Source organism: Megascapheus bottae, chromosome 2, assembly GCF_031878675.1.
Source record: "Megascapheus bottae isolate mThoBot1 chromosome 2, mThoBot2.hap1, whole genome shotgun sequence".
NCBI lineage: Eukaryota > Metazoa > Chordata > Mammalia > Rodentia > Geomyidae > Megascapheus > Megascapheus bottae.
In genome coordinates this window covers 86,158,827-86,228,092 of record NC_143510.1, presented here as the reverse complement: position 1 = coordinate 86,228,092, position 69,266 = coordinate 86,158,827, and the positions used below count along the sequence as shown (strand labels likewise).

Genomic DNA, 69,266 nt, shown 5'->3' with positions numbered 1-69,266 from the left:
ATAATCATTACTTTCCTAATTATGTTACTGTTTCTTAGAAGAGACTGCTTAACATTTAAATTGATTTTTTTTTTTTTTTCAGTTTGGGCCGGAAGTTTGGCCTGCTGGTAGAGTTGTTGTAGAGCCTAGCATTCGTGAAGACCCAGGTTCAATTCCTCGATAGCATATACACAGAAAAAGCCAGAAATGAACCTAGTGTGGTGGCTTACACTTGTAACCCTAGCTACTCGAGGCTGAGATCTGAGAATTGCAGTTCAAAGCCAGCCCAAGCACTAAAGAACTGATACTCTTATCTCTAATTAATCACTAGAAAATGGGAAGTGGTGCTGTTGCTCAGGGGTAGGGTGGTAGCCTTGAGCTGAATAGCTCAAGGACAGTGCCCAGGCCCAGAGTTCAAGCCCCATGACCCACAAAAAAGAAAAAAAAAGCCAGAAATGGGGCCTAGCCTTGAGAAAGCCCCAGCATCCCAGCATTGGCAAAAAAAAAAAAAATTGATTTTCAGATTCTATTCCATGTGTCCTTTGAAAACTTTGTATAACATAATGAGGGGCCAGGAGTTTGGCCTAGTGGTAGAGTGCTTGCATGGCATGCATGAAGACCCAGATTCCTGGGTACTACATACATAGAAAAGCTGGAAGTGGTGTTGTGCCTCCAGTGTTAGAGCTCTGGCCTTGAGAAAAGTCTAAGGACAGTGCTCAAGCCTTGAATTCAAGTCCCAGGACTGGCAAAAAAAAATAATATAATGAAACTTTTTTTCTTTTCTTTTATCACCTCTGTTACTGAAACATTCACTTTTTTTTTTTGGTACCAATCCTGGCACTTGAACTCAAGGCTTGGGTGCTGTTCTGAGCTTTTTTTGCTCTAGGCTCTACCACTGAGCTCTGCTTCCATCTATTTTGTAATTAGAGGTACATAACTCAGACTTTCTTGCTGATGCTTACTTTGAACTACAGTTCTTACACCTCAGCTTCCTAAGTAGATAAGATTACAGGTGTAAGCCATAGAGATCCCAGCCAAACTTTCATACTGACATCCAACTGTACAATTTCCACAGCTCATTCTCTCTTTTCTTCTTTTTTTTTTTTTTCCCATTTGTTAGTCCTGGCCTGGGGCTTGAACTCAGGGCCTGGGCACTGTCCCTGAGCTATTTTTGCTCAAGGCTAACATTCTACCACTTGAACCACAGTGCCATGTCCAGCTTTTACTGTTTATGTGGTGCTAACGAATTGAATCCAGGGCTAAAAGCATGCGAGGCAAGCATGCTACCACTAAGGCACATCCCCAGCCTTCTTTCTCTAGAATATCTTACTTGGCTCCTATTTTTCTGTCTAGAGAGCAAGAGGGACCAGTCTGTGTATACTGGTTCAGGCTCATTTTCAGCTAGGACATCAAGTCTTTGAGAAATTCTAGCCAGGTGCTGGTGGCTTACACCTATAGTTCTAGCTATTAGGAGGCTGAGATTGGGGGATGGCAGTTCAAAGCCAGCCAGGGCACCTAAGTCCCTGAGACCCCTTATCTCCAATAAACCACCAGAAAACCAGAAGTGGTTCTGTGGCTCAAAGTGGTAGAGCAGTAGCCCTTAGTGAAGAGCTCAGGGACAGTGCCTAGGCAGGCCCTGAGTTCAAGTCCCACAACTGACACAAAGAAATTCTATTGAAAACTTGCTTTGACACTAGTATCTGGAACACTACTGATCCAAGAAGCTGATGTGATGGGGAGGGGCCATTGCACAGGAATGAGACGTGATTTCAGTTGAAAGTAAAGCCAGCCATATTACAGATGAGTAATGGTAAAGCTCACAGTTTTTATATGCGTTTTTGGTTAGTGAATGGAGGGAGGGTAGGAGAGAGGATTATGGGAGCCCTTCACTGTACTGAGATTGGGAAGGCAGGTGTGGATCCCTTATTATAGATTAAAACAAAGTCCTAGCCTGTGTCGCAGGCGGTGGCTCATACCTATAATCCTAGCTACTCAGTAGACTGAAATCTGAGGATTTCGGTTCAAAGCCAGCCCAGGCGCTAAAGAGTGTGAGACTCTTATTTCCAGTTAACCACTAAAAAACAGGAAGTGGAGCTGTGGCTCGGTAGCCTTGAGCTGAAGAGCTCAAGGACAGTGCCCAGAACCAGAGTTCAGGCCCTAGGGCCAACCAAAAAAAAAAAAAAAAAATCCCCAGAGAGGTCTAACACCTTGTCCATAGCACTCTGATGGCCGAGCATGGCATTCTCACTCCCACACTGTTTTCCTTATGTCCTATTTAACCATTTGTGCTGTTTTCCTTCAGTATAAGAACCAGCCAGTTCCAGTTTGTAGCTTAAATTTTTAATTATTGTGGAGAACTCATAAAAATATTCATTTACATGGGATTATTCCTCTTGGTTAGCCTTAATTGAGGCAGGTCAGACAATCTGTCCACCATGAAGCATTCTGTGATGAAGAGTGGGGATTTTATTCTGCTTGATGAATCTCTTTTATAGACCACACGCCTTTTTTTACAGTTCACCAAGTAAATTCCAGGTGGCTTCAAAACTGGACTTCCCAGAGACTCCCAGCACTGGAGCCATCTACCCTACTCAGTGCTAGATTAAGATCTTTTTGGAGTTTGCCTTACAATCTGTTGCTTCAAGTTTCTTTACCAGAGTAGAGGGAAAGAATAGTGAGACACGAGAACATTTGCCCAACTTACAGAAGGAAGCAGACTGCTGCATCACTGTCTTAGCAATAGACAAATATTCTTTCTGTGGATCCTCTTGTCTTCTGACAGAGTGCATACTCTCCCAGGGATAGAGGTTCATGACTGTTGCACTGACTTTGAGAACATTTAACAGTTGAGGTGGGAATATGAACAAATGGAATCTGTGGAAGAAGCCAGCAGTTGAAGTGGTGATTGACAGGCACGAGTTCTAGAGGGGAAGAGACTGGATTATGGCTCATCTGAACACAGCCAAGCTACGTGAGAGAGGTTTCTGCTGAGTTGACTTGAGCTCCCACTCATTCCATCCTTGGGCCTGCTATCAGGATGCCCCTGGATGTCTCTGTTGGGGAAAGGAGGCAGTTCATGGTGCTTCAGCCAGTTTGGTGTTTTCTTGTAACCTAGCTGACACATGACATGATTTTTAAAAAAAATTGGGGGGGGGCTGAGGATGTGGCCTAGCATGCATGAAGCCTGGATTCGATTCCTCCATACCACATACACAGAAAAAGCTGGAAGTGGTGCTGTGCCTCAAGCGGTAGAGTGCTAATTTAGAGAAAGCTCAAGGACAGTGCCCAGGCCCTGAGTTCAAGGATGGAAAGGAGTTAATAGTAAGCATTTTTGTATCTGGGCTGCTGAAAGGATAATTCCCCTCAAACAGGAGGAGGATTTGAGGGAACTGATGATCCTCAGTAGATATGGATGGTTTAATAGTTGAACATATTCGGCTCAGAGTGCTTCAGGACATCTTGACTACAGAGATGCATCATGGGAGTTCAGAAGCGGGGCTCTACATGGAGCTCTCCGTGTTGGAGGACAGGTGTAAAGAGCAAAGGCTGAGAGTGAGTGAGCCTTATGGGATTGCTGCCCATGGAATGAGGACACCATAGAAAATAGCCATTTGTCCATCAGTGGCTCTCAGTGATGGAGGAAGCCTGAGCTAGGTTCTGTACTGAATGCTGGGTTACTGATGGCACCAGCCCTCAAAGTTCAGTCTGGTGGGACTCAGGCAACAGATAATTAAACTATTATAAAATGTTGTGGACCCAGAAGTGGGAACAAGTTATCGCAGAAGCTCTCAGCACTGTGGAGAAACAAAGATCTGAGGAACAAGTGCTGGATTTATGATCATTTTCAGCAGTGAATTGGGGTTAGTGAAGATTTTAATTAAAAACACTAGAATTACATAGTGTTTATGTCTCAGGCAGTGATCTAAGCCTTTTGCACAGTCACTTTATGCTCAGAACAAGTCTATGATGTAGGTTCCCATATGTGCACTATTTTCAGTTTATATGGCCTGCCCTAAGTATCTTGCCAAACTTTGGGGAAAGATCCTCAGTGCAGTCATATGGTTCAAAGATTTTTATGTCAAACTAATGGGGGAAAAAACAATCACACTTTACAACATAGGATCAACCAAAGAATATTCTTAAAATGTTTGTACTTCTTTGCTAAATCCTTTAATGAAAAGATTTAGCAAAAATCAAACAAAAAAAAATCTCTGACAATTAAACATGAAAAATTCCATAAGTTGGTTGGTGGCCTCCTTGGCATTGGAAAGGGGAACAGGCCATTGGTTGTAGAGCAGACTCAGAAGTCTGCTCTAAACAGTTTTGCTGAGTCTCTCTGTATGGCCCTAAGTGAGACAACCACTCCTTGGGGCTCAAAACCCATCATCTATCCTCAGTGACCCTGACACACAGGAAGCAAAGAGGGATCACTGTGAATTCTGCTCATTAGGTGCCTCAAGAAGCAGGTCGTGGTGTTTTTTGGTTGGACTCACCTCAGCCTTCTTTTCTTTAGCACCTATTAAAAGAGGCACTTTGCAAACATTATCTCTAACATGAAGTACTCCTGTATGTGAAGAAACTGGCTCAGATAAACTAATTTGTGCATGGCCATGCAGATTCAGGATTTGAATGGAAGAATATTCAGAAGACCATACTGTATTCTGTACACTCTCCTATCTCTTCTACATACCAGCATTCAATAGCCTATCTACTTGATTCCATTCTACTTAACCAACAGCATAGTCCACCTTAATAGAAAGAGCAAAGACAGAAAAAAAGAAAAGAAAAGAAAAAGCACAGGAAGAGTACACCATTTTTCCAAAATTATTTAGACCAGCCACAAAGCTTATGATAAATGAAGGAAAGCTGGATGTTCATAACATTTGATATAAAATATTTCAAAGTCTTCAACTAAGCACAGTAACTCCTTTGTGTTTTCTCTGGAAGGAACAATATTGGAAAGACAGCCACATAGAGAAAGAGAGCTGGGTGCCGGTGGCTCACACCTATAATCCTAGAAACTCGGAGGCTAAGATCTCAGAATCATGGTCTGAAGCCAGCCTGTGCAAGAAAGATGAGATTCTTATCTTCAATAAACTATCAAAAAGCTGGAAGTGGGGCTGTGGTTCAATTGTGAGAACACTAACACTAAGGACAAAAAAGAAGTTTAGGCCTCAAATGCCCAGACTGACACCAAAACAAATCCTTGCCTTATGTTTCTTCTACACCATCATTACCGCCCAACAGTGATGTGTTTGTGGGGGCTTGCTGACTCTCTTACTAACCTGAAGCCTCATTATGTAAATATTCCCTGATGGAGGATGCAAGCCCCGCCTGTCGTCAGATGAAGACCAAGTGACAATGCACATGTTTCCTCCCCACTTCTTCCTATGGTGTCTCTTAACCTCTCTTAGCCTGTTTCCTAGTCTTTAGAATAGAAATGATACACCATGTACACACAGCTGTGGGATCCTTGCGAAGACAAAAATAATACACATAAGCCGGCACTACAGTCTAACCTCAGGAAATGTTACCTAGTGGGAGAAGCCATCTTTAGAAGGCTTTTTAAGACAGACCAGGCATACTGTATACTTTAATTCTCTTGTTTCAAAAACAATTGGAAGTCTAAGCAGGATGTCTCCCAAGGCTCTGTCTGGTGGTATGATTTAGAGACCTTCTAGTTTTTTTTTTTTTTTTTTTTAATCCCCACTACCACACAAACCTGAAATGCCGTTGGGAGTGGCCCCCTCTAGGTCTTCTCCCTAGGCAAAAAAAAACAACAACAAAAAAAGTTTGGAGAGTTCTGCCTCTGGAAAAATGTCTTTCTGCTGCATTGTGGTCCCATGGTGGTGGTTGCTAATGGCAGTGAAACTCAACATGAAAAGGCTGCTGGCAGACCTTCACCAGAAGACACAGCAAAGTAGCTCTAAGAAGATTAAAAGCCAACCTCACCACCCAGAGAGCCTGCAAGATCACACACATCACACACACCAGCCTCTGAGATAAGAATCAAAGAGCTGGAAGCAGATTTCCAGTTTCATAGGCCAGTAAAGAAAACTGAAAGGGACTTAGGCTCTCCCGGCTGCTTGTCTGCCTGCCCTGGAGATGAAAGGCGAGGGGAGTGTCAATAGAGAAATAACCTACCTCCCACTCCCAGAGTGACAAGTGGAGATGACAGCTATAACTTTGGGAGAACTCTTCGTTTGGATGAACAGTCTAGAAAGCTTTTTTCTTTTTTAACACTGACACACAGTCCTCGGCTTGGTGCGCTGGCTACAGCTGGCACTTCTGAAACACTATCCATGACTGAATGGTCAGGTAGGGCTTAGCTCCCAAACTTCCTGGCAAGGCTTTGCCACAGTCTGGACTGTTATACCAAAGTGGCTTCAACTGGGTGGCTTAAAAGAACAAGTATTCCTCAGCCCTGGAAGCCAGACTCCAAGATCAGGATGTGAACAAGGGTAGATTCTGGTGAAGGTCCTCTCCCAGGTCAAAGACTGTACAAGAACTGGGTGCCCGTGTCTCATACCTGTCATCCTAGCTACCAAACAGGCTGAGATTGTAGGATTGTCGTTCAAAACTAGCCCACACAGGAAAATCCCTGAGACTCTTATCTCTAACCACCAAAAAGCCAAATGTAGAGCTGTGGCTCACGTGATAGAATGCTAGCCTTGAGAAAATAACAAAAACAAAACTCAGGGAATAGTGCCCAGGCCCTAAGTTCAAATCCCAGGACTGGACTGGTATACACACACACACACACACAAAAAGAAAGAGAGAGAGAGGGAGAGGGAGAGAGAGAAACTGAAGACAAAAGGAATGTCACTGAGCACCTACTATTTGCTGTCAAATTCTTCAGCAGTATATGTTGCTGCATATGTTATCATTATCTCTCATAACAAGCATGGGGAGGGGGGACTTTCTATAGTTGCTTATGTCATGAAATTATAAAGTAAATATGTCCAGAAAAGATCTGGGCAAAGTTTCCTTAAAAATTAAAAACGGGGCCAGGAGTTTGGCCTAGTGGTGGAGTGCTTGCCTAGCATGCACGAAGACCCGGGTTCGATTCCTCGGGACCACATACATAGAAAAAAGCTGGAAGTGGTGCTGAGGCTCAAGTGGTAGAGCTGTAGCCTTGAGAAAGCCCGAGGACAGTGCTTGGGCCCTGAGTGCAAGCCCCAGGACTGGCCAAAAAAAAAATTAAAACCAGCTAACATGATCCTTCTAAAAGTTTTCCTAATTCATTTATGTTTGCAGCTATAAGTTTGGTTTTTGTCTCCTAATCATCTAAAATTTGATTCTACCAAAAAGAAAGGTAAGAAGGGAAGAGCTGGGAGTTTGGCCTAGTAGTAGAGTGCTTGCTTAGCATGCATGAAGACTGGGGTTCATTTTCTCAGTACCACATACACAGAAAAAGCCAGAAGTGGTGCTGTGGTTCAAGTGGTAGAGCACTAGCCTTGAGAAAGCCCAAGGACAGTGCCCGGGCCCTGAGTTCATGCCCCAGGACTGGCAAAAAAAAAGGGGGGGGGAGGGGAAAGACAGATAAGGAAGGCAGGCAGGCAGGAAAGAAGAAAGGAAGGGAGGAGGGGAAGGAGGGAGGGAATAGAAGAGAAGACAAAGGGAGTACACTTTCCATTCAACCCTTTCCCTGGTCTCCATCTCCATCATCCACTCATGGCTTCATCTTCAAGAGAAGCACCAACCCTAATCTTCGCTAATCCTCTCCTGTTCTGTAATCTCTCCAAATTTCTAGTTACGGCACTTGACTTTAACTCCTTGGGCTTTGTCATTATGAGCTTCTAAATCAACAGAACTGCTTTACCTGTAATACTCCAAGCTCCCAAACTATCTTTTCCTCCACCTGGGTCATTACCATCATTCCAGCTTTCTCTATTCATCATAGTGTCCTGAAAGACCAGCCTTCAAGTCCACCTCTACCTCTCAATTCCCATGTGTTCTTCAGCCCACCCAGGGTTTTCCATGCTCACAAAGGTCTCCAGAGAGCAATATTTTAATAGCTACACTCAGTAGGTTCTTCTCTCATGTAAACTACTGGACATCTCTGATTCACATGTCAGCCACACCTTCCCTCATATAAAATTATATCCTGGTTTTTAACAGCTGTGATTTCATGCTGGCTTGAGTCTCCTTCCAGCTTCTCTGGTTCTTGCCAGAGAAATGACTAAAAGCAAAAGGAGCTAAGTGACACGGCTCAAATGGTAAGGATAAACCTCTCAAGATCAAAGCCCAGTACTGCCGAAAGATAAGGAGGAAGGACTGAATCTTCATTATCAGCATCTTGTCCTTTGGGGACAGACAGAGTTGGGACTGAGTAACTCAAGCATTCCTGGCAATATTAACCTGAGAGAGAATTACATAGAGAGAAACAGAGCAGATTGACCAGACTATATATGTGTAATATTCTCTTTGAACTTTGTTTTTTAACTACAAAATATGTGTATAATATTCTTCCCATAAATCTATTTTTTTAAGTTTTAGCAAAGCTTTATTTTACAGTGAGCTGTAGGAATAAATGGATAAAAAACAGTTCTTGTTTTCCATGCAAGGAAGACTCCTTCCCTACAAATTTATGACAATTAAATAAAATGAAATGTAAAAACTACACAACCGGCCGGGAGTTTGGCCTAGTGGTTAAAGTGCTTGCCTAGCATGCACAAAGATCCGGGTTCGATTCCTTGGTACCACATATATAGAAAAAGCCTGAAGTGGTGCTGAGGCTCAAGTGGTAGAGCTCTAGCCTTGAGAAAATCCAAGGACAGTGCTCAGGCCCTGAGCTCAAGCCCAGGACTGGCAAAAAAAAAAACAAAAAAAAACAAAACAAAAAAAAAAAACTACACAACCAAAGTCACGCCAGGTAAAAAAAACAAATCAGTGAGTAATCACTCAGCTGACACAGGTGGAAAAAGGAGTAAGACAGGCTTGTCTCCGAGGCCACTGTAGGGACAGGTGACATAAAAGTGACCCCCCAAAGCCAAGCACTGCAGGATCATGAGTATAATCCTAGCTACTCAGGAGGCAGAAATCTGAGGATTGGGGTTTTAAGCCAACCCCAAGTCTGTGTTTTGAGACTCTTCAACCAACCATCAAAAGCCAGGAGTGGAGTTGTGGCTCAAGTGGAAGAACTACCTTAAGCAAAAAAGCCGAGAGACAACAGGCCCCTGAGTTCAAGTCCCAGGACCTCCCCTACCCCCAAAAAAGTGATACCCAAACATTTGTGGTCCCCCTATTTCATGCATATCCTCCAACCCAACCCCCTTGACCTCAGTGAAAGACACTTGTCCTATTAGAAAACAACATAGTGGGCTGGAAGTTTGGCCTAGTGGTAGAGTGCTTGCCTAGCATGCACAAAGACCCGGGTTCAATTCCTCAGTACCAGATACATAGAAAAAAGCTGGAAGTGGTTCTGTGACTCAAGTGGTAGAGCTCTAGCCTTGAGAAAACCCAAGGACAGTGCTCAGACCCTGAGTTCAAGCCAGGACTGGCAAAAAAAGAGAAGAAAACAACATAGGCAAGAGTTTATTTTCATGTGTTAACTAGCATCTAACTCATCTTTATTATTGCTTCTCAACTGGGAAAAACAACCAAGATTAAATATTTTGAAAGGACTGGTGTATAATTTCAATACACCTGAAAGCCCTCAAGGGTAAAACACTTGGAAACCTACCAAACTCCATCCATTCCTCTGGCCCCCACCACACAGTTCAACCATCAAAAGGCACTAAGTGTATTTTCATTTTATTTTTAAAATGAAAATTATCACCTTAGCTAAGAGTAAAAGTAAGAACTGAAAAGGGGAAGGCCAAGAAATGGGACATGAAAACTACATAAAGTGAGCTGAGAAGGAAAACAGAGGGTCGTCTTACAGATCTGGGTTGTCTTCCAAAGAGACGATAAAAGCAAGACATTTTAGTATCTGTTATTTAGTATGCTATAAAATATTCAACTGGCTACTTGTGGACCAGTCAGTAGGTGTGACACATAACAGTCCTTCTGCATGGTGATTCACAGATGGGAACCACCACAGTGGTGAGGTCCAACAGTACATGGGCAAATGTTCTGAAGGGCTGGGTGTCTAGTGCCTCCCGCCTGTAATCCTAACTACTCAGGAAGCTAAGATCTGAAAATGGCACAATTCAAAGCCAGCAGGAAAAGTCCATGAGACTCATCGCCACTTAGCCACCAAAAAGCTGGAAGTGGATCTGTGGCTCAAATCGTGGAGTTCTAGTCTTGAGCCCTGAGTTCAAGCTTTAGTACCCATATTGGTAAAAGAAAAAAAAAAAAGAAGAGCTGGGAATGAGATAGAGTGCTTGCCTAGCATACATGAATCCCTGGGCTGGATTCCTCAGTGCCACATAAATAGTAAAAGGCAGAAGTGGTGCTGTGGCTCAAATAGCACAGTGCCAGCCTTGAGGGGGGGAAAAAAATCTCAGGGACAATACCCAAGCCCTGAGTTCAAGCCCCCTTCCCCCCAAAAAGAAAACAGAAGTCAACCCAATCACCTTCACCCACAGCACAGTGACAACTATATTTCTAATACTAATTCCCCAAGGAAGTGAGGAAAGACTCCATCTCGAATTAGCCAGCAAAATAATGGACTGGAGGTGTGACTCAAGTGGTAGAGCACCGACTGTCAGGTTAAAATTTAAAAAAAAAGCATGAGCCCCTGAATTGAAACCCCAGCATAGGCAAAGGGGGAGGGGGAGGGGGAGGAGGGGGCAGGGAGCAAGGAAGATGCAGATCAAGGCGCCTGGAATCTGGACGTTTCCCCGTAAGCACCTTTCAGTTGCCGGCACAGAACTAGTGAGAGGTAGACTGGAAACCACCCCCGACATCGAGTCTGGTTTGTGGCTTTTCCTTTGGGAGCGGCGACACGGGAGAAGGTGCGAGGTGCAGCGGGCTGGGGTGCAGTCTGGGTCCGGGCTGTGGGCCCGGAGGCCGGGTCGGGTAGGGCCTGGCTCGCCCCCGGGTCCCCAGCCCGCCCGCTCGGTGGCCCCCCCGCTAGCTGGCCGCGTCCTCGGGCTCGCTGCAGGGCGAGGGCGCCGAGGAGGCCTTGGACTCGCCGTCGCTGTTGCAGTCGGCTCTGCGCCGCGGGGCGGCCGGGCTGTCCGGGATGCGCGCGTGGCGCTCCAGCAGCTCTTGGAGGTCCCGGATGTATCCGATGGCGGCTCGCAACGTCTCCACCTTGCTGAGCCGCCGGGCTGCCAGCTCGCGGGGCAAACGATCCCGCAGGCGCGCGTAGCCCTCGTTCACGCAGCGCACGCGCCGCCGCTCGCGCTCGTTGCGCAGGCGCAGGAAGGCGGGCTCAGCGGCGCCCTCCGGCGGCAGGGATGGGCACGGCCGTCTCCGTTCCCAGCGGCGCGCTTGGTCCAGGCGCTCGGGGACCCTGAACGCGTCCCCCGGAGGGACTCGGGCCAGGAACACCGGGCGCAGCGGGGACGGCGCGGCCAGCGGTCCGGCCGGCTTACATTTCTCCATAGTCCCAAAAGAGGAGCTTTCGAGATCGTGGACGCGGGGGAGGCCGGTGCGTCCTGGACGCGGGGGAGGCCGGTGCGTCCAGGCTGCCTGGCACCGCCGGTCTCTGGAGAAGGTTGCCGGGCCCGGGAGCCAGGTTCCCGGCCAGGCTTCACGGAGACTTCGCGTGGCTCCTGGAGTTCACAGCACGGGGCGATCTCTCCATGAAGTCTCCGATCAGAGCTGGCAAAATATTAACAACAACAACAAATACGGATCTTCTCCTAACCCAGTGCCTGCAACCGGGTCTCCCGGCCCATCTTCCTTCAAAAGATGACGAAGAGCCCTGGGCCTGTCACCCTAGCTGCTGGGGAGGATCGCAGTTCGCAGCCAGCTCGGGCAGGGGGGGAAAAAAAAATCCCTGAGCGGGAACCCCCCCCCCAAAAAAAACCCCATCAATGCCAGACGTGGAGCCGGGGCTCGAGTGCGACAGCGCCTCAGCCCGGAGTTCAAGGCCCGGGATCGGGACAAAAATACCAACCACGACCACCACTTCGGGGGCGCTCCCCTTCCGTCCCCCTCGGTTCCCGGGGATCCAGGAGCACCCAAAGCCTTCCCTGCCCCCGCCCCCTCCCCGCCGGAGCGTGCAGGTGGAAGGCTTTACGGGAGGCTGCTGCTCCTGGCCGTGCCCGGCGCGGATCCCGCGCGCGCCCGGGTCTGCTGCAAAGGGCTCTGCACCCTGGCGCCCTGGGAGGTGCAGGGAAGCGCGCAGCCCGGGGAAGACTGCGCCCTTGTGGTTACAGCTCGTTGTCAAGCCTAGGGGAGCCCCCCCCTCCACATCACCCCAACTCTCCACCCTCTCCACCTTCGGGAAGCTTCAAGGGTTTTTCTTCTTCCTCACCAGTGTTGGCTTTTTTTTTTTTTTTTAAACCAGTTAGACACCTTCTGAGAGAAACCAGAAAAAAAAGGAAAGAAAAAAAAAAAAACCCTCACAACAAATACAAAAGGTTATAGCCAAGGTAAGTTGGATGAGGCATTTATGTGCTCGTGCTGGTTTTTAAAATCACATCAAAAGACTGGGGAAAAAAATTAACATTCGTAATCCTGTCTCACAGTGTTTATTGTCAACACAGCTTCCAGTTGTGTTTTTTATCCCACGCAAAGGAGGATAGTATCTTCCTAAGGTATCCAGCATTTCTCCCCCTCACCCCCACATTGTGTGCTTCTAAGAAGCATAGACTCCCCTTTCTTTGTGGAGGTTAGGAAAGTAGCATTTGAAAAGCAGAGGCCCACCAGTTCCAACCAGCAAGAACACTGCTTTGAAGACTTTCCTTTTTAACACCCAACCAAAAAAAATTGAATAATTAATCTGTGTTGGCTTTGAAGATGAAAGTGTCATTTAAAAAAAAAACACTCCAAGTGTACTTGTTCATGTGAGCGAATGTGTTATCACATCAAAAATCAGATTTCTTGTTCTGCAAACCAGCACATGAAAGGCATCTTCTCCTTTCAAAGCACAGCTTAAAAAAACGAGAAGAGAAAAAAAAAACTACATTTACAACCATCGCTTTTTTCTTTTCCTCCTGTCTATTCCTTAAGAGCCAGGGTGAAGTCCCAACATGTCTTTTTTTTGTTTTGTTTTTGACAAGTTCTAGGCTTCCCTATTTACTTTAAATGATATGCCTGAAGCAACTGGTAAAACATTACCATCAAGGCAAATAAAATAGAAATAATCATTCCTTTCAGGCATAAATCCATCACATTTTGAAAGCTGATAGCTTCTTGTAAAGCTTGTGTTGGCAAAACAACCTGTTATATCCCATGATTTCTTGCGTTAACACTTGTTCATGGATTGAGAAAGTCCTTCCTACAGGAGAAAAACCCTCCACAAAAGTAAGTTGGTAGGTTTTGAGACCACACAGAGCTGTGTGTGTGTGTGTGTGTATGTATGTGTGTGTGTGCAGATGCCCTTGCATGCACACATATATACACACCAATACTGGAGCTTGAACTCAGCCCTGAAGTATGGGCTATGAGGCCCCAAAGCTTGCACTCTACTGCTTGAGTTATACCTCTACTTCTGGCTTTTTGCTGGGTTTCATAGACTTTTCTGCCTGGGCTGTCTTCCAGCCTTGATCTTCAGATCTCAGCCTCCTGAGTTACTTGGATTATAGACAGGGGCCAGTAGTGATGGGCTCCCTGTGTATTTTCTGTCTTCCTCTATGATAATGTAAGCTCCGTCAGGAGCAGTATTTCTTGCCCATTTTGTTCACTGCTATCCCCTAGCGCCATACCTAGCACATAGTAGATGCTCAACGTGTGTTTGTTGAATAATCTCTAGCCTTTGCATACTTTTCTGCAAATACTGCATCAAGAAATGGGCTATTTAGGATCTGATAGCTTGTAGTTAGGTCCCAAGAAGGATTCATATCAAATGTCCTTATTATAGACACCTTAACATGAGCAACCAGGAGTAGGATTTGAAAGCTCAATGGGGGGGTCAACTGATATTAAAAAAAATTTTTTTTGCCAGTTGTGGGGCTTGAACTCAGGGTCTGAGCACGATCCTTGGATTTCTCTCAAGGCTAGAGCTCTACCCTTGAGCCACAGCACCACGTCCAGCTTTATTCTATGAATGTGGGGCTGAGGAATGGAACCCTGGTCTTTGTGCATCCTAGACAAGCACTCTACCACTAGGCCAAACTCCCGGCCCAGTCAATTGATATTTTGGGCTGATATTTTGATCTGCTCATGGTAGTTCCAAGGTGCCCCCCTGCCATCCTTGTCTTAGTGTTGGTTGGTGCTACATCTCTCTTTGCTCTCTGCACCTGTCTTTGCCATCTAGGAAAAACTTTAATAGTTTTTATCTTTATGTCTTCCTTACAATTATCTCCTACCTTTGTGTGTGTGTGTGTGTGTGTGTGTGCGTGTGTGTATGAGAGGGAAGGAGGGAGGGGGGAGGGAGGAAGAGAAAGAGAGAGAGACAGAGGGAGACAGAGACAGACAGAGACAGACAGAGACAGAGAGACAGAGAGAGCGGTGACAGGGTTTGAACTCAGAACTCTTTTTGCCAGTCCTGGGGCTTGAACTCAGGACCTGGGTGCTGAACTTCTTTTGCGCAAGGCTAGAAGGCTAGCACTCTACCACTTGAGCCACAGCACCACTTCCAGCTTTTTCTGTTTATATAGTATTGAGGAATCGAACCCATGCTTCATGCATGTTTAAGCACTCTACTATTAAGCCACATTCCCCTCCCAAGGGCCCCAAACTCTTAACAGCTAATGCTGTACTACTTCAGCCACACCCCCACTTCTGACTTTTTGCTGGTTAATTGAAGGTAAGAGTCTCACATACTTCCCTACCCTGGCCTGGCTTCATACCACAATTGTTGGATTTTAGGCTCTTGAGTAGCTAGGATTATAGGTGTGAGACCCTGGCACCCAGCCATCTTCTTTAATGAAGTGATTGCTCACATATTTAGCCCAATTTAAAATATTGGTTTTGTTTTTTTTTTTAATTTTTTTGCTTGTTGACTTAAAAAGGTCCTGTATATATTTAAATACAAATCCCTCACCAGGTCTTTGTTCTAGAAATATTTTCACTCCGCCTTTGGCTTGAATCCTCATTTTATCCAATCCAAGTGTCTTTTCAAGACTTAGAGTTCTTTTTTTTTGGTGGGGGGGGGGAGAAGTTTTTCAGTTTGAAGTTTGCCATTTAAAAATAGCTTGTCACTTCGTTCTTAGGTTTATTTCACCTGATTTCACCTACACCTCTCAACACCGTTTAAAAACCTGCATCAGAGTGAAAGCAAGACGAGGGTAGTGCCTTAGAAAGTCACATCATCCCCATCGGGTAGGCCCTGGGTTTGGAGTTGCAAAGTCTCTTAGGATACGAGGAGTTGGGAGTTGAGACCTGTGTCAAAACACAGCCCCACGTGGGTGTCCCCACCCGGAGCGGGTGTCCCCACCCGGAGCGGGTGTCCCCACCCGGAGCGGGCTGCTGTGGCTCAGGCGCCGGGCAGGGGCAGGGCCCCGTACTCGACTTCACGGTTGCTCCCTGACACCGTTTTTTTTCTTTCTGAAAACCTTCCTAGCAGGGCTGTTTTCAGCACCGAGCCCGGCAAAGCCAGACAGGGAAGGCGGTGTGTACGAATCCCCTCCACGTGGGGCGGGAATCAGGAAAAGGGGGGCTGGGATCGGAAGACCATGGTTCGAAGCCAGCTGGTGCAAGCACGGTCGGGGGGGACACTTCTCCCCAGTTCATCAGCAAAACGCCGGAAGCCGAACTGTGTGGCTCAGGTGGCAGAGCGCCGGCCCTGAGTGAAAAAGCTCTGTGGCCATGAGTTGAAGCCTCAGGACCAGCAAACCCCTCGACCCCCCCAACTGCACATACCAAAAAAAGAGAAAAATCAGAGATCATGATATAACCCCCAGTCCTTGTGGGCCACATCGCTAATTCCCTGCGTCAAATGTTAATTTCTAGTGTTTTGGGGACCACGCGGCTCCCCGGCGTGCCGGGGGAACCCGGAGTCTTCGGGGCTCCCAACGCCCAGAAAGAGAGCCCAGCTGCGCCGGTCGCCTGGCAACCGTGGATCGAGCGCTCGGCACTCGATTCGACGGGGCTAGCTTGAATGGAGGAGGAGCGCTCGCGCGGCCCAACTCCTCCGACTCGGGGGGGGGGGTTCCCCCAACACGCACGCGCAGATGCGAGTGGGCGGGGTTCGAGCGCCCCGAGTGGCTGAGGAGCCGGAAACGCACGCGCGGAGGGCGCGGTCCTGAGGAGAGAGGTCGGACGGGGCGGGACGCGGTAGGGCGGGGCGGGGCCGCGCGGGAAACGTTAGGGGAGCGGCCCCGGGGGGCGCGGGGTCGTGGGCACCCGGGGCGAGCTCTGGCCGGATGAGGAACAAAGGGACCGGGCAGACGCGCGTCCTCCGCGCGGACGGCAGGTGGGCTGCGCGCGAGCCGGGCCGAGCGGGCGAGGGCGGCCTGCTGGGCCCTTGGGGAGGCGCCGGAGTCGCCGCGCCTCGGGTGGCCGGGGTGGCGAGGGGGCGACTCGCTGGCCAGGTGGGTCGCGGGCGGGGGTGGGCGGCGTCCCCCCCGCGTCGGTGACCGCTCTCGTCCTCCTCCCGCAGCTCGAGCAGCCCCCCTCCCGGCGCTTCTGGAAGGAAAGGTCTCGGGCGGCCCCCGGCATGCCTCGTCCCGCGGCGGGGTGCGCGGCCGCCGGCCCTCGGCAGGAGCGGGGCGGCCCCCGGCAGCCCCGGGGACCGCAGGCCGCGGCGGGCCGGCGGTTGTGAGCCCGAGGCGGCGGCCCCGAGACGCCGGACGCGCCGCCTGATGCCGCCCGCGCAGCGCGCTGCTTTCTCCGACGCCTGGCCGCGAGCAGATGCATCACAGGTGCGTGGGGTGTGTGTGTGGGGGGCGCGGGGACGTGGCTTGAGACGACCTGCGGCCGCGGCGGGGGCCCCCGGGATCCAGGCCGCCCCGCGGAGAAGGTCGCACGCGTGATTGACAGGTAGATTTGGGGTTCCTAGGGCAACGACCGCATCACGGAGAAACTAGGACGGGCTTGGAGGTACCCTCTTCCCCCGCCCCATTGACCTCTCCAGTGGCAGTGGTGGGTCCAGAAAGCCACGCACCTCGTGTGACAGCTTTTTTTTTTTTTTTTCCCTGTGTCGATGTGATGTTTGATGGTTTATTCCCTGAATCAGGACAGCGTTTTTAACGTCATCATCGCGCTTCACCTTGGAGTTTGGCAGGCCGCCGATTAGGCAGGAATGGTAGACTCGATTAGTTTAAGAGAGTTCTTGATTCTGCAAGCTTTCCTACTAGTAAAATATTTACACTTAAAAAAAAAGCTCTTGTGTGTGCCAGTACTGGAGGCTGGCTTTCGGGGCCCGTGACCCTCCCTTTCTTACTTTGCTTTTTCCGCTCCAGGCTTTCCACCCTGCCACTTGAGTCACACCTCCCTTCTAGCTATTACTGAGAGGTCAGGGTTTCAAGGACTCTTCTTCCTGTATTGTTGTCAAAGCACAGTCTCAGCCTCGAGCAGCAAGGACTACAGGTGTTGGCCACCAGTGCAGGAGTTAATATTTCGAGTCAGAGTTTTACTATGTAGCCCAGATTGCCCTCGAACTCACTATCTCCTGGCCTCAGCCTCCCAAATCCTGGGATGACAGGTGTGCACCATCACACTGGCTTTCCCCCAAGCGTCCATTATTTAAAGTACTTTAAATAATGCAGAGTTCTGCATCTAACGTCCGCTACTGCAGAATCCTTTCAAAAACTGTATTTTAGAATTAGGAGGATAAAGCACAAATTGGTTGAAATAATTGAAGCTTGCATTTTTCATAGTGGCTGCATTTCACTTAGCCTCTTCTGTTACTCCACGGAGGAGATGTGAGATAAACAACTAGCAAATGGTTCCACAGGTTGACTAGAAATTGTAAACCATGGAAGAATAGAGGAAGCACTTTTTTTTTTTATGTGTAAAAGGAGAGGACTTAGTTTCTTGACTTTAGCTTGCAAGCTGGTCTCTGAGAACCCCTTGTGTGGAGGCAGTTAGAATTGCACTTTGGAATGGGAAGTCTCAAGAAGATCCTAGTATATTGCTTCCCTTCCTCTGCCTGTGGGGTGCTAGTTACCTTTAGTTTCTGACTGCTGAGGTCATCACATTTTAGTGACTCACAGCAAAGCAGAAATCTGCTGAGCTGTTGGCATTAAACTCTGGTTTGAACTAGTTTGAACAGAACACCATTTTGATTTTGAGATTCAGTACATAGGTGAATATTAAAGGAGGTTCAAAATGGAAATTGAAGTTATAAACTTCTTTTTTTTACTTTAAAACAGTTATTTTAACCAATGTCTTGTAGGTCATTGGCTCTAGTGGTTGTTATTTTTGATATGATTGCCCCTATAACAAGTTATAAAAGTCTCCTAAACCAACTGAAACCTCCAAACATAACAATTAAGTTAGCCTGCAGCTGTCTTATAGCTAATGGCTTCTTTGGGCTATGTGAGTTTTGTATTCTTTTGTAGAATAATAAAAATCTTCTTGGTGTACATATGGTGCACTTCTTTTGCCATGTGGCTTTAGCTGTCTTTTCGGGTAAGGGTAATGAATTTTGTATTTTGCATCCAATTGAAATCTTTTTTTTTTTTTTTTTTTTTGCCAGTCCTGGGCTTGAGCTCAGGGCCTGAGCACTGTCCTTGGACTTTCTCAAGGTTAGAGCTCTACCACTTGAGCCTCAGCACCACTTCTGGCTTTTTTCTATATATGTGGTACCGAGGAATCGAACCCGGGTCGTGCATGCTAGGCAAGCACTTTAACCACTAGGCCAACTCCCGGCCCCCAATTGAAATCTTACCAGAACACCTAACCTATACAAACCTCCATATCCTTCATTAATGTCTGGGAGTTCCTTGCCATCCATATATAAGGCCCTGCATTACATGATTTACATCTCTCTCCTAATCCTTATGCTGTAAGAAACTTAAGATCCCATAACTAGTCAGAAGCAGAGTTAGGATTTTGACTCAAATCTAATTTAAGAAAATATTATTTCTTATTTGTAGTAAGAAAATTACAGGAAATGGAGCCATGGCTCAAGTGTTATACTGCTACCCTTGTGCAAAAGAAGCCAGGCCCTGAGTTCAGTCCCCAGGACTGGGGTGAGGGGGGGAGTGGAAAAGCACTTGTCTAGTAAGTGCAGTGTCCTGGGTTCAATCCCTAGTACCAAAAATTATAAAATGGAAAAGGCAAAAAAGAAAATAGTTCTAAAAAAAAAATCTACTTTGCCTTTTATACAAGCTCCCAGACATCAATGAAGGATATGGAGCTTTGTATAGACTAGGTATTCTGGTAAGATTTCAATTGGATGGAGCAATACAAAATTCATTACCCTTACCTGAAAAGACAGCTAAAGCCACATGGCAAATGAAGTACACCATATGTACATCAAGAGGATTTTTATTATTCTACGAAAGAATACAAAACTCATATCCCAAAGAAGCCATTAGCTATCATAAGATAGCTGCAAGCTAACTTAAGTGTTGAGTTTGGGGGTTTCAGTAGCTATTACTAGTTTCATGTTGACTGATATCATTGATGTTTTCCAGAAATATAAACCTATTTATACTTCCATTGTATAGCTGCATTTGATTCATCTCCCCTGCTGCTCCTCAGCCCTACCCAGTCCCTGTACATGGCCAGTGTCCTGTCTACCAAATAGCCTTAACCCAGCTGCTCTGTGTACCCTAGCACACAGAAAAGATGTATTACCATGATGCCACTGTAAGCATTGGAGGTCATTGAATACCTTGCTGACCAGCCGCTTTAAATGTTGATTATGGTGACAGTGCCTCAGTTCTTACCATAATCCAGTATTTTTTGGTAACAGCCTCCAGTAATGGCTTGCTCAGGTCAATATTTTATGCCAAAGTTGTTTCTAGTGGCACTTTACGATAGATTGCATAGGGTAGGTGATTGATTATTCAGAACTCATGGACTGTGTATCTTAAAACTCCCATATGATTAGAACCATTTTGGCAGTGCTTTATGGGAGGTCTTGGGCCATCATTAAATTGCTCTGCATCTGTGCATGTGCTCAGCTTTGTGAACCTTAGTTTCCGTATCTACCTTATTTTACAGAAGTTGTGTGATGATTCGAAAGACATTTTAATAAAGTTATAGCAAAACTTACATAATGAGCCTTGATATTGATTAAAATGATATTTATAAAGACTATATTAAAGTACTAAACCTTAGGGGACACTCCATTGATAATATTGATGAGACCCAGTATCACCTTAACTGCTGATAAAAGTAATGAGGTAATTTTAAACAGAGTGCCTAAAAAAAGTACTAATATGTGGTAATATGCTGTCAGAGACTAACTATTGAGAGGAAAGTGCTGAATGATTTGAAACCAACCCACGTTTGCCAGTATGCTGTACAGATTGTGGACTTTGCTTTGGGTAGTGTTTCTGTCTCTGCTGTATGACAGTGACATTAGAAATTTCTGAGTCTGTTTCCTCTAGAGAGACTAGGACATCAGCTCTCTCAGAGTTGTGGCCTTCAAAATGAGTAGTTGGTCAGATTCTGTTCCTCCACCCTACAAATTCAGACTCTTGGATAACTTAATGGAATCACTGAGGTAATTATTTGTGTAAATGGTTGTGTGTGCTCTTTCCTAGGATGAATGAAATGAACCTGAGCCCAGTGGGCATGGAGCAGCTGACTTCCTCCTCTGTGAGCAATGCCTTGCCGGTCTCAGGAAGTCACCTGGGCCTGGCTGCCTCCCCCACTCACAGTGCCATCCCTGCCCCAGGTCGGTGGGTGGTGAGGGAGAGTCACTGCATTTTTCTGATCAGTTCTGTGTGCTTTTTGTTGTTGTTGGTCGAAAGGCTTGAACTCTAGGCCTGAATGCTGTCCCTGAGCTCTTCAGCTCAAGGCTAGTGCTCTACCACTTTGAGCCACAGCACTTCTGGTTTTCTGGTGGTTAATTGGAGATAAGAGTCTCTTGGACTTTCATGCCCAGGCTGGCTTTGAACTGCAGTCCTCAGATCTCAGCCTCCTGAGTAGCTAGGATTACAAGTGTGAGCCACCTGTACACTTTTTAAGGGCAGAAGAGACATGGGCAGGCCTAAAGGCAGTTCCACATTGGTTGCATGGAAGAAAAGTTTTATAGACTTCCAGAGTTCTAATAGGAGTAGCAGGCTTTTAATTTTTTTTTTTTATTTTTCTGATAGTATCTGGGATTAACTACTTGTCTTGGTTCACACCTTGGCACAGGGTCTCTGGGATAGTAGATGACAACCAGTTAAATTTACTCATTAGTTCCCCAAATATGGGGAATTGGGCTTCATTTTCCACTAGGTTTGAAACTGAGCAATTACAAATGTACTAGGCTTAAAATTATGGAAGCAAGTTAGCATTATTACCCAGGGAAAGATGCAAGAATAGTTTGTTCTTACCCTTCATTGTGCTATATAAACCCCTTTCTGTCAAATTTTATTATCTCTTATTGAAATGTAAAAGATATAAGTAAGCAATTGATTTGGAAGAGTGTATTACATTATGATTGTATTAGACATTACTAAACTAGTTGTTAATATTTAAAGTTATTTTAAGATGTTTGAATAGTTCTCTATGGAGAATTATCTATTTAGTAAAGTGCAATGAAACTAAAATCTCCTTATTTTCAAGTTTCCACAAAAAATTATTCTTTTTGTGCTTGAACTCAGGACCTGGATGTTGTCTGAAATTTTTTTTGCTCACAGTTAGCATTCTACTTCTTAGCCACAGACCCATGTCTAGCTTTTTTATTGATTAATTGGAGCTGAATCTCACAGACTTTCCTACGCAGACGTGTTTTAAACTCTGATCCTCAGATCTCAGCCTCACGAGTAGCTAGGATTATAGGCACGAGCCACTGGCACCTGGCTCCGCATAGAAGTTGTATGCTTCCCGTGTAGCATAGTATACTTGCTGAGATGGAGCCTGGCCAACTTTTCTCCCAGGGTGGCTCAACTTTGATTCTCCTAATCTTTACCTCCTGAGTACTTGCACTTACAGGTGTGTACCACAACCACACTGATCCCTAGTTTTTTGTTGTTGTTGGTGGTGGTGGTTGTGGGCTTGAACTCTGGGCCTTGGTGCTGTTCCTGAGCTCTTCAGTGCAGAGCTACCACCCACCCCTTGAGCCACAGACGCCACTTCCCATTTTCTAGTGGTTAATTTGAGATAAGAGTCTCACAGACTTTTTAGTGCCTGGGCTGACTTTGAACCGAGATCCTCAAATCTCAGATTCCTGAGTAGCTAGGATTACAGATGTGAGCTACCGTGCCAGGTACCCCTAGTTTTAAGTGCTATATGAATTAGGATTTTAGTTGTGAATGACAGGGGCAGTGACTTAGGAGGATTCGTTCGACACATGAAAAGTAGAGAACTGGTTTTGAAACTAGACTGTTTTGTGAATATTTGCATAATACTAATGATTACTGAGGTGAGAATTAAGAATTTTTTGTTTTGTAGGTCTTCCTGTGGCAATTCCAAACCTGGGACCCTCCTTGAGCTCTCTGCCTTCTGCTTTGTCTCTCATGCTCCCAATGGGTATTGGGGATCGAGGGGTGATGTGTGGGTTACCTGAAAGAAACTACACTCTACCTCCACCACCTTATCCTCACCTGGAGAGCAGTTACTTCAGGACCATTCTACCTGGTAAGTTTTATCTTCTTGTTAGGAAATTTCCTAAAGAATGGAGCCAGACCTTTTTTTTTTTTGGTGGGTTATAGGGCTTGAACTCTGGGCCTGGGTGCTGTCCCAAGCTCTTCAGCTCAAGCCAAGGCTACTGCCCTATCCCTTGAGCCACAGCCCCACTTCCAGTTTTCTAGTGGTTAATTGGAAATAAGAATCTCATGTTTTTTAGTGCCTGTTCTTTAGTGCCTGGGCTGGCTTTGAACCTTGATCCTTCGATCTCAGCCTCCTGAGTAACTAGGATTACAGGCATGAGCCACTGTGCCTTGCAAACTTACTAAATCTTTATGGTTAGAAAGTTTGTTTTTCCTAGGTTTCCCTACCAGTTAGTTCTTATAAATGTGTTTTTTTTGTTTTTTGTTTTTTGCCAGTCCTGGGTTTAAGCTTAGGGCCTGAGCACTGTCCTTGGATTTTTCTCAAGGCTAGAATTCTACCACTTGAGCCTCAGCACCACTTCTGGCTTTTTTTTTTCCTAAGTATGTGGTACCAAGGAATTGAACCCGGGTCTTCGTGCATGCTAGGCAAGCACCTAGGCCAAACTCCCAGCCCCTCTTATAAATGTGTTTATATATAATATTTACAGAGAGATTACCATAAATGGATTCTCTTGTACAAGAGGGTGTGGCCACTTTTGAAGTTGTTAATAGATATACTTTCCAAGGCCATTTTAGTAATTCACTCCAACAGTACAGCTGGTACCATCTCACCACATCCTCTCAAGTACAAGTTTAAATTGGAGGATGGAGACCCTCAAGGTATAGCTCAGTGATGGAGCACTTAGCTAGCATGCCAAAGGTTGTGGCCCTAGCATTGCAAAAGAAGAAGAACCCCCAAACCCAATCTGTCTGTATATAGGTGTATAAGCATATATTCACTTGTTTTGTGCTGGTCCGCAGTGCTGTCCCGGAGCTTTTTTTTTCCACTCAAAGCTAGTGCTTGACCTTTTGAGCCACAGCCCCACTTCCCCAGCTTTTTGTGGCTAATTGGAGATGAGAAGAATCTCATGGACTTCCCTGCCCAGGCTGGCTCGATCTTCAGATCTCAGCCTCCTGAGTAGCTAGGATTATAGTAGCTAAGCTGGAATAACTGGTTTCCATCTTACGTATTTGCTTTGTTTTAACAGAATTTCAACAGCATTTGTGATTTGTTTTGATTCGCATTTAATGTGTTTACTTAATAGGTCAAAACTTTAGTATATAATGAGGAGATCTAACAAAAGATGTGCTTTTAAATCTTTTCACTGTTTCATTTTTTTTTTGTGGTACCTGGTTTGATTTTAGGGCCTCACACTTGCTAGGCTGGTACTCTGTTGCTTGAGCCACTTCTCCAGCCTTGTTTTCACTAGTGACTGTAAAGATTGGGTTTGTACATACCTGCGTGTGTAAATGAACCACCATCTGCCTATATTATAGGCTTCCTGCCACTGCTGAGTCACAGGCATGGGACCCTGTGTGCAACTGTGGACTCTCTCTGAGGCGATGGAATCGTGCAGACTTCTGTCCCAACTGGCCTGGCCTTCCAATCTGTCTCTTGTATAGCTTGAATGACAGACATGTGCCACTATGCCCAGCTGTAAATTGAGGAGGAGAGTTCTTGAGTTCAGGACTCCTGAACTTTTCTTCCCAGTTTGGCCTTGAGCTATAATCCTTCCTAACTCAGTCTCCCAAGTAGCTAGGATTACAGATTCGAGCCACCATCGCCCTACTTATTTCTGTTTAGCAAATGTTTGCGTGTTACGAGTAGGGATTGCAACCATGTGAATACTAAAAATAGCACTTAAATTATTTATAATTTGCCTCCAAGAAAGCCAGGCTCAAGTTATTGAAATTGCAGTTTGACAAGAAAAATGATGGTATGTTTATGTCACCATTTAAAAAAGTACTTAATTAGGCACCTAGCTACTCAGGAGGCTGAGATCTGAAGATCGAGGTTAAAAGCCAGCCCAGGCAGAAAGTCCCCATGATACTCTTATCCCCAATTAAACCCTCAAAAAACCAGAAGTGGAGCTGTGGCTCAGTTGGTAGAGTGCTAGCCTTGAGCACAAAGTGGCTCAGGGATAGCACCCAGGCCCTGAGTTCAAGCCCCACAACTGACCTCTCAAAATTATTTCTTTATAATACATAAAGTACTTTATGTATTATATAGGTTACATAAAGTACTTTATGTATAGATAGGTTAAAGAAGTAGATAATTTCACCTTGGTTGTATTTGAAGGAACTAGTTTCTAGCAATTGACATTTTGTTTAATGGTTAACAATGTAGTAAGAAGTTTCTGATCTTTTTTGTTCTCAGGTATTCTGTCTTATTTAGCAGATAGACCACCTCCTCAGTACATCCACCCCAACTCTATCAATGTGGATGGGAATACAGCACTATCGATTGCCAACAACCCTTCAGCACTAGATCCCTATCAATCCAATGGAAATGTTGGATTAGAACCAGGCATTGTTTCTATAGACTCACGTTCTGTGAACACACATGGTGCCCAAAGTCTTCATCCTAGTGATGGCCATGAGGTGGCGTTGGACACAACAATCACTATGGAGAATGTTTCCAGGGTTACCAGCCCAATTTCAACAGATGGAATGGCAGAGGAGCTTACAATGGAGGGGGTTGCAGGCGAGCATTCTCAGCTTCCAAATGGCTCCAGAAGTCATGAAGCTCTCTCCGTGGATTCTGTGAGCAACAACCTGACAGCAGACTCTGTAGGACATGGCGGTGTGCTGCCTATTCATGGGAATGGCCTGGAGCTCCCTGTGGTTATGGAGACAGACCACATTGCAAATCGGGTCAACGGGATGTCGGACAGTGCCCTCAGTGACTCCATCCACACCGTGGCTATGAGCACCAACTCTGTAAGCGTGGCACTCTCTACCTCACACAACCTTGCCTCCCTAGAATCTGTTTCCCTTCATGAAGTTGGCCTCAGCCTAGAACCTGTGGCTGTCTCCTCCATCACCCAGGAGGTTGCTATGGGAACAGGTCATGTAGATGTATCTTCCGACAGTCTTTCTTTTGTACCATCTTCACTGCAAATGGAAGACTCCAATTCAAACAAGGAAAACATGGCAACCTTGTTTACAATTTGTGAGTGTGCTTAGCCTTTCTCTTCTAGAACTTTTGGTTTAAAAAGACCATTATCCCTACTAGGTTTAGTCAGTGTTCAGCATTGATTTAAAAGAGTATATATAGAAAGTAATTAGTCTTTGGAGGTTGTTTTTGCCTCTGTTTGATCCTTTTATTGAAGTGGTACCTTTACCACAAATAAGCCAAGAGATATGCCAAATACTGTGCTATTAAGTATTGTAGTATAATAGAAAGACAAACATTTCATTGGCTTTTTTGTTTTTTTAATAGTATCCTCCCAGACGAAAGAAACATAAAAGTAGTCACTTCTGTATTTTAGATAAACTTATTTACAGATAATATTTAAGGTATTTTTTAAGGCTTTACAAATAAGGGTTATAGCATGGAACTTTGTAGAATAAATCTAGATGACATTCACTGTGCTCTTTAAACATAAGACCAAAAAAGAATTAAATCACTTATATAACTGGAGAAATGTAGATGGATATAAATGAAATACTTTTTGTTGTTGTTGTTCAGAATACATATAAATTATTGTAGGCTTGGTTTTTTTGTTTTTCTCGTTTTTTGTTGTTGTTGATTCTGGAGCTTGAACTCGGTCTGGGCACTGTCCCCAGGCTTTTGTGCTCAAGGCTACCCTTTACCACTTTGAGCCATAGCTCCACTTCAGGTTTTCTAGTAGTTAGTTGGAGATAAGAGTCTCATGGTCTTTCTTGCCTTCCCTGACTTTGAACTGTGATTCTTGGGTCTTAGCCTCCTGAGTAGCTATGATTACAGGTATGATTTACCACCTGGAAATTATTGTAGTTTGACATATAAAATGTATTTTTCCTGGGCAGTAATACAAAGTCATATCAACATGGTAGGTTTTTGATGTTTGTGTTTCATTCATGCATGCAATGTGTACTTATTGCATGCTTATCTTGTGATCTGAGGATAGAGCAGTGTACAGAGACAGGATATACCTTAAAGGAACCTGTAGTGTGATAGAAGGCATGACCAGCAAATTGTTGCATCACAAAATGGTTTATGTGAAGGTGGAGTTAAGTTCTTGTTGCTAAAGCAGCCTGAGGGAAAATATGCAGTGTGTGGAAAGTCAGGAGGTAACATATATGTTAGCATAGACCTTAAGGACAAGAAACACGTAAACAGTTGACAGAAAGCCAGGAGTTTGCACCTACAGGTGCCTAGAGCCTTAATCAAGAATGGTTCAGATTTGTTGAAGTGTAAAATGGGAATGAGGAGAGGGGTCACCTGATTAGAGCCAGACACAGTCTTCTAAGACCAAAGGTTTTAAGAAATAGGTTGGGATGAACTTCTGTGAAGATGTAAGGGTGGCTAGGGACGTACATTGAGAAGATGGTGCCATCATTCACAGGAAAGGTGACAGTTTTCCAGTCATCCTTTAACTCCAGTGAAGGAAATAGATGACATTTTGGAGAAGTTGGTGGAACTTATGGATTGGACAAGGTTAAGAAAGTCCTGGCTTCTGAAGCAGATTAATGAGGTGAATAAATAATGAAAGGTAGAAGGGAGGTTTTTTTTTTTTTTTTTTTTTTTTGATGTTTGGAGTGTTAGCGAAGTTGGTTTCAGGGTCTAAGAAAGTGTGGAGTTGAATAGGATCAATCTAACTGGAAATATTTAGGGATCATCATATTTAGGGTATGGCCAGATTGTATTTGTGGTCATGGTAGTGGGATGAAACCAATGAGTGAGAATATGGAACAGGGAAAGAAGAGGGCTAGGAATGACAGGAAAGGGCAGCAGAGGAAGAGCTTCTTCTGAAGTATACCAACTAGGAAGAAAGGTTCAGGAGTAGCAGGAAGCCTGCAGTGATACAAGGATGTATACCCCCAGTATTCACCCTGCAAGTCTCAAGTTCATGTTTTTATCCAATATGGAAATTAACGTAAAGATCATTAGTTTAGATACTGTTTATGTATGCATTTTAAAATGCACAATAGTGAATTTTTGGCATATTGAAAAGTTGTACAGTTATCACAGATATTTACTTCCAAAAGTTATAATCACCTGTACAGACCTTTCTTATCTATTAGCAGTCATTCTTCACTCTTTACTACTATACCATTCTCAGGCATCAAATGATCTTTTGCTATATGCATTTTCCTATTCTAGGCATTTTGTATAAATGCAGTTGTATGGTATATGGCCTTTTTTATCTGTCCTTTTCTAAGTGTTAGCAGGGATTTATTTTGGCATAATAGGGTTAAAGAAAAAGGAGAAATGGAGTAGAAAATGGAAGTTAAGGACTGAAAATAGCAGTTCCTGGGTATGGCCTTTAAACTTTTTTGGCTGGCCAAAATACACATAATTGAGTAATTCTTACTCCAATGAGATTAGACATTGGTAAGACAGGTGAGTCTCACACAAAACACTACCTGGTAGCCTTTGGGATTTCCTTTTGCCAGACATGTTTTTCATTCTGTGTCTATTCATTCATGAAGAGTTCTCATATTTTTTTTTTTAAGCCATTTCAGAGGAGAAAGCAAATTTAGACAGCCTCTCCTACATCTATTCTTGAAATTTAACGTTAAAAACAGGCATGGTGGGAGAATTGACCTGCTTGTTCAGCTCAGGGATTTAACGTCTGAGTCTGGCCCTTTTGATATATGTTAAAATTTTTATTTTTTCCTAGCTCTCTATTTATTTCCCCTCCTAATCAGATGACTTTGGTCCCTTTTAATCTTAAAAGGAGTGGAGAAAGCCCATGATCAGTCTTCTATAACTATGTTTGCTGAGCATGGATTATTGGTTCTGTCTGGAAAAGGGGACTCCTTTCCCCTCAAAAAAAAATAATTTCTCAGTCTTTAGGAGGTAAAATGGGAAATTCAGTTGCCAAGAAATTTGGCTGATAGGCTGCCAAGATTAGGACCAGAAGATGATCAGGATCGGAAGGCATCAAAATATTCTTTTAAGTCAGGAAACAGTGAACTTTTGATCTTTGTGGTTTTATCAACATCCGTCACCACATTTTCATTCACTGACTTCCAGGAAAGTCAGTTGAGGCATAAAATCGGGGCTTGTTATCTATTAGAATTAATTTTTTTAGCCATATTGAGAGACATTCAAAGTTTCTCATAGCCTATTAGGAGTTGACTGAGACTGAAATAGTGGCAACTTTTGGGCACCTTTGCCCTCAAGGTTTTGTCATTCTGTATACACTTTCCCCCCTGAAGAGAGGGACAGTCCTCTAGTGTTTCCTCTCATGGCAGAGCAGCATGTCCCTAGATACCATCACCCCTTCACAGGGCATTCAGTTTCCAGTGCAGTGCCATGGCTGGGCTAGCTTTGATCAGCAAGCCTCAGATCTCGGCCTCCCCAAGAAGCTAGGATTATAGGCATCAGCTACCAGCACCCAGCATGGGGTTATCTTATTAGCCAGTAAGCAGTAGATATGTGTTATAAGCTACAGGAACAGAAAATGGGTACCCAAATCCCACTTAAAGATTTAGTAAATTTAATCTGTGAGGCTTTTAACAGCACAGATTTAATGAAAACAAAACAAAAATAAAAAAGATTGAGAGTTATACACAGAGACAAACCCAATTATTATTCACTAAAAAGCAAGGTTGGCAATGATTATAGATGGGAAATTTCCTAAAAGAAATTTCCCATCTATAATCATCTATCCTTAGTATACTATTGTAATAGTTAATCAGAGTAGCATGTCTCAGTACTTTTTTTTTTTAATTCAAAGCTGAATAATAGTCTAGAAGTGAATGTATATTTTGTTTATCCAGTTAGGAATTTATATACATTTTGATTGGTTACACTTTTTGTCTACTATGAATACTTTTTTTTTTGGTGGTCATGTGGGTTGAACTCCTGGACACTGTCCCTGGGCTCTTCAGCTCAAGCTAGTGCTCTACCACTTGAGCCACAGCCCCACTTCTGGTTTTCTGGTAATAATTAGAGATAAGAGTCTCACAAACTTTCCTGCTGGGACTGACTTAAAACTGCAGTCCTCTGATCTCAGCCTTCTGAGTAGCTAGGATTACAGGTGTGAGCCACCAGCTCCAGCTTATTTTGAGAATTTGTGTGTAAGTTATTGAATGAACATGATTTTAGTTCTCTTGGGTATATATCTAGGAGTAAAAAAAATCTCCAGTATTTTTTAAAACTTATTTTTTAATAATCTTTTATATACTGAATAGGTAATGTCCTGTTGAACCAAAAGAAAATCAAATCTTAATGAAATCTGAAGAGACATGAGAATAAACATACATTTTAGTATAAAAAGATGACTCTTTGATCAGAATATCTGTTATAACCTTGCTGCTTATTGTTTATATTTTTGTAATTAGCACCTACATTAAAAAAAAAATCACGGTAGTAATGTAGCCTGTGTGAACTATACCCATGTGTGTCTCTCAAACTTGCTGTCCACAGGGTGCACTCTTTGTGACCGAGCCTACCCCTCAGACTGCCCTGAACACGGACCAGTGACTTTTGTTCCTGACACTCCAATAGAGAGCAGAGCACGACTTTCTCTCCCAAAGCAGTTGGTTCTACGCCAGTCAATTGTGGGAGCGGAAGTTGGTAAGCATCTTGGAACCATATAATTTCACCAAGATGTATATAATTTAAGAGTTACTCTAAAGGCCAGTTATGTCTTAAGTTTATGCTTTTAGGGAATATTTGTCTTATCTGGTGGTGATAACTAAAAGTTGAAAATTTTTCTTGGGAGACTACCCCCCCTGCTTTTTTTTTTTTTTTTTTTTTTTTGGTGTGGGGGAAGACTTGAATAGAGGAAAGAATCCTGGCTGGCTTAGACTTTTAAAGACTTGAAATGCTCTAACAGCACATTGCTTGAAATGTGATTTCTTGTGTTGAAACATGGAAAAATTTCCACTGGTAATTGTGTGGCACAAAAGAAACGTAGATCAAAAGTTTGTAAATCCGGGTGCTGATGGCTCACACCTGTAATCCTAGTTACTCAGGAGGCTGTGATCCGAAGATTGCAGTTCAAAGCCAGCCTGGACATGAAAGAGTGTGACACTCTTATCTCCACTGAAAAACTGGAAGTGGTGCTGTGACACAAAGTGGTAGAACACTAGTCTTGAGCTGAAAAGCTCAGGGACAGCACCCAGTCAAAGCCCCACAACTGACCAAAAGAGAAGTTTGTAAATTAGCTTTGAACCTCAGCCTCCTGAATAGCTAGGATTGATTATAGGCTACCAGTGCCAGAACATTTTTGTTTTCGAAAGTTTCATTAAAAAAAAAAATTACTTTTTCTGGGGCGGGGCTGTGAATGTGGCTTAGTGGTAGTGCTTATCTAGCATGCATGAAGCCTTGGGTTCAATTCCTCAGTATCACATAAACAGAAAAAGCCAGAAGTGGTGCTGTAGCTCAAGTGGTAGAGCACTTATCTTGAGCACAGAGAAGCTCAGGGATGGAACCTAAGCCCTTAGTTCAAGCCCCAGGACCAGCAAAAAAAAAAAAATCTAACTGTATTTGATGAAAACGGCAATTTTCTTTTTTTTTTTTTTTTGTCTGTTGTTGGACTTGTACTCTGGGCCTAGGCTCTGGTCCCTGAGTTTCACTTCTGTTTTTCTAGTGGTTAATTGAAGATAAGAGTCTCACAGACTTTCATGCAGGCTGGCTTTGAACCTCAATCCTCAGATCTCAGCCTCCTGAGTAGCTAGGATTACAGGTGTGAGCCACTGACATCTAGCTTCCGCAAGTCTTTCTTTATCCATTCATTGGTCAGTGGGTACCTAGGTGGATTACATAGCTTAGCTATTGTGAAAAATGCACCTGAAACCACAGGTGAACAGGCGTCTCTTGTATATTGACTTACATTCCTTTGGATATAGAGCATGGGTTTTTTGTTTTTTGTATTTATTTTGTTTTTGTTGCTGATTTTTTTATTAAACAATTTATTAGCATTGATTTTTACATCGTATTTCAAATGTCATGTTTAACAAACAAGTATTCAAGAACTGAATTTCTATATATAATCACTGGCCCTTAGGTTTTAGAACATAATTAAAATTAAGCTGAAGGTTTTTATAGATACATATTAATCTATATAATAAAACATTATGTCTATAGAGTATATAGCACATCACAGATTTTTATGTCTTTTATGTTTTTATCTCCAAGACCATGTCCATAACATTGGGTACCCAAATATTGAGTCATTTCTCTTGTACTGTTTAGTTCTAATATCCACAAGGGCATGGACTTTTTAAGTGCGCTCAGATAGTCTAGATCACAAAATATTTTACAGGTTTATTCTGTAGTAATTGTTACATTTTTTGTGACAGAATGATGTTTTCTGTTTTTTTCTTTGTGTGTGTGTGTGTGTGTGTGTGTGTGTGTGTGTGTGTATTAACTCAAGTATTGGGAGAGACATGGTCAGATTTCTTTTGTGTAAAACTAGATTTGGGAATTTCTGATACTGCTTTTGAGCCCATTTAATGTGCTCATTACATTTTACAGGCTGGCACCACTGCCTTAGCTTTTTCTTAGCAGTACTGACATACCAGTAGTTCTTGGATTCACTTAAAATGAGATTCTTTGCAAGGTGTTGAGCCCCTGTTTCAGAATACAATTGGTTGTTTAAATTACTGATTGTGTAACTGATGTCTGTCCATTGGCAGGTGTTTGGACGGCAGAAACCATTCCTGTGCGTACTTGCTTTGGGCCTCTAATTGGTCAGCAAAGTCACTCTATGGAAGTTGCAGAGTGGACAGACAAGGCGGTTAACCACATCTGGAAGGTAAGTATTGATACCTTGTATGATACCAGGTTAGAGTTATTCTGGACTCAATGTTAACAGTGCAACCACCTGTCAGTCATTTATTTACTATTACACTTTCTGTGTTATTCTTGGTAACCAAGACATACAAAGCAAAGCAATAGTAATTGGACAAATAAGGAATAAAGTGATAGGCTTTTCCACTCATTCTTCCCTTCTCTGTGTGTCCCTCGGGCTGTTTCACATCCTCTGAGGGCTGAGCTCCTGTTAAGCTAGTGCTGCCCTTGTCTTCCTCCCATCTTCATCGTGACCATTCACTAGGACCTCATCGCCACAGTGAGCTGTGGCCTGCTCACCAGGTCTGGGCAATCTTAGATGAGCTGTGTCTGGAGGTAGCAGGTAACATTGATGACTTACTCAGTGATAGAAGGGCTGAGAGTGGAGGTGACGAAAGCACTTCCTGATGTGGAGTGGACATTGCCAAAAGCCAGCATTTACAAGAAACCAGTTTTACAAAAACGCCTATAGGAAGTGCATCAAAGATAACATGAAATCATTCAAAGGCAGATTTAGAGAGCAGACAGTAAAAACTTCCAAGGCAGCTGCAGAAAAAGTAAAGCGCGCCTTTAGTAATTACTGACAACCAGGTTTTCCTTGGTGAAAACATGAATCCACATGGCATGCTGCCTTCCTGGACATCCACGAGGAGGCTGTGACTCCACGTAGGATTTTCCCTAAGGATGGATTAGGCTTGGGAAGTCTTAGCTAACCTTGACTCCACCCCCTGTCCTTGTGACTGCCACTAGATTTCATCCCCACTCCACCAGCTCGAGACACATGGGGCCTGTGTCCTCGTCAGTACTCCATTTCCTTTTGGCAGTGCTTTCTTTGGAGAGGACTCATCAGTTTTTAGGAAAAATACATGTGAATATAGGTTGTCTGAAATCTCACTTGAGAAGATTCCTCTTGGTTTAATAGATATTTAAATTCATTGTGTAGAGTTCTGGAGAAATTCAAGGCTAATTGTAGACTGTCATTAGAAATCATGAGACTGTCTTTAGATGACTTCTGCTTATGAGATTGGAATATCAAAAAGAGAATGAATGTAATTTTTGAGTTACATTAGAGAATTACCATGCTCTTACCAGTACCCACATTTGAAATGGGAATAGACATGGAAGAGAGTACCAAAAGAATAAAAAGAGACTAACTTCCCCCTCTTCCACCAACCTCCCCCAAACCCCAAACAACAAAAAGCTGATTTAGTGTTGACTTTGTGAGATAATACAATAATAAATCATTTTTACATATTTTAACACTTGTGGTAGCTGAAGCTTTGGGTATTTATAGAATAAAATCTTAGTTTTTAAATTAGCTAAAATGTTTCTCAAATATTTAGCTTGAACTACAATTCTAGAATTGGGAACTACAATTATTTCTCTGGCTTTTTCATGGGAAGGCAAGGTCTTGACACAGCAGTTAATCCTATACCATGTTTGTGTAGAAACTCAGTTAACTGAGAATGACATGTGCAGAACTGAAGTAGGGAGAGAGTGGGTCTTAGGGTCGTTGGGAAGGTGAATGGCACTGTCCATGGGGCTTTGGTTTTGATGTGTGAAGTAGAGTACAGAGGATTGCTAGGTTTAACTGTAAATATAATGAGGAGCGTAGGCCTGTGTCCTCAGGACAGTCAGTCATTCTGTGCCGTCTTTATAGTGAAGAAGACAGATCAGTACCTTGTTTTTTTTTTTTTTTTTTTTTGCCAGTCCTGGGCTTGGGCTCAGGGTCCAAGCACTGTCCTTGGACTTTCTCAAGGCTTAGCACTCTACCACTTGAGCCTCAGCACCACTTCCAGCTTTTTTCAATGTATATAGTACTGAGGAATCGAACCCGGGTCTTTGTGCATGCTAGGCAAGCACTCTACCACTAGGCCAAACTCCCGGCCCTTGTTTTATTTATTTATTTTTTTGGGTGTGTGTGTGTGTGTGTGTGTGTGTGTGTGTGTGTGTGTGGCGTCATTTATGGCTATTTAAATCAGTAACAATCATTTTGTCCATTGAGCACCAGCTTTATCCTGTTTCTGGAAATAGGACTGATGAGGCAGCAAGCATGTGTCAGGATAGCCATCTATTTTCACAAGGACTAGGAAAGCTGGTACCTAATGCCCGTGAGTCAACCAAAGTGCTAGCCATTTCCATGTTGTTCTGTATCATTGTCAGTTCACTTGGTATGTGCACTTGCTTTCTGTTGACAGATATACCACAATGGTGTCCTGGAATTTTGTGTCATTACAACTGATGAGAATGAATGTAATTGGATGATGTTTGTGCGCAAAGCCAGGTAAGAGAAAAAAAATGGCAACTATCAGATGTTTTTCAGTAGGAAGCTTTACATAAAACATGAAAGAGCTGAAGAACTCACATTGCCACCAATACCTGGATATACTTAAGGCCTGATGATTTTTTTTTTTCCTCCTGTCCTGGGGCTTGAACTCTGGTCCCGGATATTGTCCCTGAGTTCTTTTGCTCAAGGCTAGCTCTCTACTACTTGAGCCACGGCACCACTTTTGTCTTTTTCTGTGATTAATTGGAGATAGGAGTCCCATGGATTTTCCTGCCTGGGCTGGCTTTCAACCATGCTCCTCAGATCTCAGCCTTCTGAGTAGCTAAGATTCTAAGGTGTGAGTCACTGCAGTGTACAAGGTGACGGATGCTTTTTTTTTGCCAGTTGTGGGGCTTGAACTCAGGGCCTGAGCACTATTCTTGGGCTTTCCTCAAGGCTAGAGCTCTACCATTTGAACTACAGCACCACTTCCTGCTTTTTCTATGTATGTAGGAATCAAACCTGGGTCTTCGTGTATGCTAGACAAGCACTCTACCACTAAGCCAAACTCCCAACCTGCCTGATACTTTTTTTTTTTTTTGCCAGTCCTGGGCTTGAGCTCAGGGCCTGAGCACTGTCCTTGGACTTTCTCAAGGCTAGAGCTCTACCACTTGAGCCTCAGCACCACTTCCGGCTTTTTTTCTATATGTGGTAGCGAGGAATCGAACCCGGGTCTTCATGCATGCTAGGCAAGCACTTTAACCACTAGGCCAAACTCCCAGCCCGTGCCTGATACTTTTTAACATCATCATTCTAGTTGTGTTTGGCAAATTGTGATTATAATTCAGAATATATTAAACTGTTTTTTATATAAAAATTTTAAAAAATATCAGCATAATAAAGAAAATAGTTCCTATTGAATTTGCAAGTGAATGCCTTTTCTTTGTATAGGCTCTTGGCTCTAAGTGCTATTACTGGAGTTGATTCTTGTTAGTTCATTATCTCTTCGATATTTTTTAATTTTTAATTTTTTAATTTTTGTTGCCAGTCCTAGGGCTTCAACTCATGGCCGGGGCATTGTCCTTGAGCCTTTCTCAAGGCTCGTGCTCTACCACTTGAGCCACACCACCACTTCTGGCTTTTTCTGTATATGTGGTACCAAAGAATCAAACCCAGGGCTTTGTGCATGCTAGACAAACACTCTACCACTAGGCCATACTCCCAGCCTTATTCAAATTTTTTAAGGTTTTATTCACATTTTTTACCTCTGACTCTGATTTTTCTCAGTACAAAAGCAACCAGCTATTGTACTGAAGTGAGTATTCTGTTTAACTCCAAGTCCCTCCTCGAGGAATATAGGGACTGCAGAAATGGTTTGGAGGGAACAGTTCTGCTTAAGCTTTCATATAGGATATGTGACATGCTTTGGATATATTCCACAATACTAGCCTGAAGTGGCCTGGGCAAAGCGTAGTGTAGCAGCAGTAGTAGAAGCTTGCCTAGCATGGGCAAGGAGGTTTTGGGCACCAACACTGCCAACAGAAAGAAGGAAGTTTGTGGTGGGGCACAGTGGTAGTCTGGGTACTTGGGAAGTTATGGAGGAGGAAATCTTGAGCCCAGAAGCTTGAGGCCAGCCCTGGCAACATAGTAAGATTCTGTCTCTTCAACAGAATTAATGTGCTCAGTCTGTTATATCTGGTAATTTAGGAACCGTGAAGAACAGAATTTGGTTGCTTATCCCCATGATGGAAAAATCTATTTCTGCACCTCACAAGACATCCCACCTGAAAATGAACTACTCTTCTATTATAGTCGGGATTATGCTCAGCAAATGGGTGAGTTTGTAAGGCTTACTTATCATGAATCTTATGTAGTAAAACCAGCAAGGAACAGGAAACGTTTTGTTAATGATTTACAGGGAAGTTGAAATAAATTACAAACTTACTGTGTATATTAAAGCAAGTTACTAAATATTGGGGGTAGTTTAAAAGTCTCTTCCCAAGATGAATGTAATGGACTAATATATCCATCCATGTGAAATGAGTTTTTTTAAAGGACTTTGATTTGGGACTTTTAAACTTCTAAGGCTACAATTTGAGTTTTCAGTGATGAGATTTAATTTCATGAAGTCAACAAATACCCTTGATTAATGTGCCTTAGCTTTCTTTCTCCATAGTCATATTTACGAGGGCTGTGTAGCAGCAAGTTTGCACTACACAATGTGGAATAGTTTCCTTGGGAAAGAGGACTGATAATCTTAACATTTACCAGGTGCTTTTTGTGTGCCTAGTACATTCTTTTGGATGCTGGGAACAGAGCTTTAAACATGACAATTTTACAGATAATGGGAAAGTTGGAAATTTTTATAGAAGGGAGAATTGCAAGCAGCAGTTATTAATGTTAAAAATCATGTGTTGAAGCCAGGTGTGGTGGCTTAAGCTTGTATTCGCACCTTCTAGGGAGGCATAGATCCAGGGATTGTAGTTCAAGGCCAGCCTGTTCATAAAAGTCCTCAGGACTCATTTTAACCAGGGGTTAGGTACTGTGATGCTTACTTCTTGTCCCAGCTACCAAGAAGCTGTGCCCAAGCCACAAGGTGTGCATAATGCCACCACATACCTGCCACTCCAGTGACATGCCCAAGTGCAGCCCAGCTGGCCTGAGCAAAAAGCAAGACCCCACTCCCAAAAATAGCATAAAAAAGGAACTGGAGGCATGGCTCAAATGATAGCACCCCTGCCTAGCAAGTGCAGACCCTGAGTTCAGTCCCCAGTACCAGCACTGAGAAAGGAGCAGCTTTGAAAGTGCTGTATCAGGAAATTGATGTATTTATTTTTGTTAATTTTTAAAGGTGTTCCCGAACACCCTGATGTACACCTCTGTAACTGTGGCAAGGAGTGCAATTCCTATTCAGAGTTCAAAGCTCACCTGACCAGCCACATCCATAATCATCTCCCTGGTCAGGGCCACGGCAACAGCCAAGGGCCGGGCCACAGCAAAGAGCGGAAGTGGAAGTGCTCCATGTGCCCGCAGGCTTTCATCTCTCCTTCCAAGCTCCACGTGCACATCATGGGCCACATGGGAATGAAGCCCCACAAGTGTGATTTCTGTAGCAAGGCCTTCAGTGACCCGAGCAACCTACGGACCCACCTCAAGATACATACAGGTAAGCCACATGCATATCCACTGACCACTGGAGTGGGAGAGTCACAACAGTTAGAAATGGCACCCCTGGTTGTTGAATGATAGCTCCTTTGTATAACTACTTAAAGGTAATTTAATAATAATAATAATGAAATAAAGATGGCATTCCTAAAGGCTTTGCAGGAGTTATATGTCAGAGAAATAACCCAGATGTCTGGTGGTGGTACCTCCTTGAGTGGCAAAGTGAGGTGGGTAGATAACTGAGCTGAGGTGTCTAGGAAGCGCTAGGCCATTATTAGAGGTGGCCCTGTGGTAGTTTGAAGGTAACTGGGAAAGTGTAATTCAGAATGAGAAATTTGGTCAGTGCGTTGGGATGTAAAGGGAATTCCCTAGAGCCGTTCAGAGCTTACCACTCAGGCCCAGCTCTGAGGCAGCCAGCAAGTTTCCCTTTGAACATTGCCGGGCAAACTCTGCCTTGTGATCTTTGGACTACTATTTTCTAAACTCCATGTAAACCAGGCTCTCTCTTTGGGCTTGGATTAAGCTGAGTAGTTAGAGACTTTTTGGGAGGTCAGTTCTGGGGCTTGGCCTTAGGACCTGGGCACTGTCCCTGACCTTAGTGCTCAAAGCTAATGCTCTGCCATTTTGAGGCACAGCTCTGCTTCTGGCTTTTTGGTGATTATTGGGAGATAGCCTTTCTTGCTGGGACTGGCTTTGAACTGTGATTCTCCCATCTTAGCTTCCTGAGTAGGATTATAGTTGTGAGCCAGCAGTGCCCGGCTACAGCAAAGACTTTTGTATGACCCCCAAACCTAAAAGTACCTCAGAGTGGTAGAGCACTAGCTTTACTAACTTTTGGCTTAGAGGAGGTGTTACTTGTGTATTCTTACCTAGGACTTCATCTCAGGTCTGCGAGGTTACATGCTTTAAGAAAAGAGGAAAGTACAGAATGTAGCTTATCGTTCATAATGTATAGCTTAAGAGTGTCCAGAGAAGTGCTAGAATTCATGAGTTCTTTGTGTTAGGTGGGGCCCTGGGGATTATGAATGACATTTTCCCCAGAATTTTCTCTGTCAAGTATGAAAGGGGTGTGTATGCATAGAAACACATGTATGTACATATTTAGATAAGACGTCCCAATAGAGGTCAGGTTCACTTTGCTCTGATTGCAGAATGAATTAAATGGCTTCAACGGCTGTAAGGTTCCAGGCAACTCTCCGTTGTGCTTCTCCTTGCCTCTGCTGCACACCGTGTGTAGACACTGTGTGCCGGCAGCTGTTTCACTCACGGTGATAACGTGGTCACTTGCAGGCCAGAAGAACTACAGGTGCAGTTTGTGTGACAAGCCTTTCACTCAGAAGGCGCATCTGGAGTCTCACATGGTCATCCACACCGGGGAGAAGAATCTCAAGTGTGACTACTGTGACAAGCTGTTCATGCGGAGGCAGGACCTCAAGCAGCACGTGCTCATCCACACACAGTAGGTTGCCTGGGTAGTGAGCCACGTGAGTGTGGCCTGGTATCTGGGTGCCAGCTGAGTCTTCTGTCCCTGGTACAAAGTAGATGCCCTCCTAAATACAGCCAAGCAGTGGAAGATTTCTCTTGTCTGTTTTCTGTACTTACTTATCACAGAGGCTTTCTGTATTTTTGTCCTTTTTTTGGTGCTGGTCCTGAGGCTTGAACTTGGGGTTTGGGTACTGTCCTTGAGGTTTTGTGCTCCAGTCTAGTGCTCTACCCCTTTGAGTCACAGTTCCATTTCTGGCCTTTTCTGTAATTTATTAATGATGAATGTCTCATGGATTTTTCCTGCCTGGGTTGGCTTTTGAACTATGATCCTCAGATCTCAGCCTCCTACCTGAGTAGCTAGGATTACAGGCCTGAGCCACCAGCATTGCTTTTTTTTTTTTTTTTCCCCAGTCCTGGGGCTTGAACTCAGTGGCTGGGCACTGTTCTTGGACACTTTGCTCAAGGTTAGCACTCTGCCACTTGAGCCAGTGTCACTTCTGACTTTTTCTGAGTATATGGTACCAAAGAATTGAACCTAGGGCTTCATGCATGCTAGATGAGCTCTCTACCACTAGGCTATGCTCCTGGCCCCCTGGCATTGCTTTTTAATTTGACATATTTAAAAATTTAACCTCCTGATGGCTGGCATTGCACTGGCTGATAGAGATTTGGAGATGGAAGAAAAATGGCTAGGGAGCCTTTACTATAGAAGAGGAAAACCTAAGCTGATCAGCAGGAACAGCCCAACTTCCTGGTAGTTTGAAGGGCAGGAAGCTTCGTATCTGTGAAGAAATATGTATGCTGGGTGGTCCCATTTGCAGAGAATTGTAAACATGAAAACCTTTGCTCTTAAAACTGCTTGTGTTTTACGTGTTTCCATAGATCTGTTGCAAAACCCTTCACACAGGTTGGTATGTCTCTGATTAGGGCCCGAGATTATGGAAAGTGAGTTGTGTGCCTCTGTTGCCATTTGCAATCCCAAACCAAGTGTTTTCTTCTGTTTCTCCTAGAGAACGCCAGATCAAGTGTCCCAAGTGTGATAAGCTGTTCTTAAGAACGAATCACTTAAAGAAGCACCTCAATTCTCATGAAGGAAAGCGGGATTATGTCTGTGAAAAATGTACAAAGGCTTATCTAACCAAATACCATCTTACCCGCCACCTGAAGACCTGCAAAGGGCCCGCCTCCAGCTCTTCAGCACAGGAGGAGGAGGAGGAGGACTCTGAGGAGGAAGACCTTGCGGACTCTGTGGGGTCAGAAGACTGTAGCATTAGCAGTGCTTTATATTCAGCAGAAGAGTCTCTTGCAGCACATAAATGAAAGAGAACACAGTTGTTTTGGACAGAAACACAAAGGGAAAGACATACATTAGGCAGTTACCCACTACAGGGGTTTTTATCCGAAGTGGTTTATGATTTCCTTCCAGCTAGCAGTCAAAACTAGACTGGGGAATGGATAAAGCACTTACAAAGGATGTCTGAGTGGAAACACTTTAAAAGTGATGGATGGGTGGGCAGGGGCCAACTTTGGAGATCTATTCTTTCTCTACTTAATTTTAGAAATGGATTTATGCCTCAAGAAAATGTGATTTATTTCAGATTCTCACATTGTTCTGCTTTTCTCACAGCCCCATGACATGGTAACACTCTTAAATTCAGTTGTCCCCCACCGCCATCCCAGTTAGCAATGGTCACGTATAGAGCTGTGTACTTGACACACTGCACATTGGGCTGGGGCAGAGCATGCAGCCTGAGCTGTAGTCACAGGTTCAAAGCAGCCTCTGCGCTCGCCTTTCCCAGCCTATTTGGGAGTTACAGCAAGTTCCTAAGGGCAGGTAGAAAAGGAGCTGTTAGCCATTGAGCAGTGATGGAGGGAGGGGAGTGTGAGACCGGGCTACCATGCAAGGAGTTAGCTTTGATGGAAGCCAGAGAAATCAGCTGGTTAATGTTATGTGGAGCCCTTGTAGGTTGGTTGAGCCATGTCTCTCTCCCATTGAGTCTTGGGTCATTCAAAGAGGGTCCACTTGACAGAGTGGTACCTCAGCCCATGGAAGGGAACATTTTATATTTGCTTTATTCCTGAGGATCTGTAGGAAGACAACATTAAATGTTGCCAGCTGGAATCAGCAGATGACTTCAAGTGAATACGGACATTTGCAAAGTTAGGCCTTTGAAGCTCTGCTGAAGGACCTGATCAGATGAGCGTGGAAGATCCCAGCAGACTTGATGTGATGGCTTCGTGGTCACCACCACACAGACCTGAGCTCAGGCCCCTGTGAGCAGGCAGGTGCAGCTTTCATGAAGAAGCACGAGGGCTCCAGGTGGCAGTGGATAGGACATCCCTCACTGAAGCTCAGCTGCTGGAGCAGAGGACTGTGGTGGGAAGGTTTTGCTGCTAAGGTATTTATGGAATGAATGTACTTCATTCAAATCTGTATTCCTCCAGAAAGGATTAAAATGCATTTTTTTTTTTTTAAAACACAAGATTCCTTTTGTAATTTTACTTCATGGTGGAAGAAGATGAGTGAGTCAGGGAATCCGAGTGCATCTTGAGACTTCTGAGGTTAAGTGGGAGAAGACTTTCTTAGCTTTGAGAGTGTCTCCTGATGGTTTCTCTGTGATGCCCCTCCCTTCCCCTCCCTACCCCCTTAAGAACTAACTAGCAGGTCCAAGGTTGAGGGCAGGCCACACAGGGTAGTTGGTGGGCCGGCAGCTGCAGTGGGTCATGAAGCTTCTGCCAAAGGTTCCCTGGGGGGTGAGCTCCCCTGCTCCTAGGAGACCCTGGTGCTAGGAGTGCTGTCTTCCTGATCACATGCTATCTAGCTGGAGTCCCTTTACTCAGCAGTCGGGAAATATTGCCCACATGTTAAGACTAATGTCAAAAACTCCCAAAGCAAAGGAGAATGTTAGGTCCATCTGGTGAAATGGCCCCTTTCCCTTGGCTTACACCCTAGAAGAACCCACCCAGCACCTGTAACCTAGGCAACTGGCATGCCTGGGGGCAATGGGAGGTCCCAGACAGGGTATGGAGAAATGCCCATCCTCTGAGGTCACCACACTCCCTCCTCCTATATAATCTCTCTCCTCTCGCCATAGCTTTCTTTATTCTACCCGACTCCATCTTGTGAGGCTGGAGGTTTGCTTTCTCCCTCTCACAATAAACTCTCTTCCTTTCAACGGCATGGGAGTTTCCTTTTGGCAACCCCTATAGAATGTACCTGTGGTTACTCAACAGTGTCTCACACGGTTTCCTTTTCTTACCCCTTTGGTATTAAATGGCACATTCCAAGTCGCCTCACAAGCTGTATTAGTAACCACCCTTTTGGGTTTTCTCTGCAGGTCACCAACATGCTGCCACTGGGTAAGTGGGTACCAGGGGCAGGGTGTGATGAGTCGACTGTTTCCACCTCTCGGATTTATGAAGCCTCAGCTGTAATGTTTTTTACTTTTGGGGGGGTGATCAGGAGATCACAGCCAAACCATGACTGACTCTGTCTCAACAATGGCTGCTCACAGCAGTGTGCACCTGTCATCCCAGTAACACATGGAAATGTCAATAGGATCGCAGTCTAGGCCAGCTGTGGCATAAAGGGAGACCTCGCTCAAAAATAACCAATGGGAAAGAGCTAGAGGTATGGCTCGTGTGGTAGAGCACCTGCCTGGTAGCATCAAAACAGCAGCTTCCAGAACAGTGGTCTCAGATCACCATAAGGAACGTGGAACTTGGTGGTCTGTATTGCCACCAGCAGATACAGGAATGGGGAGCCTTTTTTTTGGCCAAGGGCATTTGGGCAGTTATAACATTTGCCAGGCAAATAAAGCCATCAGTACAGACATTTGGCTAAGGGCAGCAGATGAGAACGTATGTCTTTCCCATGAAACAGATGATTTGTGAGCCTCACATGGAGCTGGGGCCAAATATTCCCCATGCCCTGGCCTAAAAGGATGGACCAGCTTTTCAACCATGTTTTTTGCTGCTTAATAAGGAGCAAAAAACAAAATCAGAGATCCTGAATTACAGATCCCGATCCTCAGATCTCTTAAGTATCACATAGGAATACTTAAAGGTTATCATACCTATATAGAACTCTGGGAATAACAACTTGCTTTTCAGAAACCATTTAAAGTGCTAACACATTAGCTAGGCACTGATGCCTAAGGATTGCAGTTCAAAGCCAGCCAAGCATGAAAGTCCTTGAGACTCTTATCTCTAATAAACTACTCAGAAAAAATCTCAAGTGGCACAGTGGCTCAATGTGGTACGGTGCTACCCTTGAGAAAAAGGTTTTCAGGGATAGTGCACAGGCCACGTTCAAGGACCAGGACAGGCACCCAAAAATAAAGTTTATAGGATTATAAGGGGGTGGGGAGTTTGGCCTAGTGGTAGAGTGCGTGCCTAGCATACACAAAGACCAGGGTTCCATTCCTTGGTACCACATATATAGAAACAAAAAGCCTGAAGTGGCACTGTAGTTCAAGTGGTAGAGCTCTAGCCTTGAGAAAGCCTAAGAAAAGTGCTCAAGCCCTGAGCTCAACCCCAGGACTGGCAAAAAAAAAAAAAAAAGCCGGAAATGGTGCTGTGGCTCAAGTGGGAGAGGTCTAGCCTTGAGAAAGCCCAAAGACAGTGCTTAGATCCTAAATTCAAGCCCCAGGACTGGCAAAATAAAAAAAAGAAAAAGAGAGAGTCGGGAGTTTGGCCTAATGGTAGAGTGCTTGCCTAGCATACATGAAGACGCGGGTTCAATTCCTTGGTACCACATACTTAGAAAAAGCCAGAAGTGGTGCTGAGGCTCAAGTGGTAGAGTTCTAGCCTTGAGAAAAATCCAAGGACAGTGCTCAGGCCCTGAGGTGAATATAATGTAACCCTTCTATCACAATAAAAAATATGTGAAAAAAATATTGCCTATAGTAGTTTTTTTTTTTTTTTTTGCCAGTCCCGGGCTTGAACTCAGGGCTTGAGCACTGTCCTTGGACTTTCTCAAGGCTAGCACTCTACCACGTGAGCCTCAGCATCACTTCCGGCTTTTTGCTATGTATGTGGGGTATCGAGGAATCAAACCCGGTTCTTTGTACATGCTAGGCAAACACTGTACCACTAGGCCAAACTCCCGGCCCCCTATACTAGTATCTTTTTAATTTTTAGAATTAGCATAATTAGTAACAATGAAATCTTTTATTGTGATAATTCCATGTTTGTGTATGGTCTATTCCAACATCTCAAAGGGCTTCATGATATTAAGTTCGGTTTTAGGACTTCTATTAGGATCTTTGATTTTTTTGTATGTGAGTGATGAGGGTTAGGTTTCAATATTCTATATGCAATATTCTTTCCCCAACATCATTTGTTGAAGAGATTGTCCTCTCCTTTCTCCAACATGTTTTTGGCACTCAAGTACTAGTTGCTGGTCAATATGTGTTTTTTTGTTCCACTGTCTGTACGGTTTTTATACTATACTGCTTTGTTTACTTTTACTCTACAATGTGTATTAAAATCAGGTAGTGTAATGCTTCCAACTTCTTCTTTTTGCTCAAGATTGTGTTGGCTATTTGGAGTCTTTTGTGATTACATGCAAAGTTTTGGATTGTTTTCCTGTCTCTGAGGAATGTGACTAGTATTTGGATAAGGGTTGGCATTTCATTTGTATATTGACTTGAACAATACGTATATATCTTTTTTTTTTTTGATGTGGTACTGAGGAATGGAACACACACTCTACCACTAGGCTATGCTCCCACCACTCCCTAACCCCCTAACCCCCCCCCCCTTTGTTTTTTGCCAGTCCTGGGACTTGAACTCAGGTTCTGGGCACTGTCCTTGGACACTTTGTGCTCAAGGCTAGCATTGTGCCATTTGAACCATAGTGCCACTTCTGGCTTTTTCTATATATGTGGTATTGAGGAATTGAACCCAGGGCTTCATGCATGCTAGGCAAGCACTCTACCACTAGGCCATGCTCCTGGCCCCAATATGGACATCTTAACATTACTCTTTCCAGTTCAGGAGCACAGGCATTTGTAACTTTTTTTTTTTTTTTGCCATTCCTGGGCTTGGGCTTTCTCAAGGCTAGAGTTCTATCACTTGAACCACAGCACCACTTCTGGCTTTTTTCTATGTATGTGGTACTGAGGAATTGAACCCTGATCTTTGTTCATGCTAGGCAAGTACTCTACCACTAGGCCAAACTCCTAGCCCCACTTCTGGTCTTTTCTGTTTATGAAGTACTGAGGAATTGAATCCAGGGTGTCATGCATGCTAGGCAAGCATTCTACCATGAAGCCACATTCCCAGCCTACCTGTACTTCTTAATGTCTTCAATTCTTTTGTATCAGTATTTGATAATTTGGATTATAGAAGTCTTTTACTTTATTCCTAGTATTGTACTTGTGTATGTCTGTTGTGTGTGGGTTGGCTATGGCTTCCATTTCTTTCTGAACCAAGTCTGGTATAGAAATCTTTGAATTTTTGCATGTTGTACTCTTTTGGTGTTTTTTGATTTCTAGGTAGTGAAGATCTCATGCAAACAAGGATAATGACTTCATTTTCCACTTATATGCCTTTGTTCTTGCCTAAGTGCTTTGGCAATTACTATATTGAGTAAGACTGGGGAGAATGAAGATAGCATGAGGCACAGAGCCAGCATTCAGCGAGTGAGAATGAAGTCTATCCTGTCTTGACCATGTTAGGGAAAAAAGAGGCATGTAGCAAGGAGAATATTTTTGAGTCACAAGCATTCGTTTGAGAACTATCAGCAAAATGGAGTCTGTGGGGCATCAGCTTCTGTTTGTAGCCTCCTGTGCAGGCTTGGTCAAAGCACCATCTTCCTGGGTGTGGGTTTATCCATCTAAGACCACAGAGTTTTCCTCTCTCATTATAGACATATATGGTAGTGAGTGCCTTTTAACCTCAGCTAAGCACTGGGGCTTGAACTCAGTGCCTCACAGGTGGCTGACACAGGCACAATGGAGCCCACTTCAAAAGCATCCTAAGCAACATGACAAGCCCCTTCCTCCTCCAAATTTATTTCCTCTTAAGTTACTATGCATTTTACAAACCTGAAGCTTCTGTGACAGAGGAATTTGTTTATTGGTGTTTTCAAGAACTCCAACAAGCCCTCTCTACACCACCAGGTGAAGGCAGGCACAAAGACCAGCTCTGCTCTGCTCCATTCCCCCATGGAGGAATGCCAGGCAGCAGAAGTGAATTTGTTTCCCGTCCCTCTGCTTGGTGGAGCTACATGGGGCACAGGCTTGGGCCAGCTCCAAGGGAAGCAAGTGAGAAAATCCTATGATCTTCATTAAGACTCCATTGGTGTCTCTGAGCTCCTGTTCCCAAAAGGCCCACTAATAGATGAGCTTCGTGAACTGCCGAGAACAAGCCTCTCACGCCGTCCAAAGGCTTCATTTACTAAAAACAAGCAAGTAGTGGAGAAATTAGTCTCTATGCTGTGAGAGACTAAAATGTTGAACAAGTTTCTCTATCCTGGAGTAGAACTCTATTATGAAATGTATTTAAGCAATACTGAGAATGAGATAGTAACCAGCTTAGAATTCCAAACAAATGTACTAAAGTCAATTTTTTTTTTTTTGGCCAGTCCCGGGGCTTGAGCTCAGAGCCTGAGCACTGTCTTTGGGCCTTTTTACCCTGAAGGCCAGAGCTCCACCACTTGAGCCACAGCACCACTTCCAGCTTTTTTCTACGTACGTGGTACTGAGGAATCAAACCCAAGTCTTTGTGCATGCTAGGCAAGTACTCTACCACTATGCAAAACTTCCTGCTCCCAAGTCAATCAATTTTTAAGTGACCTTATTTTTGTATACTCCTCCAGCTTCCCTGGAAGTAGCTAATCTACCTTGGTGACAGGTGTCCTGTCCCTTAGAGACACTGCCTTCCAACATTCAACTTCAGATAGTTTTCCCTCTCTCCTTCTTCTCTGCATGTGACTACATAGAAACTTTCTGGATTTAGGACCTTTTGTCTACAAACCAGAGTAATACAGAGAGAAACCTTCCTCATAGGAGGGAAGATTCAGGGGCCATGCAATGGGGACACATTAGTCTGTTTCTTTACTAAGACACAGCAGACTACCTCACAATAACAAAGCAGCAGCCAGGATCTTCTAAGGGGAAGACACTGACCAGTCTGGGAGAACAATCTTGGAAGAAAGCAGTCAGGAAAGGGGCACACTGTAAACTGGCAATGGGTGGGCTCTTGGGGAGTATGCAACATTTCCTTCAGTCTTCCCAGGAAATTTCAAGGCTGGAAACATGGCTTAGTGGTAGACTGCTAGCCTAGCATACATGAAGCCCAGGGTTTGATTCCTCAGCACAACATAAACAGAAAAAGCTAGAAGTGGCTTAAGTGGTAGCCTTGAGCAAAAGAAGCTCAAGAACAGTGCTCAGGCCCTGAGTTCAAAACCCCAGGACTAGCAAAACAAATTAATAAGTAAAATATATAATACTTCTAATATCCTGGCCGTGCCGCTGCCCGCCACCTAAACACATACAAGTTGAGCATTCTGGGTTGGTGCTTCCAGGTACTTTCAGAGAGCGGAGTGCTCAAGATTCTTACCTGAGGACACTGTGCTGATGTCCCAGACCCGAAGCCCCTCTTTCTGACCTCCAAAAGCATAAATAAATGGCTGATCAGGACAACATGAAGAACAGAAGAGAACTCCCTGGGGAGAAAAGAACACAAAGTCAGTGACTGGAGCCTTTCTGAGCACCTCCCTATGTCGAAGAACCTGTGATCTGAGTTGTTCTCAAAGCCAGCTCACCCCTGCAAAGGCAGCTGGCAGTCAAGGTAATGCTGTGCATATGTTGCATCAGAGCATGCTCTGACCACAAGCCTTCACTGTCCCCCTAGCGAGTTCCTAGGCTACTTGCTCTGCTACGGACACTCAAAAACTTCAGCTTTCCTTTTAAACAATGGCAATGACAGTAGGGCATCTCCACCCTCCTCATTTTCCTGGGTTGGTACAGTTTAAACACAGGGGTTGCTGGGCAGATGCACTACCGCTGAGCCACATCTGCAGCCCTTGTCATTTCCCCGAGAGCTGAGGACTGAACTTGGGCCTTGTACTTGCCAGGCAAGGTATCTTCCAGTGAGCTAAATCCCCAACCCCCTGTGTCATTTCTTTTTTTTTTTTTTTAGTATTTCCGTTTTTCACTACTAGATATACATATTATGGAAAATATCAACAGGAAACATTGCAAAAATCCTCCATTTAGATAACTACTGTTCATGTTTTTGGATATACTTTGCTAAACTGAAAGAAGACATTAAGTACAGGCTGATAGTGTGGAAACTGCTCTGTAACCTGTCTCTCCCATAACTTGAATAAAGATACCCTTGACTTTTTTTGGGAGGGAGGGTGGTGGTCAGTCATGGGGCTTGAACTCTAGGCCTGGGCCTTGTCAAGACTATCTATCACTTTGAACTACAGGGTCATTTCTGGTTTTCTGAGGATAATCAGATGTAAGTCTTACAGGGACTTTCCTCCCTGGGCAGTGATTCTCAGATCTCAGTCTCATGAGCAGCTAGGATTACAAGCGTGAGCCACTGGCACCCAGCTTATACCTGAGTTTTAATAGCTCAACACAGCATCCTACTATGACTGTACCCTAAATAATGCAAGCATGTTTTATTTGCTAAGAGAGTCATGGTGATTTCTGAATGTTTTGCTACTGTATATATAGTAATCAACTTCAGCATAGTCAGAAATAGTCAGACAAAGGTGGTGATAGAGTGACCCAACAACAGCTCCAGGGTCCTAATGTGAAAGCTTGATTGTAAGGTGAAACCTATGGCTACTTGGGTTCTCACTAAATCTTTGGTCTCACCAGCGACTGTTAAGTACGGAGGTAGAAAAGGATCCACATAATGAATTCCTTAAAAATGTCTTAAGTCATAAATCTCCACCAAACTTGACTTGGCACAAAATGAGCCACCCTCCCAGCACATCTGCAGATGTACTGATTCCCAGAAAGAGCCAAGAAATGGACTACACAGAAAACAAAGATAACAGGGAACTCCTCACCATTTTCATGTCCCTAGAATGCACGAGGCTTGGCCTGTCTCCTAAGATGTCCCAGATCTTCACGTATTTGTCTGCTGAAGCGGTCACAAGACAGCCCTTGATCTGACTGCTCAGATCCAGACCTACAGGAGACAGCAGTTCAGTGACTCTTGCTTTGAAATACAGACTTACTTTGTCATGAAGTGACAGAAATAGAAGTAACACTTTTTTGCTCACCAGAGATTTCATCATTGTGTGCATTAAGTGTAAAAACTGGCTTATCTGAACGGGCGTCCAAATTATATACAAAGCCGTCATCCGTACTAGCCTGAAAGAACAAGCATGGCATAACCCTTGTATGTAACAGCAAAATTTAGCAATGGCTGAGTAGTAAAATCATAGTGAAAATCAGCTCTGTGTCTGCCTTGCCTTGGAGCTTATTAGGGTAACATGGACACACGCATTTACGTCTGGATGAGCTATTTACTCTTCTGTGGCCTCTAAGCAGTGGCACTTCTATGAAGCTGTGGTGAGGGAGTGGGTTAGACGTGGCAGGCACACTTGAGATGACCGAGGGGACACTGTGGAGTACGCACTGAAGAGCAGGGAGGCCTGGCAGGCAGGCAGAGCTCCTGGGGGTACGAGCTGAGGAGCGCATACCATGAATCCAGAGGACGGACAGGGATGGCAGGGGCTGAAGAGCTGGCTTGTTTAGTGAGTGACACTGATGCTGTGGCAGGTGTTCAATGAGGTCAGGACTCAAGATCAGATCAGGGTTGTTAGGCACAAAAGAAACAGAAGTGCTGGGTGCCAGTGGCTCATGCCTACAATCCTCCACAGTAGACTGAAATCAGAGGATCGAGGTTCAAAGCCAGCTTAGGCAAAAAAGTCCTAAGCCTTCATCTCTTAAAATTACCAGAAAGCGGCCGGGAGTTTGGCCTAGTGGTTAAAGTGCTTGCCTAGCATGCATGAAGACCCGGGTTCGATTCCTCGGTACCACATACATAGAAAAAAGCCGGAAGTGGTGCTGAGGCTCTAGTGGTAGAGCTCTAGCCTTGAGAAAGTCCAAGGACAGTGCTCAGGCCCTGAGCTCAAGCCCAGGACTGGCAAAAAAAAAAAAAAAAATTTACCAGAAAGCACTAGTTATGAGAAAGCTAGCTGAGTGAGAGCTTGATGCCCTGAGTTCAAGCCCCAGTACTGGCACAAACAATAATATAACCATAAGGGACAGAAGGAAGGAATTACGGGAGCGATCCAGAGTCAATAATGGGCTTATACATGAGGTTTAAATAAAAAAAAGTGTCTTCTTGGACTAATGGAAAAAATATATATATGGGGGTAGTGGTCTTAGGGCTTGAAATCAGCCTGGGTGCTGTCCCTGAGCTCTTCAGCTCAAGGCTACCGCCCTACCTTGGAGCCAAGCCCCATTTCCCATTTTCTAATTGGAGATAAGAGTCTCAGGTCCTTTTGTGCCCGGGCTGGCTTTGAATCTTTATCCTCAGATCTCAGCCTCCTGAATAGTTAGGATAATAGGTGTGAGCCATCATGCCTGGCTCAGGGACTGAGAACTGTCCTTGGACTTTCTCAAGGCTAGAGCTCTACCACTTGAGCCTCAGCACTATTTCTGGCTTTTTTCTATGTATGTGGTACCGAGGAATCGAACCCAGGTCTTCCTGCATGCTAGGCAAGCACTCTACCACTAAGCAAAACTCCCGGCCCCTAAAAAAAATATTTATAAAAGGGAAAGAGGAAAGAAGATTTTGAGCTCATGGCCAGCCTTGGCCTACATAATACAAAATAAACACATGTCTCAAAATAAACAAAAAAACATTAACTATGATTAACATTTCACAAAACACTGATAAAAATGGTGAAAATCAACAAGTGAAAATAAAGTATAGCTAATCTGGAATGCTTGACAATTAGCAAAATCACTCACATAGCACTAACTCTTTGCAGCTAAGCCACTCTCTTGTTAAAAAGACAAACCTTTCTTCAACCTTAAGACCCAAAGTTCCACATTATTAACAGAGAAAAAAGCTTTTTGTTGATAATCTCTCTAGTTGATAATCTCTCTCAAGTGTGATTAAGAAAATGTAAATTGTGAAAACCCTGGAAAAACAACACAAGATGTACATCTTCTTACCAAAAAATGGCAAGGTGAGAAGTGATTCCATGTGACTCTCTCGATCTGCCCACTGAACCGCCACATTCGATTGCTTTCGTTAGGACTTCGGCAGTCATAGAGTGCCACTGACCTGGACACAGTCAGAATTAGGCTTTGAAGAGTTCAAGTCTTCCTATGTTTTTAGTTTTAATGAAATGGTAACAGAAGCACTGTGAAGTCAAGGTTCAGTTATTTAGAGCTTGGTTTTAAGATAGGAAAAATGAGTTGGTAGATTCTGGGTCTATCACTTAAAAGCACTGGGAACAGTAACGTTGGCTTGACTTCATATGTGTTCAAGATGAACCCTCTATTTCCACATGACTCATGCCTTTGCCACAACTCTTTACAGTGAGGCTATTGTGCTGGGGTGAGGGAGCGGGTGTCCAAGGGAAACATGTGTAATTCTGTTCCCATCACCCCAACAGGAAGCAAACTTGCACTTTTCCTGAGAGTAAGGAGGAACCAAATTAAAGACTGCTCTCGGATCCTGCTAGCTGCTGCTCCCACGTTCTCTCCAGTTCTCACAGAGGCATGCACATGATGGTGCATCAGCCCAGGAGAGGCCTTGATTCTAGAACCAGGCCTTCAATCCTCATGTGATTCTTCCCTGTTTTGGCCAAAAAAGCCCCAAACCACAAATAAAGAAGAAAAAAAAAGTAAAATCACACCAAACCCTCAAACAGCAGCAGCAGCAGCAGCAGCAGCAGCAGCAGCAACAAAAAACAAAAACAAGCCAAAATCAAGCGAAGATAAAACTAATTCTGAGCCTAGATCTCTAGAGGTCATGGTATCTCTGCTTTGTTTCTGATCAGACCATTTGCTCAGCCTGTGTTTGCAGGAGAAAAATTCTCCCTGCCCAGGCTAACCAAGCCAATGTGATCACAGCTGCCAGCTGAATTCAGCCTACATAGCGAGATGGCACAAGGGTTTGAGGAATCAACACTTCTATCATGGTAAGTAATGCATTCTAAGATGGCTGTTTCATAAAAATGGCTAACTCACACATCTAAAATTCAATGCGAGTTGGCTAGTTCCCACAGCAGGCAGAAAGGACCAGAGCTGCAGAAGAAAACTAAGTTTTGCTACCAATTTACACATGTCTTCCATCGGGTCAATAAGCGACAGTTTTCCAGTTCAAGAGGATCAGAACAAAAGGAGCAGTCACTCTTACGTGCTTCCTTACTTATCATAGGATCCAGAAATCAGTGTCTGTGCTTCGAATGGATGAAACTGCAGAGTCTGGACCTATACGAGGAGAGATGGATGAAGACATCCTGTTTTAGTAACATTACCTATTAGGTGAAAATAGATTTTGCAGTGTTTCTATAAAATTTTCTCCTTTTTATAAAGTACTGTGTTAAACATGAAATGTTGCATATTCAAAGAGGCAAAGCACATTCCAAAATAAAAGCTGGCACAGACAGTAATGCTCTGAACCCCTTCCAATGTTAGAAGAAACACAGAAGCAATGTGGTGTGGTCAAATGGCCCTGGGTACTGCTCAGGCTCTGGAGTTGCCCTGTGCACACTTGTACCAGGGAACCCGGAGCTGTGGTCACAGATGGGCTTGGCACTTACTGCTGGGTCTGACAGCCTGTCCTACTTGGGGCCCTCTGTGAACATGCTGTAGGAACTAACATCCCCCCCCCCCCCCCCCTGTCCTTCCCAGCACCGGACAGGGTTGTTTAGAGACTGGGCTTTATGGAAGCACTGTGTAAATCATGAAAAGCCATGGATGCATGGAAGTTGAGCAGCCCCTGCCTGTCCCCTCACCTTGTCTGTGTGCACGGCAAGGGTAGCTGCTGGCTTCCCCACAGACATATCCCACAGGACTACAGTGCTGTCAGCGGATGCGCTCGCCAGCACGTTCCTGAAGAGAGAGGAGAGACAAACTAGGTAATCCTTTAAAAATTAAAAGTGTGATTCACTAAGCAAAAGATTCCCTTGACCACCGCATCAAGAAGAAGACAGCCCATGTTCCTGTACTGGAAGGGGAATATGGTATCTGCAGACTGAACTGCAAAGTGAGGTCCACATTCAGCTACCCCATTCAAAATCCCACAGTTTGCCACATTCTGCAGAATTACAATCAAGAATTAAATTTATCTCTAAAAATTTGGAGAGAAATGCAATGAAGTCTTAATAACCAAAAAAACATGAAAACGAAGAGCAAAGTTTGGAAATGTATACTTTCTGAGTTCAAAGCTTGCTGAGCTGGGTACTGGTAGCTCAGCAAGACCTCAGAAGCTGAGGTCTGAGGATCAGGGCTCAAAACCATCCCGGACACAAAAATCTGTGATACTCATCTCCAATTAACCACCAGAAAACCAGAGTGGTGTTATGGCTCAACATGGTAGAGCCCTACTCTTGAACTGAAGAGATTAGGAACAATGCCCAGGCCCAGAGTTCAAGTCCCATGATCACCACCACCACCACCACGAAAAAGTTACAGTGTTGCTGCTGGTCTAAGGATGGATCTAGAGATGAAACAGAACAGGGAGTCCAAAACTAATCTTTGGCATTTGACAATTCAATGTCTGATTGGGGAAGAACAGTCTGTTCAACAAATGCTGTGGGGACAACAGAGTATCCTTTTGCAAACTTTAGGCCACTACATCTCATATCATATACAAAAATAACTCAAAGTGGGTCACAGACTTAGAAGGAAGGGCTAATAAAACTTTTGAAGGACACATAGGCATAAGTCTTTAGAACTCTGAGTTATACATTTAAAAAAATGACATATGATCAAAAGCATAAACAACAAAAAACCAAATCAGGACATTGTCAATGTGAAAAACTTGAAGCTGGGCAGCAGTGGCTCGTGCCTGTAATCCTAGCTACTTAAGAGGCTGAGATCTGAGGATTGAGGTTCAAAGCCAGCCCAGGCACGAAAGTCCATGTGACTCTCATGTCCAATTAGCCACCAGAAAACTGGAAGTAGCGCTGTGGCTCAAGTGGTAGAGCCCTAGCTTTGACCTGAAGAGCTCAGGGACAGGACCTAGGCCCAGAGTTCAAGCCCCATGACTGAAAAAATAAAGAAAAAAAAGAAAAACTTTGAAATTTGGGAACTAAAGTATTTTCAAATCCTAGTTCTGACTGCTATTATTAATATTGAGAAGAAGCTACTACAATTCTATTTCAAAAATAGGCAAGGCAGTTGAACAGACATTTCTTCCAATGTTCAATAAGCATAAAGTTACTCAGTATTACTAATCACTAAGAAGTGCAAACCAAATTCATACAGACCTGTAACCCAAGCTACTTGGAGGTCATGGAAGATTATCTTGGGTTGAGAAGCTGAGACCAGCTTCAGAAACATATTCCTTTGTCTCAAAAATAAAATAAAATAAAATAAAATAAAGGAAGGCTGGGAGTTTGGCCTAGTTGTAGAGTCCTTGCCCAGCATACACAAGACCCAGGTTTGATTCCTTGGTACCACTTATCTAGAAAAAGCCAGAAGTGGTGCTGTGGCTCATGGTAAAGCTATAGCCTTGAAAAAGACTAAGGATAATGCTCAGGCCCTGAGTTCAAGACCCAAGACTGGTGCGGAGTGCGGGAGAGGGGAAGGAAAAGATAAAGAAAAACAAATACCCCAAATAAAACAAAACAAGTTACAGAACTGAAAAGTGGATACAGGGGTAATGCCATGTGTATTTCTGTACATCCTGGCATTTCCCCTTGGAAAGAAGCTAAAATACAGATCCTTTTTCAGGTGCTTTTAAAGGGATCTGCTTTTTTCATCAGTACAATGTAGAATGGAGAGGGAGAGGGCATGGATGAGATTTGGAAACAAAGTAAAGTAAGAAGGATCTGGAAGAACCAGTCCTGTTATGCCACTGGTGCTGGGTGCCTGTGGTCTCTCTAGGTGGAAGATAGGAAGCCATGCTTTCGGGCTGCTAGCCTGTGTGAGGCTGGCTGGTGGGTCTTGTGGAGATGGAGATGTTGCCTTTCAGCAGCAAGGAAGTGGGAAGGAAAAAGGAATACAGCACAGAAGCAGGGGGGTGGAGCACAATATAATGGCTTTCCAATCACCTAAACATCATTTCTCCTTACCTTACTAGTTTGTTCCACGAAAGGTCGAGAACAGCATCCGTGTGTCCTTCTGCAGAGGAGCTCTGCAATCATTGTTTTAATTACTTTTTGTATTGTGGTTTTCCCATCATAAAACTGATTTGTTAATTTGTGAGATTCATTAAACCCTAAGCTCACTGTTTGCTCTAACATACTTTGCTGCAGGACTTAAAGCAGTAAACACACTGTCTCCTAGTTACATTTGGTAACTACAATATTCTTTTTACAAAAGAAACTAAAAGTAACTCTTAAACTTGGTGCTTATTCTACAAATATTAATATTGCTCCCCACCACCTTCAAAACCTAAGAATGTAAGAGTTGCAGGAATGAATACAAAGGGGCTGGAAGTGTGGCTCTACTGGGAGATAACGTGCCTAGCAAGCACAAAGCCTTCAGTTCAAACACCAGTGCTGAAAATTTTAAATTTCAGGAAAGATTAGAACATGCCAACAGAGGTAGGTTTTATGTAGTCATATTTTTTGGGGGGGAGGGGGCAGTCCTGGGCTTGAACTCAGGGTCTGAACACTGTCCTTGGACTTTCTCAAAGCTAGAGCTCTACCACTTGAGCCGCAGCACCACTTCTGGCTTTTTTTCCCCTATGTATGTGGTACCAAGGAATTGAACCCCAGTCTTTGTGCATGCTAGGCGAGCACTCTACCACTAGGCCAAACTCCCAGCTCTCAAATTGGATTTTTTGAAAGTAGAAATTACAGTGACATCATAACTACCCACCCTATTCCATAAGAACAACTGGCTGGGAAAAACTGTTCTTATAACCTCCCTCCCCAACACACTGTCCGTTTGTCTTAGGGTTTAAATAGTGAACTAGTCTACCTTCTTTCCTTTCTTCTTCTTCTTTTTGGAAAGCTTCTTTCCAAGTGTGAAGACTGGCTCTAAAGAGTCCACTATATCCAGGTCCCACACCTCGATGACGGGGGTCATGTTTCCCACAGCGATGTAGTTTCCTGCAGGAAGAGCAAAACCAAACTACTCACTGTAGGCTGGGTGGTGGCTTAGAGTAGTGCTTCCCGGACTTGCACATTTGTCACTGGAAAGTAGCAAGAATACAGATCCTCTTTCAGGTGCTTTTAAGGGGACCTGCTTTTTTCATCAGTAACTAGTGATGGCAATGTTATGCTGTTGATTTTAGAGGCACAATTTGACTAACAACAGCTCAACCTCTTGGCTTCAATTGAGAATTACTGCTGCCTATACACCTACCTTCTTCTTCCTCTCTAGCTTCTGTGAGGATGAGGCTCCCAGGGTAAACATGAACAGATTTGGTGAACAAGACGTAAGATGTCAGGATTACCAGTGTTTACCTCTATTAAGAACTGAGAATCTAAGTATTTAAGACAAGCCTCTCTTCATTTCTCTTCTGGCTTAAATTTTCTAAGACAAGTTATTACATTATACTCAGTTGGATTCCTGATGCCTATCATCCTCGCTACTCAAGAGGCTGAGATTGGAGGTTTAAAGCTAGCCCAAACAGAAGAGTCCATGAGAGTGTATTCAAAGAAGCAGCAAAATGTTTGGCTGCAGGTGTGGCTCAAATGGTAGAGTGCTAAATATAAGCAAGCAAGCAAAGTGACAGCATGAGGCACTGAATTCAAGACGTCGAACCAGTAAAAACAACAAAACAAAACAACCAAAAAAGCTAACTCAACTGGTAACTTCAGAAATATCACGTTGTGCCACTTTAAAAAATTTTTATGGGACCCTAAGAGTTCTATGGTCCAAAAACCTTCAGGTCTTGTTCTTCAGCCTTCAGTGGAGTAGCTACTTCCTCAGCTAGTCTGAAATTTGAAGATACCCCTATCAATTAAATGAAGGTGTGTTGAGAACAACCTAACCACTGAAAGCATGGCTCAAGGGTAGAGTACCAGCCTAGCAAGTGCAAGGCCTCAAGTTCAAGCCTCAGAATCATCACAAAAAAACTACATAACTAAAATTCTGAAAGTGATAGTGCCTTCATAAATACTGGCAGCAATAATAGCTCAAAAGGTATGTACATAAGTCCACATAGGATGAGGCTAAGTGAAATGAACTTCAGGATACAGAAACAAGAGGTTTATCTTTGTGATTGTTCTTAATGTGAAGCTATTTCTTTTCTCTTCTTTTCCCCTTAAGGTTTATCTCATATTGTTACTGTATCTGAGTTTGGCACCTAGCATAATGTATATATGTTTATTTGAAAAAGGGAAGGTAAGGGAAAAATAAGATGAATGGGAAGGGGTGGGGGGAGGGGAAGTAGGAGAAAAACAGGGGAAGGGGTAACAATGTTCAAGAAGTAATACACCTACTACCTGATGAATGTAACTGTAACCCCTCTGTACATCACCCCAACAATAAAATAAAAAATATTGGCAACAATATTTAAAACGCAGTTTATGTAATTAAGAAAACTCTATAGCTTATGCCTGTAGTCTTAACTATTCAGGAGGCTGAGACTTGAGGATCAACATTCCAAGCCAGTCTAGACAGGAAAGTCCATGAGACTCTTACCTACTATTAACTAACATAAAAATCTGGAAGTAGAGGTATGGTTCAAGTGGCAGAGTCCTAGCCCTGAGCAATGAAGTTTGCAAACAGTGCCCAGGCTCAAACTCCAATGTGCACACGCATGCTCCCATGCTTATTCATATTCACTCATTCCATAAGACTAGGAACCACTTAGCAACTTCAAATTTTCCCATTACCTGTAGAATCATCTGGGCTAGGATCAAAATTCAGCCATTCCACACTCAGAGGATATGCAGACAGAAGAATGTCATGGTGTACATAGAAAGAGTCTTCTTCTTGGTTATAAACTGTAAAGATTGAAAAAGAATTCGTGTTTAGAAGTCTAAGTGCCAAGAAAAACTTACTGTTAAGAGACTAAAAGTTGACTAAAAATCAACCATATCAAAAAACTCCCGAGGACTCCCTCTAGAATGTGATTCAGAGTGGAGACTGTGGCCCAAATGGGAAAAGAGACTATTTTGCAAAGGGGAAGCATTTGAAAAGACTGAAAAAGCAGGATAAATCTTGTGTGTCCAGTATTATAATCTTAGCCACTTTAAAAGTGCCAAAAAGCCGGGTGCAGTGGCGCAGGCCTGTAATCCTAGCTGCTCAGGAGGCTGAGATCTGAGGATCCAGGCACTAAAGTCTGTCAGATTCTCCAATTAACCACCAGAAAACTGGAAGTGGTGCTATGACTCAAGAGGTAGGGTGGCAGGCTTGAGTTGAAGCGTTCAAGTCCCATAATTGACCCCCCCAACCAAAAAAAAAAATGTCAAGGAGAAAAAAGCAGGGTGGCAGGTTCTCACTTGGGAAAATGAGATAAGAAAGTATCTTGTATGCTCCATGTAGTTTTACTTCTAGCCCTCTACAATGCTGAGGAGGGGAAAAAAGAACAACTGGAAAACACGCCTCATAATAAAAGGCCCTGTTTAAATTTATATATCTATGGGGGTCTATTTATATTGTAAAATCCAGACTTGTTGGGCCTGGTGGCTGGAGCTTGTACTCAGAGCTACTTGGGAGGTAAGAGATGGGGACCAGCCTAACCAGCCGTGCAAAAAAAGTTTGTAATATTCCATGGGGCCGGGAGTTTGGCCTAGTGGTAGAGTGGCTGCCTAGCATGCATGAAGACCCAGGTTCGATCCTCGGTACCACATACATAGAAAAAGCCAGAAGTGGTGCAGTGGCTCAGGGTAGAACACTAGCCTTGAGGAAAGTCCAAGGACAGTGCCCAGGCCCTGAACTCAAGCCCAGGACTGGGAAAAAAAAAAAAAAAAAAAGTTTGTAACATTCCATCTCAATTAATGTCTGGGCATGGTGGCAAACATCTGTGACCTAGAGGTAACAAGTGTGCACAATGCCTGGATGTGGTTTTCCCTCCCCAGCTGAGTATGAAGCACAAGTAGGACCGAGGCTCAGGCAGGCCTGGGAATAAAGTCAGACAGGACCTTGAAAATAACCAGTGGAGAAAGGTGTGGCTCAAGAAGTAGAACACCTGCCTAGCAAGCACAAGGCTCCTTAGTACTGCTCCCCCCCCCCCAAAAAAAGACAGAGAAAGACCTCAGACCAAAAACCAAACCAAACAAAAAGCAGATTCTATGTGCCCAGAGCAGTAAGGAGGAAAGGACAACTGTGTAAAATTAACTGTATAAACAACTGAAATGGGAAACACAGGATCTGGTACCTAAATGTTTGAACAGCAAACACTGCAATTATGTTACCATCACTTAGAAAGCCTTCTAGTAGGGGGCTTATTTTACTTACCATGCACCTCTAAATTGCACTGTTCCTGTTCAGCTCGGCCACAAACGATGAGATTGTCACTGGGCTTAATTAAGAAATCATCACGTTCGTATTGTTCCTATGTAGGTACGAAAGAAAATCATTAGTTAGAGATAGCAGTCCAATTCGGTTTTTCCAACATGTATGGGAGTAATTAGAGAAGTGATGCAATTATTTACCGTGTCTTTCAGGGTGACATAAGGATCCTGATCATTGCTTCCATAGACTGTAAGACCCAAGAGAGATTCACCAAGAGTCTCAGCATCTATGACAAGATTTCATCAACCAAAATCAGTAAAATGGTCATCAACTATCTAATCCCTAACCAAATGCACCACTGGTAGCTGGGAAAAAAAGCAGTGAACCAATTTAAGCCATTGTATTTGACCTCCGGAATATAATTCTGTCAGTCTCAGAAGTCATAATCTTTCAATGAAAGAATTGACCTTCTTTTAGAAAATATGAGAAACTGCCCAGATTCTCTAGCTTGCTCCAGATAATCATGACTCAAGGTGCTCAAGAGAATGGCCCAGAAACTGTAAAATCAGTACCATAAATAAGGGGTGCAGGATCAAAACAGAGAAATGATGAGCTTCACAAAATTGATCAGCACTGCTGATATATTAACGAGCCTTTATATCTTCCTCTCTACTTTTCCTACTGAACAGCCTACTTCAATTTACCGTCACTCTCTCAGGAAACTCTGGACTGCTTCCCCTGTAGTCAGTGAGGGAGCCTGAGACTTATTGTAGACTACCTTCATAATGATCTAATGTTCTCCAAGTGCAGTCACTTATTCTTTTCTGATTTTCTAAGTTGAGAATTGCTGATTCTGTCAAGAGTTTCATGAGGTCCCAGAGATGTAGAGTAACTGGGATTTGAAAATTATATGACATGTTCTCAAGTAAGACTGAATACTTATTTCTCAACGCGGATATGTCTTTCTTGTGGGTGGCACTGACAGAAGACCTCAAAGCAAGTTCACCTGGTATCTGCTATCCCGTTTTCCAAAGGGCAGTACTGTTGTGTTTGTCTTCTTGGCTCACTTCATTTCCTCTAAGACTTTCTGCTAGACTTCTTCCTTTCCACTCTATCTCTCTTTCCTCTTCCCACTTGGAATTTTTTCTAATTATCTCAACAATAGTGTTGCACCTATTATATTTCAGAATGTAACACTGATAAACATGAATATAATTAAAAGAATGTAATAAGGTTTCAATTGCATTACAATTACATAGAGGGTCTCCTTAGTGGGTTATAGATAATTATAACCACTATATGAATTAAAAAATGTTTAGGGCCGGGAGTTTGGCCTAGTGGTTAAAGTGCTTGCCTAGCATGCATGAAGACCCGGGTTCGATTCCTCGGTACCACATACATAGAAAAAAGCCGGAAGTGGTGCTGAGGCTCAAGTGGTAGAGCTCTAGCCTTGAGAAAGTCCAAGGACAGTGCTCAGGCCCTGAGCTCAAGCCCAGGACTGGCAAAAAAAAAAAAAAAAAAAAGTTTAATAGTTGGATCTTAGATTTGTAATAGATCAACAGGTCTGAACTTATCTTTGGACAAGTTCTTTGTCCAAATCTTGAGCCAAATCATTTGACTGATGGCAATGATAATAAAACTGAGTCAGGCTCTGGTGCTCCACAAGCACTGAGCCTGGAACAGCAAAATGGTGGTGGCGACTGGGTTCTCACCTGGGTCCTCGTCCTCATCGTATCTGTCTAAGTCGTACTCAGCCAGCTCATCGTCATCTGGCGTGCGGTCGTCCTCAGGGCCACCATCCTCCAGAAGCTCCCTTGGCCGTGCCTGTGTGCGGGCACTTTGCATGCCATCTTCAGAAGGATTGCCCGCCTCCTCCTCCTCCTCACTGCCACCTTCTTCTCTGTGAGGGTGAAGACAAAAATATCATCCAAATTCTGCTTGACAACAGTGAGCCTGCTCAGTCACAATTACTTAAGACAGGCATTTTATCTGGGCTCACCCCGGACAGCAATGTTCCGAAACTTACTGTAATTTTTCCTTTGCTTCAGCAATGAGACGCTTTACTTCCTCTTTACTTAGCTCTACCTACAAGAAAGCAAGTATTTTATTATGTTACACTGAAAGAAATCATTGGACATCTTTGAAGTAAACCCTATAAACAAATGTAAAATGTAACTTCATGAGACATCAGAATAAAAACCAAAGATGGATACAGGCTCTCTAAATTAAACAAGAATAAAAGAGTTTGGTGTAGGGAGTTTGGCCTAGTGGTAGAGTGCTTGCCTAGCATACACAAAGTCCTCGGTTCAATTCCTCGGTACCATATACATAGAAAAAAATCTGGAAATGGTGCTGAGGCTCAAGTGGTAGAGCTCTAGCCTTGAGAAAGTCCAAGGAGAGTGCTCAAGCTCTGAGGTTAAGCCCCAGGCCTGGCAAAAAAAAAAAAAAAAAAAGAGTTGTGTGATTTGGTTTTTTTGTGTGTGTGTTTGTTTTTTGTGCTGGTCCTGGGACTTTAACTCAGGGTCTGGGTGCTGTCTCTGAGCTTTTGTGCTCAAGGCTAGTGCTCTACCATTTAAACCAAAGTTCCACTTTCAGGTGGATTAAGACTCCTTCCTGTTCAGATATCCAGCTCAATCTACTAACGCTTAATCTTTAAAAAACAATAACAAAAATAACCCTGATTTGCCAAGTGGTTCTGTGAAGTTCTCCTCCTCTTCTCCTCCTTCTCTTCCTATCCACCCCCCCATCTTCTTCTTCGAAATTATCTAACAGTGCCTCCCCTGTTCTTCCTGGTGGGAATCCCTAACACACCATCTTTGTGTTGGTCCTCTGCTCCTTTCCTATAATCACAGCAGCATCCATTCGGTCTCAAAATGAACCTTGCTCCTTTAGACAGGATTATTCCTAACATTCCCATATCTAATCTTGCACTCTTCTTCCATTTTTTCATCTGCTTATGAGACTTCTCACTTGTGTACCTTTTATCTCAATAAGAGTTCAAAACCAAGGACATTCTACTTTGAAGCTGGTATTCCCTCACCTAAGCCATGTTTCAGGGTCTTTACAACACCTGCATTATCACTAAACTAAGCTCTGTGAAAACAGACACCAACTTGTCACTGTGTTCTTAAGGACACAGTTCAAACACTGCCTTGCTGGCAGTTTATTGACGGACGGTGAGGTAGTCACTCATTGAGTTTCTACTAATCTTCAATACTATAAAGTCATTAGCAATGCAGAAATGATCTTGAGAATGACACTCTGTAGGGGGACAATTCCAGAAACCAGTAATTAAAAACTCCCAAGTATTCAATGTGTAGACTCATCTGGAAACCATTGCCTTCTAGTAATTGAAATATTATATGTCCCTTTTTAATAAAAACCACTTCCTCCTTCCGCAAATTTTGAGATAATGTTTTGTTCCTATTCTACAAATAGGCAATGAGTTCCTGCTGCAGGCCCATAGAGAAACGCAGTCTAAGCTGGGTACTGGTGGCTCATGCCTGTAAATCCTAACTACTTCAGAGGCTGAAATACAGAGGATCAAGGTTCAAAACCAGCCCAGGCAGAAAGGTCTGCAAGAATCCACCTTCAATTAACTAGCAAAAAACTGGACTGGAGGTGTGGCTCAAGTGGTAGGGAATCATAAGTAAGCAATTAAGCCAAGCAAGGGCCAAGGTAAATGAATAATAAACCCACGCTTAGTGGGACTATACTGACTGCTCATTGCTGTGAACTTCACATTCACTTGCATTTCTGCAGCCTTCTCTGCCAGCACTCTCCCGTGAAATATGTGCACCTTTTCTTTTTTTTGCTAGTCCTGGGGCTTAAATACAGGGCCTGGACACTCACTGTCCTTCAGCACTTTTGCTCAAGGCTAGCACTATGCCACGTGAGCCACTGTGCCACTTCTGGCTTTTTCTGTGTATGTGGCATGGAGGAATTGAACCCGGGGTTTTGTGCATGCTAGGCTAGTACTCTACCACTAGGCCACACTCCCGGCTCTCCTTCCACTTCTTTTATAACATTTAATCTCAAACATACTGTACATGCACATATCTCTAAGAAGGCAAGGCTGTTTTGTTCATGCCTGTCTTCTGACCCTGAACAATACCTGACATGAAGAGAATGCATAGAATACAATGAATACCCTTCACCTTTGCTCAGACTCAGTCTCCAACTCCTAGAGCTTTCTTTTTTTTTTAATAGTCCTTTGCCCCGTCAATATGGACTACTGCAAGGTTTTGCATTTTTCTGCGCGCGCGTGTGCGCCGGTCCTGGGGCTTGAAGTCAGGGTCTGGGCGCTGTCTCTAAGCGTTTTGCTCAAGGCCAGTGCTCCAACACTTGAGCCACACCGCCACTTACGCTTTTTGGTGGTTAACTGGAGTGAAGAGTCTCACCGACTTTCCTGCGCGGGCTGGCTTTGAACCGCGATCCTCAGATCACAGTCTCCCGAGTAGCTAGGATGACAGGCGCGAGCCACGGGCTCCGGGCGGCCCACGGCGGCCTGCCAGCCCGGTTTTCTACACGGCAGAGCACAGTGTGGACGAGGTGGGCCCCACATCTTCCCAGCTAGGCCCCCTACGCGCCGCGGGGCGGGCGGCCTGGAGCCCCGGGCCACATTTCCCGCCCGACTGCGCCCCGCCCCTCTGGCTCGCCAGGTGTGCGTGAGTGCGGGCTTGGGGGCGCGACCGGACTGGGGGTACAGGTCGGAGGCGGGGCCCTGCCTCCCCAGGCCCCGGAGACCCGGAGGCTCGAAGCCGCAGTCCCGTCAAGACACCCGGGTCGGAGCCCCACCCCCGCGCGACCACGCCTCACCTTGTCTGGCATCTCTTTGGCCACGCCGCAGCGGACCCAGGCCACGCACGTCACCTGCCGGCTGCGGTTCATGGTGCCCGGTTTCGGAGGGTCTCAGACCCGGGAGACGCGGCCCACACGTCGCCACACGGAGCAGCGGCCGCGGGACTTCCGGCAGGGCGCAGGCGCAGGCTCTGACGTCACACGCCGGCGCCAGCGGAGAAAGGGGCGGGGTCTTGGCAGGATGGGCGGGGACATCGGGGAGTGGGCGGGGAAACCTTGGAGGAAATTTCCCGGAATTCCGGGCAAGGTGGGTCTTGAACTCTTTTTGGAGGGAGATATTGTCTTTTTTTAATTAAAGAATTTATTAATGTTGATTTTTACATCATATTTTAAATGACAAGTTTAACAAACAAGTGTTCAAGGGGGAATCTCTATTTACAATCAGTGGGACTTAGTTTTTAGAACTTAATCAAAATTAGGCTAAGGGTTTGTATGTCATAGAAACATTAATTTATGAAATAAAACATTATGTCTATAGAGTCATAGGTTTTTATGTCTATATAGTTATGTTTGTATTTCCATTACCATGTCCATAGCTTTGGGTATGCAGTTATTGAGGCCTCGCTCTTGTACTCTTTGGATTTAATAGCCACATATTAAGGATACCATGCGCCTTTTGTTCCTTAGGTCTTGACTTGTCTCACTCAACATGATTTGCTCTAGATTCATCCACTTCCCTGCGAATGCCATTATTTTATCTTGTCTGTTGGCTATGTAGAATTCCATTGTGTATATATACCACATTCATCTGCAGTAGGGCATCTGGATTTTACAGTGACACAATCAAGTGTGCAAAGGTGACATTTTATTTTTCTAGGACGGAACTGAATTTCCACTGTGGACATAAACTGTTCACAGCAGAGCCTGGCACAACGGATATCAACAGTTATTGAATAAAATCAACGGAATGACCATTCTACACCGAAGTTCAAGGAAGTTAGGACACTTGTCTCACTGCAGGGTCTTTTCCTTTGTGTCACACAAGTTTTCTGGTAGCCAATCATTCATTCATCTATTCTCTTGGAAACAAGTAGTAACAGCTTGTAACCACTGTAGGCAGAAAATGAAGTATATTTGCTAGGATAATTCAAGAGTCTAAAGATGTAAATGACTGCATCCAGGCACCAAGATTTGACTCTCAGTCTGCTGCTCATGCTGGCTCATGCCTGTAATCCTAGCTACTCAGGAGGCCGAGCTTTTTGTAGCTAGGATTACAACAGGTATGTATTAATGGTTTTAAGCCAGTCCAGGCAGGAAAGTCTATGTGACTTCTATCTCCAATTAATCAGCCAAAGCCAGAAAAGGAGCTGTGGCTCAAGTGGTAGAGTGCCAGTCTGAAATGAGAAAGCTAAAGGACAGTGCCCAGGCCTAGAGTTCAAGCCCCAGTTAACAGCACACACACACAAAATTCTATGGCCATATTTAATCTAACACAGATGTGAAGAGTGAGGCCCAGGAAAAGGTAGTGGCTGATGTAAACCCCACATGTCATGAAGGGTAAAGATGGGAGGTTGAAACTGGGTCTTCTGACTGTATTCCTACTGGCTTCTTTTTTTTAAATATATTTTTTATTGTAATTAATAGAAGGGTTACATGATATTTGCCAGATAAATGGCGCCTTAATTCCCACACAATGATACCCTTTCACATGTCATGGTCCCCATTTCCCTTCCCCCCTCCCCCACCCCTCATCTTGTTTTCCCCCGTTCCCTATCCAATTTCAGATTCTTTTACACCTGAACTGCTCTTTTGGAAGGAAATACAGAAATGTGCCCAGAGAAACGTAAAGGCTTTCCTCAATCTAGTCAGGATGAACTCAGTCCTATCTAAACCAGTAGGTGGCATTCACAGGGATGTTTGGGGGGTGGAGGAATGAAGGAGGCAGACATTGTTGCTTAAAGAAGCAGAGGTAGGGTGGACTTGGAAATACTTTGCTCTAACCCATCATGAGGACCCAAAGACACAATCAAAGGATCATGAGCATGGCTTTGGGCTGTTCAAGCTGGATTCTGCTAGATCTGTCACCACACAAATCAAGCTGCATGGACACAAGTCCCATGTTTGTCTTCTCTACACTGTCCTCTCCATCCTAGCATTCCCAAAGTTCTCACAGAGAGTTCAGGCCAAATAAATACACGAGGAAGAAAGAGAAAGCTGATATCTTGGTTCCTGGGTAGGGATGGGAGAATGGAATGAAGTCATTACATTGAGATTTGTTTCAGAAGCAGAGAAGCTGCTGACAGACTATATAATTACAATGCTCACAAGTATGGTCTTTCGTGATGCATCCTCATATCTGGTACATTTATTCTTGTGCGCTGTGAAAACTGATGAATATTTACAATGCATGAGACTGGTTGAGTGAAACTTGGCCATTTCTCAGGATCACATAGATTGATCCTCTTCATGGGAGGAAAACTTGGGAACTCCTGAACGCAGGAGTCTGGCGCCACCTACTGGACACTTCAGGATTATGCCTGACCTTGATTTTTTTTTTTTTCCTTTAGTTTTGTGATTTCTTTATTTGCTTCTTTCTGTTTTATCCCACTTTGGAATTTTTTTTAAAGTGCTGGGAATAGACGTGCTATGCCAGTGTTCTACCACTGAACTACATCCCCAGCCTCTTGCTTTACCCCACTTTGGCATGGATCAGCCTCAACTCTTCATCTGTGCCAAAGCTCCCTCCTCCCAACTCCCACCATACTAGGCTTAGGATTTTTGCATCTGGATTTGTGGGGGACACAGATATCCATCTGGCCCATAGCCCAAGCCTCCACACACGGTGAGTCCATGACAGTGTGCTTTGGAAAGGAATGGGATTTTCCAAGCTACCCTTTAAGAGCAAAGAGCACATATCATTTACAGGGAAATGGATGGACCTAGAACAAATCATGTCAAGTGAGACAAGCTCAGCTCAGAGAGGCAGATGGTTTGTGTTTTCTCACATGTGTGGAAGCTAGATCTAAAATACACTGGGACAGGATAAATTGTACAGGACTGTAGGCATTCACACACAGTGAGACCAAAAGAGGACACTCTTAGGAGAGGAACACAATAAACAATGCCTATGTGATCAAAGTGAACTCCAGGAAATGAAAGCAGAGATTTTTTTTTCTTTGCTGTTGTTTTCGTTATCTTTTCTTTTTGTCTTGGTTGTTCATGTATCTGTCTTTGTAAGGGGAGACACAGAATGGAGGGACAAAAGGTGAACAAATGCAGCAGTGATACGCCACAGATACTATGTTGAAAATCAACTGTACAACTTGTGGATGGGGATGGGAGGGACAACCCAGAAGAGAGCGAAGGGATGACATTGTCCAAAAAGAAAGGTACTCTTCACCCGACTTATATAACTGTAACCTCTGTGCATATCACCTTTATAATAACAATAACTTTTTAAAAAGGAAGCAAAGGGAAGCATCCTGTGGAAGCAGGCTGTAAGCAGAGGAAAGCTCAGAAGTAAGGCTGGAGGATGAGGGAAATGAAGCCTGAGGAGCAAGGCTCCCACACAGTACTGTGGTGAGGGAATGACAGAGGAAGAGTCTGGAGGGTGGGCTGGTTTTCTTATCACTGCATTCTCCAATGAGAAGGAGGAGGAGGAAGAGGAGGAGGAGGAAGAGAAAGAGGAGTAGGAGGAGGAGAAAGAGGAGGAGGAGGAGGAGGAGGAGGAGGAGGAGGGAGGGAGGGAGGGAAGGAGGAAATGAAGCAGCAGCAGCTTCATACTGGTAGCTCATGCCTGTAATCCTAGTTACTTGGGTGATTGAGAACTGAGGGTCAAGATTTCAAGCCAGCCTGACAGTGGCGTTTATGAGACTCTTAACTCCAATCAACTAGCAACAAGCCAAAAGTAGAGCTATGGTTCAAGTGGTAGAGTGCCAGCCTTGAGTGAAAAAGCTGAGAGACAGCACCTAGGCTCTGAGTAAATCAAGCCACAGTACCAGTTATATATATATATATATTATATATATCATATATATATCATGTATATATGTCATATATATCATATATATATATATGACAGATGTGGTTGTCATGTGTGAATTTCCCTTGCTGGAATTCATTACTCTTAAAATGAGCCTTTTTCTAACTTGACTGAGTGGTAAAAATCCACTTTCTGACTTGAGAAAAGCAAGCCACATTTTTCAGTGCCTGAGTTGCTTCTAGCTTCTCTTTCTCTTCCCAGCTGGGGGCGTTCTGAGGCCCATTCCTTCTGTATTAGCTGAGTGAGAGTAATTAATCAGCCAGCTGCCTGGCTAACGTGACGAGGATAAATAGGGTCCCGGCTTTAATAAAATGCAGTCTTGGCAAAAATAAATAAATAAATAAATAAAATAAATGAAGGCTGGGAGGCCATTACACATACTCTACAGGATTTATCAGGACTGATATGCATTTCCGAA

The 69,266-nt window shown here is 44.0% G+C and overlaps 3 protein-coding genes across 3 annotated transcripts; 1 reads left to right on the top strand and 2 right to left on the bottom strand.

The window, feature by feature from the left end:
• Positions 1-9,270: 9,270 nt before the first annotated feature.
• Ascl4 (achaete-scute family bHLH transcription factor 4) lies at positions 9,271-11,818 on the bottom strand. The gene has a single exon (XM_090357835.1). The coding sequence runs from the start codon at positions 11,473-11,475 to the stop codon at positions 10,999-11,001; it is 477 nt and encodes a 158-aa protein (XP_090213961.1). The 5' UTR covers positions 11,476-11,818; the 3' UTR covers positions 9,271-10,998.
• Positions 11,819-16,336: 4,518 nt separating this feature from the next.
• Positions 16,337-41,964, top strand: Prdm4 (PR/SET domain 4). Its single transcript, XM_090328580.1, has 12 exons — positions 16,337-16,396; positions 16,583-16,844; positions 20,643-20,776; positions 22,483-22,668; positions 24,997-25,791; positions 30,202-30,351; positions 32,418-32,536; positions 34,770-34,855; positions 36,545-36,672; positions 37,689-38,003; positions 39,293-39,461; positions 40,498-41,964. Exons 2-12 carry the CDS (start codon positions 16,834-16,836, stop codon positions 40,805-40,807), a joined length of 2,403 nt encoding a protein of 800 aa, XP_090184706.1. The 5' UTR covers positions 16,337-16,396; positions 16,583-16,833; the 3' UTR covers positions 40,808-41,964.
• A 4,520-nt stretch (positions 41,965-46,484) lies between these two features.
• Pwp1 (PWP1 homolog, endonuclein) lies at positions 46,485-64,975 on the bottom strand. Its single transcript, XM_090328579.1, has 15 exons — positions 64,825-64,975; positions 62,033-62,091; positions 61,719-61,906; positions 60,207-60,292; positions 60,010-60,106; positions 58,443-58,553; positions 56,578-56,708; positions 55,725-55,786; positions 53,442-53,538; positions 52,853-52,914; positions 51,649-51,760; positions 49,740-49,830; positions 49,524-49,645; positions 48,056-48,161; positions 46,485-46,891 (listed from the first exon to the last, which is right to left on the bottom strand). The coding sequence occupies exons 1-15, from the start codon at positions 64,894-64,896 to the stop codon at positions 46,782-46,784; spliced, it is 1,506 nt and encodes a 501-aa protein (XP_090184705.1). The 5' UTR covers positions 64,897-64,975; the 3' UTR covers positions 46,485-46,781.
• Between the last annotated feature and the right edge of the window lie 4,291 nt (positions 64,976-69,266).

Excerpts from the sequence above, each read along its gene's own strand:
- Ascl4 (XM_090357835.1), bottom strand. The coding sequence starts at position 11,475 with ATGGAGAAATGTAAGCCGGCCGGACCGCTGGCCGCGCCGTCCCCGCTG.
- Pwp1 (XM_090328579.1), bottom strand. The coding sequence starts at position 64,896 with ATGAACCGCAGCCGGCAGGTGACGTGCGTGGCCTGGGTCCGCTGCGGC. Across the intron at positions 56,709-58,442 it reads TAGCCCAGATGATTCTACAG|GAAACTACATCGCTGTGGGA; the intron begins GTAATGGGAAAA and ends CTCTTCCTGCAG. Across the intron at positions 46,892-48,055 it reads CATCAGCACAGTGTCCTCAG|TAAATGAAGCCTTTGGACGG; the intron begins GTAAGAATCTTG and ends GCTTGTTTTTAG.
- Prdm4 (XM_090328580.1), top strand. Across the intron at positions 20,777-22,482 it reads CAGTGCCATCCCTGCCCCAG|GTCTTCCTGTGGCAATTCCA; the intron begins GTCGGTGGGTGG and ends TTTGTTTTGTAG. Across the intron at positions 32,537-34,769 it reads CGGTTAACCACATCTGGAAG|ATATACCACAATGGTGTCCT; the intron begins GTAAGTATTGAT and ends TTCTGTTGACAG.